The following is a 61568-nucleotide window of genomic DNA, read 5'->3' on the forward strand; positions in this document are numbered from 1 at the left end:
AAACATCCATGAAAGCTAGTAAAAAGATGCACCATATTAATTTTTATAGTCTTTTGTTCTATCAAAACAAACATATAGAACATTTAAAATTGTGGTAAAAAATTTGAAATAAATGAATAAGTTGTTTGATATTTTTTAATTAAATAGACTAAATTACTATTTCCTAAATCTTAAAGACTAAATTGATTGACACTTACAATTTTAATTTTAATTTTAAGAACTAAAATATCTATTTAATTGTTTTCTGTCTAGTGGTTTGTAGGGTTGTTTGATGGGGCAAGAAGTGGAGTTAGGGTGTTCAGTGGTAAGGGCAAAACCTAATCAATATGCAATCCAAACCAATATGCCATGTTTAGGTTGGACACTTCTCTTATTTAGGCTAAAATCTGAATCAACCTATTGAAATCTGAACAAGTTCAGTTAGGACAATGAACCTAGAAATCTAGAAACGTGAATCTTCATGCCCTGAACAAGTTGCCCTTTATTAATTTGAGACTTGGTTATTTAAGATTTGGTTAAATAAGAAATATTTATTTGCTCACAAATATAAATAAACAGTGTTTGAACACACTCAAACAAATATATATCATTTAATTATTTCAAATACACAACATTTAGTTATTTTATTTTAATTATTTTATCTTTTATCTTTATTTATTTGTGTGAATATTTCTTTTAAGAAATCATAAGACTCCACACATTTATGTTATTCAATCAATGTAACCTAAACCAGTATGTTATATATTTGTTTGGATTTTATCTCATAAATGTATAAATTCAATTCAATCAAAGTAGTCCACAAACACCCCCAAGTGGAGTGGTAACAACAAGCTTATGCATGTGGGTTGTGGAGGAATCTGAATGTTCTATGTCATCTCTTTGTTTTCGTGGGTCCCAAAATCTGATATCGGTTCTAAAACAAAAATGTTTGAAGGAAATCTCTTTGGTGTATGCATCTAAGAGTATTTGAGAGGAGATAAAAGAAAGTGAAGTAACACATATGATATGTTAGATTAGGTGATAAAAAGAGAGATAGATATAAAATGGAATGTTAATCGGGTGTTAGGGAATATGAAGTATATTTGTATCATTATTGGTCTTAAAATAATTGACAAAAGTTGTCAAAATAAAGAAATTGAAAGAAGAATGGTGAGATTTTTACTATCCAATATCATATGTGTTAATCATTATCTGTGTTATTTGAACACATTAACATCGATACAGTATTTTGATATTGTATAATAATAAATGTGAATGTCGATTTTGAGGTGAGAAAAAAAAAACATTTGATAAGAGAGAAAAATAATATAAAAATCGTATAAAAATATGATGTTGATATCTAGATTTGTGTCTAAGAATCATTTCTCTTGACATTATTATTGTAATTTTTTTAATGTATTAAAACTACATGAACATCTTTGAAAATGTTTTATCTTCGTTAGAATGATCTTTAAATGTGTCTTAAGTTGGATAGGTTTTCAAATATATATTTGATTAAAAAAATTAATTTGGAAATATTAACAAAATATACTTTCAACTGCTATTTTACAATTATATTTAAGGATTAAAGTGACAATATCTCATATATTTAGATATCAAATTAACTATTTATTTATTGATTTTGGATGATTGTATCATTAGAATTTAGCAATCGTGAAGAAATTATGGATGAAAATCAAACTCATATCCATTGCAAATTCACAGTAGTATAGGTATCCGTACAGATAATTGAGAATAGATCCTCTCATATAACATGAGAATCCGTTGAAATTTCACCTTCCATTGAAAAAGAGAGAAAGAGAATAAAAAAAAATAAAATTTTAAAAGTGAAGATTTACCTATAAAAGTAAACAGATACATACAGGTATTTTAGTGTCCATCCAACTCTGCCCTCGAGAAATAATAAAATATATATATATATAGGAGGGACCATATTGCTATTGAAGAATTACACAAACAATAACATTCAATAATATCATATATAACACATTTTTCAAAATAAACTATTGAATTGAAAGATATCATCATACCTACAAATTTTGACATAAATCTATTAATTATTTGATAGGTCATCAAAATATGTCAAAATTCACGTCAACAATGTGTTCCTCCTCTTTGCCTTCTAACTAGTGTCAAACAATGAGTTCAAGTTCAACTATCATTCTAATGACACTTTTCAGATTCATATCTTGAGTTCGCTACGACAGCCATGGTAAGGTGGTTTGTCAAGGGCGTTGCTTTCCTCTCACCATCCAAATGTAAGGTCATCAATTACGAATCAAAATCTCTCCTCCCAATCAAATTGTTCTCTTCTACAATGCTTGAACTTAAAACCTTTCTCAAAAGATATGAACTCAATTCCACTCTAATGTAACATTGATTCCATAATTCAACCTAAAGTTTGAGTACTGCATTTAAAAGTGTCAAAATCAATTTAATGGAATCACAAGTATCTCAATGATGAGATTCAAAGAACACAATCACATACATGAACCATCACAATATATTTTTCAACAATGATTTATTTTATATAAATACTCACAGTGTGTTGAATGAGTCAAAACTGTACCCACTCAACTGTTCTCGATAAACAATACACCCTCAAGAAGGAAAAGACACATACAACTAGACATTCTATAAAACATCATTTGATCTATGACCACCCAAATACATAATCAAGAACATACACCAATACTAGGGAGAAGGGATAAAGTAGGATAGCCAGTATAGATGTCCATAGAGGGAAAACAGTACGGAAACTGGCGAAGACGCCCATGACAATGCACACGATGAGAATAACCAACACTTCTGAAGAGAAGTCCCATGTCAATCCCCTCGCATATACAAGCGCCAAAAAAACCGATAGGCATAGCACATTGTTCATTGTTACTGCACCATATATCTGCAAAAAACATCATTTTTAAATGCTTTATGGCTCGGTGAAATAGACATGTCTATGAAGATACAGACTACCTAAATCTTAAGTCAGAATAAAAATTAGCAAGGAAAATACTAAGGGAAAAATGAAAGAGAAGTATGTTAAAGGACCAAAAATAAGAAAATCAGCACTATGATTAGGTTAATAGCTAAGCTAAAGCAGCTAGTCTTGTTACACCAGTACAACAGCTTCAATCATCACTTTCACTATTACGCTATTAATTCCATGAGGTACCAGTAATTTGAAAAACCTGGGCATGCAGTCATCATTAAATTAAGGCTTAAATAATGTGTACCTAATCTGGTCCTTGAGAAAAAACTTTAGATCCAAAGAAAGATAAACTCTACTTTTCGTCTCTTTCTTAGTTGTATCATTTGCAGGTCCATGGTATCTAGTGACGTTTTGTGTGATAGAGAAAGCAACAAATTGGTCTCTGAGATTCAAATTAAATACGAAAAAGACATTTTGGTCCCCTAAGTTAGAAATAATCCCTAACTTTCTTCATTCTCCCCCCTTCTTATATGGTTTGTCTTCACTTCCCTCTAAGAACATTTTTCTAATATATAAAGATATTATTGTTTGAGAAAACATGAACACAACCCATCCAGCATTATATCTATGCAAATACCAGAAGAACTTAATTTGATTTACTCATTACTGGTTGTGTTATTTGAATAACCACATCAAGATAACAACCTAGTATTGTGCAGCAAAATCACGATTCAATAGATCAAAACAGAAAATGCAATAATTAAAGTGAGATGATTTCCAAATGCTTTAGTTTATACTTTATTATACGCCTAAAAGAGACAGTATTTTAAACAAGAAAACAAACCTCAGAAAATGTTAATGAAGCTGTTTGCCTCTTATCACGACTAGCGAAAATTATTGCTGATACTGCTTCACTTGAATTGGTTGCAAGAGGTAGAAAAATGAAGGAAATGAAGAAAGCTGGAATACTTGTAGCTTCAGAAAAGTTATCGACAGCATCAACCAGAGGATCAGCAAATGCAGCTGCAATAATAGCACCCAGCAGAAGAAGCAGTACTGCTTTTATGGAAATCCATCTAGCATTCTCAACACCCTCTTCGACTTCATCACTCTGACCCCCCACGTCCAGAAGATCGTGTTCCCTCCTTGTTTCCTGTGCACAAAATCCCTGTCAGACTTGAGTACCAAAAAGAACATGTTTATGAAGCCGAGCAAAGCAAAACTTACTGTGTGAAAATCACTTAAAAACTTCATTGTGTGTGGACCAGCATCACCAGATGCAGCTTTAGAACGCCTGGCTGTTTGAAGCCATCTACAGACACCATTAACAAATTCTTCTTCGTCGACAAGTTGATTACGAGAAGTATCAAAATCTACCATTATTCTTTTCACAGCGTCGTCATGATCCAGGTCTATCTCCTCAAATTGAATTCCAACGACCAGTGCTCTCATTTCACCATGAGTAAGATGTCCATCTTTATTTTCATCAATTGTTGTAAACAACCTGTTTATGCGATTAAGAAGTCAGCGGCAACCAAAAGGATGAGAATATGAAAAGCAACAAACTTCCTTAAAAGTAACATGTCTTAAGTCAAAGCACAGTGGAGAGAAATTCTTACTTTCTAATTACTTCTTTATTTGGTTCGCCATCATCTTTCAGCAGCCTTCCCAATGAACGCATCTTCAAATGTTTCAAAAGTCCCAAAATAACATGTTTGTGTTTAATATATTCCAATTTTCTCCTTTGTATCCAGGGTTGGAAAATCTGCACCATTTTTTCATTTTGCTCAATTTCTAGATGTTTAAAATAACAGTACACAACTTTGTCGAAACAAATAATAACAACAGTCATATTTATCGGGTATAAAGTTCTTGAAAGCGCCAACTATAGATTAAATTAAATTATGTGTACCATCAATGTTAAATAAAATGGCACAGGAAATACAAGTACACTACAAATAAAGAAAATTACCTGGTAAAGGCAATAAGAGATCAATAAACAGATAGAGACAGCAAGACCAATCAAAACTGCCAAGTGCCTTCCAGAAGTTGAATGGAGAATTTGTGGTAATTGAACAATCAAAAATGGAATGACAGATATAACCATAATCCTTGCAGCATAACTTGTCCAAATATCAGTGCTAACACCAGAACCTGCACATGGAGATTTTAGTAGAACTGCAGAACAGAATGAATTGAACACACCAGGCATGTACACAGAACGGCATAACTTCAGACATCGTGGTTTAAAAACAATTAAGAAAAAGGTGAATCACAATATAGTTGTCAAATACCAGCACCCTTCTTAGACTCTAAAGCTCATCTAATTTTTAACAAAGGGCGACGATAATGATCAGTGCATCCATCCAGTTTCTGAATGCATTATACAATAAGTGATCCCAAATCCTGGTGGAAGAAACTAAGGTACTTACAGTCAGTTTTAAATTGTGATTGTGTTGCCACATTGATATTGCAACAAATTGCAGTCAAATATGGCTGACACAGGTGCAATTTTAATAACCAAGACATAAAAAACCTTGTCGCAGAGCGTTTTTTAAAACCTTGCTTGCAGTTATTAAGAAGGTAGATATCTCCCAAATATCATTTCTTGTTAGAGATGTTATCAAATAAAACCATTCATTTGCTTTCACAACAAATGGCTTTTAAGATTTTGGAATAGTTTGTTCATAACATGATACAAGAGTCTGACAAATAGTCAAGAGTTTAATACTCACCATCCCCATTATCCTATATATATATATATATATATAGAGAGAGAGAGAGAGAGAGGGAAAGGGAGAGGGAGAGATGAAACTAAGCACAAAGTAGGTGGTCCACTGCATTGCGCATGCTCTGAGCCAAGGGGCACTAGCATGAGAGGACATGTTAGAGACGTTATAGTGTAAGCTCTAACAATGGTTAATGAGTCATGACACTCCTCAAAGAACAATCCAATTAACAAATAAGTATCCAGCATAAAAATAGTGAAAGATAAAACATAGTGAATGTTTTAGAAGAGAGTTGATTGCTTGGATGACCACAAAGATGAGGAAAGAAAACACTATAATCTGAATGACAGGGCAGAAAGAAGTTTGATGCATTAACTCTCAAAAAAAATTAAAATAGAACAATGAAGAATATCAAATGGCATACCAGTTAAACTGAAGCCTCTAGTGTCTTGTGAATCTATCGCAATTGAATCCTCAATGTCACACTTGCCAACAATAACACAAGTTCCCCATATTATAGTCAGAAGCAGCACTGTTGATCCAGCTAACAGTCCCATTCCAACAGATACCTGACTTTGAGCAGTTTCTGTACTTCCTGAAAGCCCAGACACTAAACCAAACAAGAAAGACAAATTAGATATCAAAAGGTCAAAAAATATAAACACAAATACACTAAAAAACATTACGGGCATGTTTTGATTGGCTTATTTGAGTTTATTTACCAACATATACACTTATGAGATTGTTTAAGAGAACTTATGAAAACAATTTATGACATGTCTATAAGTTGTTTTCAGCTTATCTCCATAAGCTCTTTCTGATAGCTTGTGAAAACAACTTATGGTTTATATGAAAACAGTTTGATTTTATTTTATCTTTTATTAGAGAAATATCTTACACATAAACACTTATATGATAAATGCTCAACTAAGTTGTTAATCCAAATAGGGCTAAATAAAAATAAGCTACTTTTATGTTCACAAATCCAAAGCAAATATTATGCTCGCAAGGTTAGAGAGAGAAAAAAGAAGAAAACTGCAGTGGAAAGTGTCATGGTAATTCCATCTTGTGGGGTTCATGCTTTCTCTTATGCTGCCCAAAAGTGAAGCACCAAAAGAAATTGAAAACGAAGGCCAAATTAATAAAAGAAAGAGAATAAAAAAAAGGAGAAAATGCAACATAACACAACAGATAAAGCAGAAACTGGTTCAACACAGAATCCAAATGAGCTAATCCAAGATATATTCTCTCCACTGAGTCACATAACGAGTCAGAAATATCTCCACAAAATACCTCAAAAAGTAATATACATAAGAGTCAAAACATATAAAGGAAGATATTTGACATGAACAAACAAGGTTCCAATTCTTCCGAGTGGCAGTGAACAAAAAAGTTATACTCAAGAATAGTAATATAACGAGTCACTTTAACTAACAAACCCAGTGAATAAGACAGATGCAATTAGAACAACCCAAAAAACTGAAATTTTACAACAAAATAAAAATGAACAAAATTTTTATTCTTTTTGTTACAAGAGTAGAATACTAAATCTGAATTACTAAGGTTAACACCTAAACATGTACTACCTTTAATTAATTCATGTTCTCAAATTTTTATCTCAAAATCAACAATTTTACAAAATCAATATTTGTGGCTATTCAATTAAACAAAAAACAGAATCAATTGAACAACAAAGAGAATCGGTTCTAATAACTGAAAAATAAAAAATAAAAAATATAAAATGAATGAATTTTGGTTACGGTACCGAGAATGAGCATTGCATCAGGGAGAGCACCGAGTACAGGAAGAAACAATCCACCAACAATGCCGGGACCTAAGATCTCAAGCAAGAGTTCACTACCGTTAGATAAAAAAGTAGCAGCAGTATACATGAGGAAACCATAGACCAAGATGAGAAACAAGTTTCCAAGAATGGTGGTGGTGCACGGTAAGAATCCGTAGGTCTCCTCGCAGGTTGATTCATCCGTGGGGAGTCTGAGAACATTACTCCAACCATCGGAAACTAGATCGGGTGTAAGGAAGCGAGCGTGGGCGTGACTGCAGAGGATTGCAGCGACAGCGAGGAAAAGAAAATGAAAAAGTGTGTGGTTGCGGTGCCGGCGGTGGTGCCGGCGGGAAGAGGGAGGGAAAGTGAAAGAGAGAGACATGATTAGTTAGTTAAGGGTGGCTAATGGGTGAGAAACATGTTTTGGTGTTGACTGTTGAGTAGGATAAAATATGTAATGTAATGGAATTAAATTAAATTAAATAAGATTTGGATATACGAATGGAAGGAAAAATGTAGGTTCTTTACGCGGCGTTAACGAGGATCCTTACGCGGCGTTAATCAAGATTAGATTCAACTTAATAGTTTATCGTTATATTTTTTATGAAAAAATCATATTTATAATATGTTACTATAAAAGGTAACCTCACATTCATACCTTTGACTATTATTGCTATTTTTTTTTTTTACAAAACTCGAGACATGATAATTATCATTACCTTTATTACATTGACTATGACGCTACATGGTAACATTACTATCTTTTTTTACTCTAAATGATCACATTACTTAAATATTAATTCATCTATTCTAAAATAATGGTTGCATTTAATTATTTATTATATATTAAGAATAGATAATAAATTAAATTATAAAAAAATAGATAAATAAAAGAGAATAATAATTTTATTGAATTATTATTATTAATTATTTGTGTATTTCAATTATATTAAATGCAAAATAGTTTAATTTACATGGACTAAGTGTTTAAAATATTTAACGTTGTCATTACATTATAATTATTTATATTTATTATTTTAAATATAATTGCAATATAATTAAAAAAAAAAAAGTAAAATCTAATTGAAAACTAACTCACGCGATTTCTTTTTATAAAAGTGACTATTATTATAAGATAAATGGAGTATCATAATTTCTATTTATGAGTTTTTTTTGTAAATAAAATTATTTTTATTTATTTTCCATTTTCTTTAACTATTTATGATAGAATGTTATAGAAAAAATAATAATAATAATAACTTTGATTAATTATAATGGTAAATGCAAATAAAATTTTAATAACAATTAAAAATAATGGATTGACTATTTTCTATCTATTTCTCTTATTCTATTTTATTTTAATTTTGTTTTTAAATAATTTAATAGTAAAATTTGTACACATAAAATATGAAGAAAAAAAAAGATATTTTAAATTCAAATTTATATCTTAATACTTTTAATATTCTTACAATTATTAACTAAATTTTATTTTCGATACACCTATTTCTCTTATTATAAATGTTTCTATGTAAAAATTAATGTGATTAACTCTAACCTTTTATCTCTTTATATATTTAGTCAAAAATAATCTCTCAATATATTACTTTGTTTATATTTATAAGCACCTTTAGCAATTTTTATATATATATATATATATATATATATATATATATTAAAAAAAGTACGGTTAATGTGTTGATTTTATATATGTGTTTATAAAATATTTTATTATATGTGAATGTATTTAGATTTTATGTTTTTTGTTTTTTAATATATTTAGTAGTATTAATCAAGAGTATTGTAAAAAAAATAGTAAATATATTTAGTAACATGATGTGCTGCTTATTTTAGCAATAATTTTTTTCAAAAGATGTTTATATATGTGGACAAAGTTACAAATTAATAGTATTAGACAGAGTATATTATAAAGTTAATAAATATATTCCATAATTTATAATAACTTATATTAGGAGACAGAAAATTCAAAAAAAAAAATATTTAAGGACAAAGTTATCATATATAAAATACAATTATAAATACCGTAAAGGTCTATTCTAACTTAATCTAGAGGGTTTTATGTTCAAATTTAGTCTTGAGAATGCAATATTGTTTGAGGGAGAGTATTGACATTCATTGTAGTTCTACCGAGCTCGAAGGATAATATGCGGTTCGCACAAAAAGAAGTATAAAAATCTAAATAAAATAATATCATAGATGTGATGATCATACTTTTTATACTATTAAGTGTTATAATTAAGAGCATACGTTAAAGAATCTATTTTTAAAAAAGGTATTAGCTAAGAAAACGACTAACTACTCTCAACTTTTAATCTTCTTTTTGTTTCAAATGATTATGTTGATGAAGGAACTATGCATTCTTAACTACACCAAAAAAATTTAAGTATGACTTGGATGTTTAAGTTACGCAACTACAAATACATAATGAAAAGCAAGTTGATAAAAGATACAGCGTAAAAAATTTATTTGATTTACTTTGTGTCTAAATATTACAAATACTTATATTTATAAACAGAGTTAATTTTACTGGTCATAAACTGTGGCCTACAAATATGTATACATGCTCGACTAATTACGCGGGTAATGTGTACTAACTCTCATTTGAGGTTCGTTTTTCTATTTTATCGACATGTTTGGTTGGTGTGTACTTTTTCTTGGAATCGTGTTGATCGTTAGTGAGACTAACAATGTAGCCTACAAGTATTTTATAGACAAAACTAATCTTACTGGCCATAAATTGTGGCCTACAAACATATAGACATGATCGACTAATTACATAGGTAGTGTGTACTAACTCCCATTTGAGGGATTTTGTGGCATCCCACGATCGGTTTACTTTCCTGTTTTTTCGACATGTCCGATTGGTGCAAACTTTTCCCTTTAAACGTGTTGATCGTTAGTGGGACTAACAATGTGAAGTATGAACGTTACTATCGAATTATCAAATTATTCTGTGCTTTGACTCTTAAAAACTTGATAAAGATGTTTGATTGCTTCCTGTGCACCTAATCCTTCCTTGTCTAAAAGGAATTTAGTTGCCTAAAATTCGACTGTTTATCATTATTGAGTAGCAAATTATTTATTTTTAGTTGTAAATAAAATTAAAAAATTAAAAATTTGTGTTAAAACGAACAATTTTTGAACAAATTGAATATATAAGTTCCAATATGCTATTTTCATATTTGTAAAAGCTAATTTGGTAATTATGACATTTTATGTTTGAGAAATCCAATATTAATTGATATTTATTTTTCAATTATGCTGTCGGAAAATTTATACACTTGGTATTTTAGTTAATTGAGCGATTTACTTATACTCTTTATAAAGAAATTTTGACAAGTGTCTTAAAAACAGAAGAAAAAAAATATAAATCTTTCAAATTTTAAATTTTAAAGATATATGCCTTTTATATTTGATCCTTAACGTATAATTTTTAGACATTTTGTTGATCAGTATTTTCCTTATAAAATTGTAAAATAATAATTAATAATAAAATGAAAAATATTTTATTTTTAATACATAATAATTGAATAATTTTTAAATCACTTCATTATATCCTTAAATTATAACTCAAACAAATAACGATTTTGTTGAATTGAATGTTTTATCTCAAATTTAAATTTGAAATTTTACTTTTGTATGAATTAGTTAAAGTGAAGCTTGTTAATTTTAAAAAAGAATAAAAAAATTAGAAATACTAATTTAATCAAATCAAGTACTCAGTTTAACACTAATACTCACTACGCATTCAAATATAAATGAATAATATGTAATGTTTGAAGGATTCAAATATTAACAAATTTTACTGCATTTAGTGTCTGATTTCATAAAGCAAAATATCAAGAAAATGAAATAAAATAAAAAAATAGTTTAGGATATACGAATATAATCTAAATCGATTGAATTGAGCAATTCAAATATATAGTTTTGTATATTTGAAAACGTTAAAGGAAAAGAAGAAATAGCAAACTCGGGGAATTTGAGAGAGTGGACATAAAGACATGTCTGGTAGATGGATGGAGAAGGTAAAAGTGAAAGTGAAAGTGAAAGTGAAAGTTGAAGTGGGCCACGTGGTGTTAATGTATTATCTGTATTCTGTACTGTAGCATCTGCGAGGGTTTGGAATCGTTGGATCATGGGTTCCACTCTACCATCTTCTATATGCGATTACTATAATGACCTTGTCACTTCTTCTCAATTTTTGGGGTGAATTACCACATGATGTCATTTTCTAATAAATTAAAAATAAATATAATTCATTTTCAAATTATTGCAGCTCCTACTTTCAAGGTGTCCCTATCTGTCTTCTTGTGATCCCGCTAGCGGTGTAAATAGGTATGTCGGCTGATAGAGAAAGAGATTTATAGTTTTAGTTTAGATTAAGTGAGATTTTTGTTTTAAAAAAAATTATGATATTTTTCTCATAATTGGACAAAATCAAACCTTTTTTAAAATGTTAAATATTACCATAAAAATAGCATCGAAAGACAATATATATATTTATATTTTTAATTGATTTGAATATTTCAACTCATTATTGTGTTATTGTAGTGTATGGTTAAATTTTTTCAATTTTAATTTTGTAATTTCTATTAAAATTTCTCTCAAAATATATAAAAAAATTATTTAGCTTGAAAAAACAAGTTACATGTCATTAATAAAAGTTTGTTAAATGGACTATTTTATTTAAATAAATATAAAATAAAAAATTATTACTATATTATTATATTTTATATTTTGTGTTAAATTAAAAATTTGTTAATATTTTCTGTAAATTATTATGTTGACATGTTTTAAATTTTTTACATATTTAAAAGTATGATCTTTTATACAAGATGTTATTATAAAAAAAAATAGAATTTTAAAAAATCATACAATATTTATTTATTTTTAAATAGTGTGTTAGATATCAAAATAAAACATAATCTCATAAACATGTTAACTTGTCAATCTATTTAAAAAGCATACACCAATCACCATTTATCATAGACTTTCGTAAAATAATTGTGAAGTAAACTTTCATATAAATTTTCATACATTGTCAGACGTTGAAAAAAGTCAGACAAGAGCTTAAAAATAGACCTAATGATAAGTAATATGTTATATTCAAACATGATATTTTTAAAGTATGTTAAACTTAAATCTTGCAAAACTTAATTGAGTCTAACCTATTTTTACTTATCTAGACTTTTCAACTCTAAAAACTTTGACGTAAATGCTACAGGTTAATAGACATTGAATTATTGTCACCATTTGCTGAGAGGTGGCATAGGGAGACTAGTATTTTCCATTTACATGATGGTGAAATGACAATGATTTTGAACGATGTGTCATGTCTTCTACACTTGTCCATCATTAGATGCCTCCTATCACGTACACAACCTATGAAAGTTGAAGGGGTTGAGTGGATACGTAATGATCTTGGGTTGAACATAAATGATGCACTGTCAGAGGTTGAATGAACCAAAGGAGTTCGTCTTAGATTCTCAACCCTTGAAGCGCAATTCTTGAGTCATCGAAATAGTTCGGTTTGCTGATGATGACAAGGTAAGGGAATATCACAAGGGTAACACCACTAAATTATATCTACTCAACCTTATGGGAACGACCATATTTAGCGACAAAAGTGCAATGTACGTCGACATTATGTACATGCAGTACTTCTGAGATCGAACTATTGTCTAATAGTATACATGATATGGTGTTGCTTTTCTTTTCTTGTATTGTCAACTATGAGATTCTAGCAAGCCGAAGACCCAAATAGTTAGTTAGTTGGTCTTCCTTCAGGTAATTAAGAGTTTATAATTAATGGATTGTTTATAATTATGAGTTAATAAATTGGAATATATTTTTAGTTACAATATTTTTTTATTATATATTTTGCTATAATATTTATAATTAATTTTTAATCTAATTTTTGCTTCAGGTATCAAGCAAACAACATTTTCCTAGTTCTTATTATTTGTGTGCAAACTCATTAGGCTAAAGATGACGATGTCCTTCCATGTGTGTGTCTCTTTATTTCACATTGGGGTTATCTATTGTCACATTCATATAGGATTACATTGGATCGGTTGAAAGTCCAAGATTACGTTTTTTTCTCCCTGTGACAACCACTGTTTGACTCGTCGGTTGGAATATATATGATGGTACTCTACTGGATTAGATGCAAAGTTAGGATGAAGTGTTCTCACTTGCTTGAGTGTGTGCTTAGGCAATTTGGATATATTTTCACAATCCCGAAACATCTGTACATATTTGATTCTCCTACCATGAGTATGCAAGAGGTCGATTAGGCATTTCTGGATTATAAATTGCATCTAGTTACTCCAGATATGCAAAGGTTATTTGTTGAGAAGAGTTGGGAAACCTTATTTGGATATGTAACGTGGTTTTATATATTTTTCATCCATTCATGCAACCTTTTCAAGAGCCTGTAAATTTGGAGGCTATCATACAAGATGGAAACCTGATAGAGGAAATTCATCATACAAGATAGTAAATCTTGGAGTCTGCATCAGATATAGGTGACATGCTGCAGATTTGCATGATGGTTAGAGATCTTGCACTTGATACGGTCCATACGATAGAAGAGTTAACTCATGCATATAATTGTGAGTAACAAATCATAGATTGCCCACATGATGTATTTTTATACCGTAAAATGAGACAAAATATGATGTGAGATAGTTACTTAGTAGTGTAACGTAGTATTTATGTATTATGTAGTATTACTTTTGATGTAAATGTACATGATTTATAATATTTTGGTTTAATAAAATTTAATATTTTGTTTAAGGAATTATAATATTTTGTTTATATTATGTTATGTTGAATTGTGACTATTTATGTGATATATGTATCTGAATTTATGTTTTTGAGAATAAAAGGTTGTTTATTTTTTAGAGTTGTTGATTATGGAGTTGTGTTGTGTCCGGTACCAAATAATTTATTTAAATTAAAATTCACCAAACATAATCATTAGATAATTTAAATAACAAAACATACACATAAGACAATTTAAGTTAAAAATAACATAACATAATATTGAATCACAAATTTCTTAAACTAATGATAGAATTGTTGAATGCTTTACCTTTAATTGAGGAACACTTGGTGTACAACTTAATTGATCATTTGTTCTTATAAACATCATAATTTGTGAACATAAATTTTACATCTTGGTCGTTGTTGATATGCATCCAATCATAATAAATGGTACTATTTGAGTTGCTATATGTGAATGCGATGTAAGGGCATCAATATGAAACACTAACCATTTCCATTTTTGTACTAGTGCCACCATCTAGTAATAACGCATAGTTAAGTTGTTGCTTTAGTTCAGAAAAAGTGAGGTCGGTAGTTATTCACATACCAATTCGACACTTTAAATGTTTGTAATAAACTAATGCATTTTCTTTGAACCATGTCTGGAATTATAATAAGGGAAAGGAAGTTTATGATTTACAGTGATCTTAAAGTGTATATGCAATATGGACCGCACAAATTAAAGTTAAATATGCACCACATAAATTTATAAAAGTATGCAGAGACAACTACCGAGTTTTAAGAGTGAATAATGTAAATAATACACAAAAATAACTATCCAATGTGTGAAACGATATGTTCTCTAAACTTGAAAAAACATTTCAATATACCACCAAATTCACGTATCCAATAGTTATTTTTATATAAAAAATAAATAAACTATTGAATTATGGGATCTAATAGTGTATTTGACAGCAAATTGCAACAACAACACATAACAAACACTTATTATTAAGGATTGTTGAATAATTTATATAACAATTGTAATTAAGACAAATATTAATATGAAATCAATGACAATAAAATCTCTACATTAAAATAATGTTTTCTACTATATGATCAAATATTTATTTTCAACAAAATAAATATTATTAATGCTAATTATACATTTGTTTTCAAAATATTTGTTATATGTATCTTAAAAACAATAGCATTTATACTCTATTCATAAAAAAAAAAGCCGACAATTTTTTTAATTTCTTACCTAATCATCATCAAGATTTACCACCTTGACACTAGGATTACTTCTTTTACATCATCCTCTTGGTCCTCGTTCTCTTGGGCACCACAGCAAATTTCTTCACCCAAACACCTTTTCGCTAATTCATTGGATCATAAACAAGCAAATTAATTTAAAATTGGGTTACATAATAATGATTTATATACACCTTTAGACCTTTGAATGACCGTAACCCTAAGAAAGTACTTTAATACTTAAATGACCATATTTGCAATGCCACATATATGACAAGTTTGAAAACAAACAACGTCAGATTGGGACACAAACTTAGCAAGCAATTTGAACATTATATTGGAGGCCATGCTTGTTTCAAGAATTAACCCTTTTCTAGATCATAAATATTGCAACTCCCTTATTTGGGTATTTTTTTTCAATACCCTCTTTTTGAAAAAAAAACACTAAAATACCCCCATTTGAAAAAAATATACTAAAATGTCCATTTTTTAAAAAATCAAGTGGGAAGTGTAAGATTTATGGGTCACATATGTAATTAATTAGTAAAGTGTGTTAGGGTCATTATATAATTAGCCAATAAACTAGGGGTCAAATAAAATATAATAGTTTATGGCTAAAGAGCATAATGGTTATGAAAATTAATAGTGTAGATACCAGACAGTTTCTAATTTAATGAGGGGCTGAATTGGAAATACTGCAATTTGGGATATAACTAGTAATAGTTATATATAGGGGTAATGGTCCCCAAGGCAAACACAATAAGACTATTCAGTTTCAAAACACATTCTTAATAGAGTACCAACTAAGGCAGCGGCTAAAACACCTTATGAGCTTTGGATTGGGCGTAAGCCTAGTCTGAAGCACCTTCATGTTTGGGGATGTCCAGCTGAGGCAAGGCCTTATAGGCCGAATGAAAAGAAATTTGAACCCCGAACAATTAGCAGCTATTTTATAGGGTACTCAGAAAAATCAAGGGGCTATAAATTTTATGATCCTAATTTGAGAACAATTTTTGAGACGGGAACGGCAACGTTCTTTGAGGATATTGAGTTTGGGGGGAAGATTAAGGTTAAAGATTTTGTCTTTGAGGAAGAATCGGTAACAATTCCAGAACTGATTCTTCCACCAATTGACTTTCCCATTATTGAACAAACTCAAGATGATCTGGTTGTTCAGGAAGAACAAAATCCAGATCAAATTCAAGATCCTCAAGAACAAGTGCCTCAAGAGCCAGCTCCATTGCGGAGATCCACTAGAGAAAGGAAAAATGCTATTTCGGATGATTATGTAGTATTTATCAATGAGGTAGAGGAAAATGTTGGCATGACGGAAGACGACCCAGTCAACTTTCATCAAGCCATGCAAGATTCTCGTTCAGATAAGTGGATCGAAGCAATGAATGAGGAGTACAAGTCTATGCAAGACAATTCAGTTTGGGAACTTATCCCATTACCTGAAGGAAAGAAACCCATTGGTTGCAAATGGATTTTTAAAACCAAGCGGGATTCCAATGGTAATGTGGAGAGATATAAGGCACGTCTTGTAGCTAAGGGTTATACTCAAAAGGAAGGGATTGATTATAAAGAGACTTTCTCTCCGGTTTCATCGAAGGACTCTTTAAGAATAATCATGGCTCTTGTTGCTCACTTTAATTTGGAGCTTCATCAAATGGATGTAAAAACAGCTTTTCTCAATGGCGACATTGATGAGACGATCTATATGGTGCAGCCAGAAAACTTTGTGTTGGGAGACCCAAAGAATATGGTGTGCAAACTAAGAAAATCCATTTATGGGCTAAAACAAGCTTCTCGTCAATGGTACCATAAATTTCATCAAGTAATTCTCTCATTTGGTTTTGAGATGAATACAGTTGATGATTGTGTGTATCATAAGTTCAGTGGGAGCAGACATATTTTCCTGGTCTTGTATGTTGATGACATACTGCTTGCCACTAACGATATAGGCATGTTGCACGAAACTAAGAAATTTCTATCAAAGCATTTTGAGATGAAAGATCTTGGTGACGCCTCTTTTGTATTAGGAATTCAGATACACCGAGACAGATCTCGAGGTATTCTTGGATTGTCACAAAAGAGCTATATCGATAAGGTTCTCAAAAGGTTTGGGTTACAGGATTGCAAACCAGGGGACACCCCAGTTGCTAAGGGAGACAAGTTTAGTCTCAAACAGTGCCCTAAGGGAAGTTTGGAAATTCAAGAAATGCAAAAGATCCCTTATGCTTCAGCTGTAGGGAGTCTTATGTATGCCCAAGTATGTACGCGTCCAGACATAGCGTTCATAGTAGGGATTTTAGGCAGATATTTAAGCAATCCAGGTCTTGACCATTGGAAAGCAGCCAAGAGGGTCATGAGATATTTGAAGAGAACAAGAAACTACATGCTCACATATAGGAGGTCAGACCAGTTAGAGATCACTGGGTACTCTGACTCGGATTTTGCGGGATGCCAAGACAGCTTAAGATCAACTTCAGGCTATGTCTTTCTGTTAGCTGGTGGAGCAGTTTCTTGGCGTAGTGCCAAGCAAGGTCTTACTGCTTCATCAACCATGGCAGCAGAATTCGTAGCAATTCATGAGGCATCTGACCAGGGCATTTGGCTGAGAAATTTTGTCACGGGGCTGCAAATAGTTGAAGGGATTGAAAGACCACTCAAGTTGTATTGTGACAATAGATCAGCAGTCCTGTATTCTAACAATAATAGGAGCTCAACCAAGTCAAAGCACATTGACATTAAGTTCCTAGTTGTTAAAGAGAAGGTACAAAGTGGACAGATATCCATAGAACACTTAAGGACAAACTCCATGATTGCGGATCCACTCACTAAAGGTCTACCACCCAAGGTCTTTCATGAGCATACTGCTCACATGGGTGTGCTACAGTTTGAGGAATCTTGATTTTAGTGGGAGTTTCGTCCATTATGTAATTCATGTTCTATGTTTAATTGTAAAGTACAAATACATTGTATTTGGACTTTCTGATCAGAAATAAAGTTTAAAGTATTCAGTTTTTGGTTACTTTGTACATTTAAGTTATGGTATGATCTCATTCGATAAAGTAGGACCAGTTGAAAATTGACATGCATTGACCAACTTCATGTAATTTTCATGCTACACTTTTCATAATGGGTCTATGTCATTTAGTTGTGTCAGTACGGGTGATCATTGATGGGTTTAGTTATGCTTATTATGACGAAAGCCTCTTTGGTTCCATGTGCTGATATGATTAATGGACGGGACAATTTGGATTATACTCAAGGTAATTATAATGACATTTTTGACGTCATAAAGTCTAACACACTCCTAAGGATACATGTGTGACCAGTGGGAGATTGTAAGATTTATGGGTCACATATGTAATTAATTAGTAAAGTGTGTTAGGGTCATTATATAATTAGCCAATAAACTAGGGGTCAAATAAAATATAATAGTTTATGGCTAAAGAGCATAATGGTTATGAAAATTAATAGTGTAGATACCAGGCAGTTTCTAATTTAATGAGGGGCTGAATTGGAAATACTGCAATTTGGGATATAACTAATAATAGTTATATATAGGGGTAATGGTCCCCAAGGCAAACACAATAAGACTATTCAGTTTCAAAACCCTAAAGGAGAAAACTCTCTGGTTCTCTCTATCCCCATCAAGAGAGCAAGGTCTTCAGGGTGTTTTGCTTAGGAAGATCACTCAACCCATTGGCTCTATCATCATTATCCCAGGATTTCATTAATGGCAATTCCCACAGGTACGCTTCCGCCTTTGGCTATTCATCATGTAATTGACATGGATAATTAACAGGAAGTCGCCATTTGGAACTCGAGCTTCCTTAAGGAAGTCGCCATTTCAAATGGCGACTTGTAAGTAAAGAAAAAAAAATGGGACATTTTGGTATATTTTTTTCAAATGGGGTATTTTAGTGTTTTTTTTTAAAAAAGAGGGTATTGAGAAAAAAAAAATCCTTATTTAGAGGCTATGTGAAAAAAAAATATATAATCAAGATTTGCAACTCTTTTTATTAGAGGTTATGTGGGAAAAATATTCAAGATTTTTTTTTTTCAGTTTTGAAAAGTTTGGAATTCTGAATTTTTAACTTGGTGTTTTAAAAAATAAAGTATTTGGGATTAAATTTTATTATGATATTTGAATAAGTGAAATAATGGAATAAAAAAATTTACTTGTATCTCAAATTTTTAATAATAGAAGTACTACTTTGTAATTTCAATGAATTTGTGAAGGTAGGAGGACTGAATAAATGAGGGAGTACTTAGTGGATGTTTCAACAATAAATAATTCGCCATATGCTTGTTTCCTTCCACATCAGTCTCAAATTGAAGAACATTTGCATCTGAAAAAGAAATTGAAGAACATTTACATTTGAAAAAGATATCAAGATATGACAAGAAAAGAAACAACAATCTAGTAACTTCATTCTCACAAGCATGCACAATAAATTATTATCTCCGTTCATGATTTTAGGTTTTTTCACTATGGATATACAAATAAAAATAATAACTTCTTAGTAAATAATTAGAGTACAAAAAAGTATACATAATAAAATTCATTTAATAAATAAATTGAGTTTTATAAGAAAAATATTGTTTAATTGAATCATGATTTTCTAAAAAGAATTAAAGATTAGAGAGCAGATGAGGAAAAATTAAGAATGTTATACTATTAATTGAAAAAATATATATAAATATCCAGTTGAGAATGTACCAATACTTTCTTTTTAGCTCTCCAATTTTCAAGAGAATAAAACCTAGTAATTTGGAGTTCAATCAATAATTATTTTAATTTAAATTCATCTTAATAATTTATCTTTAATTGAAATTTATTAACTACTTAATTTCAATTAAAAAAATATCTCATTGTATATTTTCTTAACGTCTTATACTATTTTTGACAAAAAAAAAAATCTTACAGTATCATTTAATTTTTTTTTCTTCTAATTATTTCTTGTGCAGGTTAACCTTTAACCAATGTTTTAAAATCACTTTAAGTTTGACAAACCAATTTCCACACACAAATGCACATTTAGTTTAGTAGAAAATCAATAATATTCTCCGTTTTTGTTTTTTTTCTGCAATTGTTTGTTCTTCTATTTTGTTGGTTAATTTTTGTTGTAAATCTCAATATTATTTTAACAGTCAATATTATAAGATGTGTCTTCATCAAACTAATGAAAACTTAGGCAAATACTCAATCATTTGCTACATTTGCATATTCTGATTTGCGTTATAAATATATATAAGTGTGAGTGTGAAAGTATTAATACAATATCAAAAATTTTTAGAGTCTCGATTGATTTTATCTTAATTCTATGATTAGACTATAGTATTTCAGAATTATAGAAATATATTCTTTTTTATTTTTGTGGTATGTATTTGTATTATTGTGTCATGCATGTCATTGTTATTTGCAGGCTGAAATAAAATTTATTTTGAGTAGTATTTTCGTTCTAATGTGATATGTAGTAGAAATCTTTATTCTGTTTTTTACAATTTACTTTATACTTTACCATCACACAGGATAAGTTGACTACTTTTTCTTTAGAGATAGTGGGATTTAATCTAAAATCAACATCACAATATATCTTCATGCTTAAAGCATATTTCGTTTAGTTTCTATCTATCTTTATTTTGCCACCCCCATTAATGATTAATTAGAGAAAGAAAGTCGAGCTAATCAAATACTAATTAAAACATATAAAAATAATAAAAACAATTTGAGATATTCAAGCTACAAAACAAAATATAAGTATTTCATTCCTGCCACAATCAAACAAAAAGTAAAAGTTTATAACTTGATTTTAAAAATAAAAATAAAAAGTGTTCTGACATAAAAGTCAAATTAATCATAAAACATAATTGTCAACGGTGACTTCCATAATCTATTATTATAGTTTTACCTCTTGTTTAATAGAAGAGTATTTGATTCAATATCAAATTCTACATAATATACACTAGATGTTAACCTGCGCGCGTCGCGCAGGTATATTTTAATTGATTTAATTTAAATAAATTTTTTGAAAAATTAATATAAAATTTTATATTTTAATTGTCAAATGATTATTGATATAATTATTATATCAATAATATATATTTTATTTTATCAATGTAATTTATAGAAAATAAGTATCTAACAATAAAATGTACATATAAATAGTCGAAATATATTTTAGGAATAAGTAAAAGAGACATATGTACTCGTGTTATTATGTTGTTAAGTTAAATATTATATATTTTGAAGGAAAAAAATATAGAATTGTTAGCAAACAAGTAAATGGCAGGTAAAGGCGAAAATGTGAAGTTGATTAATGTGGAATTAATGTGAAAGATGTTAGGAAAACGTTATGAAATAATAATTTGGGATTAATTTAGAAAATTTTGAACTTATAAAATAATAATAATAATAATAATAATAATAATAATAATAATATTTAAATATATAGTATAAGATAGTGGATGATGTATAGAATTTGTAGAAAAACTATTTAGAAATTGAGTAGAGAAAATTGTCTATGAATATCTTTTTGGCTAAGGTGAGAAAAGTTTGCATATGTGGAAGAAGTAGTATGAGGTGGCAGCAAAGTCTATTTAAATATATATAATAGTTGAGTAAAATATCAAAGCTTATAAATATGAGGAAAACAACGGTTTTGGTTCAACTAAATCGACTATAAATAAGTATGTTACTTCTAGTCTGGATATCCATTTTCTCAAACTTGTGCATAGTCTAAATCTTTCTCGTTTGCTTTTACAAATTTTTCGTGCCTTTATTTTGTAAACACCTAAAATTTTTGTTTAAGCTCAGCCATTTATTACATGTCACTAACAATTAAATCAATAATAGAATAAATTAATTAAATACTAATTAAATTAATTTCTGAATTTTGTAAATTGACATATACATCTCTCTGAAATTGTAAATTGGATATTATAAAATAATAATCAAAATGATTCATATTAAAAAATTTATTGTTAGAGACTATAATGTGACATGTCAATTGAATATTTGACCCTTTCACATTAATCTTATATCAATGTCATCACAACATCAACTAATTTTTTTATGAAATTTAAATTTTTCGAGGAGACTAATTTATTCACAATTACAATTACTCATAAATTTATCTCACTCATAAATTTATCTCTGAAATGACTAAATCAAATCGGAAAATTTATCCTCAAGAAAATGACATTGATGTGAGATAAATATGAATAAATCACATATTCAATTAAAGTGTCATATCAAAATATCTAAAGACAAAAGTTTATACATAAACTATTTTGGTTGATATTTTACAATGTTATGAATGTATTTTCTAATTCATAAAATTTAGTTACTAATTTAACTAATGCTTACGATTTGAAATATTAATTTGTATATTCACTTTAATTAAAGAGATAAATCGAGAAAAGACAAGTTGGCACAACAATTAAAAAAATGGAAGTCGTGCTTACTTGATGCAAGATCAAGATGAATGTATATAGTCTTTTATTTTCACACTAATTAATCCAAAGAAGATAAAAGAGAAAATGCAAAATCCAAAATAAACACATAATTAAGCTAAAAATTTATTAAAAAACAAAAACAAAAATGGAAGACATAAACCTAGCCAAATAAAAAACCAAAGCAAAAAAATATTAAAATTATCAATATGGCTTCCACCTCAAAGTTCTATACTTTTTACCTCCACGATATTCATGAACAAAATCAAGCTGAGGAATGATCCTATAAAGCATGTCATCAACTTTCTTAGAATACCACATTCTCCATCTCTTCCACAAAATAATAGGAATAATAAAAATTCCAAATCCAAAAGTGAATCCCAACTCTACACTCAAGAAATTCCAATGAATATTTGAACTTTCATCATCATCATCATCATCTGTTTCATAACCATGTGATTGTGTTGGTGAGTACCCTTTTTCACCATTTGAATTTTGAGTCAATGGAGGTCCAAATAGTCCTTCATTGCCTATAAATGAATCAGGTTGAAAAGATTGCATTTGTGTTCCAATTGGTATTTTTCCCACCAAGTGATTATAAGAAATATTCATAACTTCAAGAAATGTTAAACTTGCAAGCTCATTTGGAATCTCTCCACTTAAGGAGTTAAAAGACAAGTCTAAGGATTCAAGACGTTTTAGATTGCTTATAGAAGAAGGAATGTTACCTAAGAAACCATTTTGTGACAAGTTAAGAGCATGAAGTGATGTAAGTTTCATAAGCTCTTGAGGTATTTGTCCTTCAAAGTTGTTTGATGAGAAATCCAATGAAGTGAAAGCAATGAAGATTTTAACCAAATTCATTGTTCTACCTTTGTTAACAATTGTAATTGAATCCTCATAGCTTCTAAGACCAACACCTTCTTCAAAAATATGTAAGACTATATGGTCAAGCAAATAAGGTGGTTCTTCTTCAATAAATTTAGCTAACTTCATTTGAAGCTCACTATTGAGATCAACTATTGCAGTTTTCACATTCATGGGATTGAAGTTATCATAGAGATTGAAAAATAAATGACCAAAGTTTCCACCTTTATCTTCATCAAGCATCAATGCTTTCCAACTTTGTAACAATGATGGTGGTAATGTACCATTGAAATTGTTGGCTGCTAGATCAACAATTCTAAGTGTCTCCCATTTTTCATTGTTATTAGGACATTCAATATGGCCATGCAATTTGTTTGACCTTAAAATCATGACTCTTAGGGAGGAAATTTTGTTCAAGAAGCAAGGAAACCTATCAATTAAATGATTGTTTCCAAGGTTTAGAACTTGAAGGTGTTTGCAATTAGACAAAGATTTTGGAATGGTTCCACTCAAAAGATTTCCACTTAGATCAAGAAACCTTAGATCACATGATGTTGTGAATGCATCTGAAATATGATCATTGAGTTGGTTTCCACTAAGACTTAGTAGCCTAAGAGTGTTGCTCCTTTTTGTCAAACACAATGGAATTTTTCCATTGAAACTATTATGTGAAAGATCAAGTGCTCTAAGACCTGAAATGTTGCAAAAGGATTCATGGATTGTTCCATGAAAACTATTGTTTGAAAGAGAGAGAAAATATAGGAAAGGCATGTGACTCTCAATGTCTTTCAAGCTAATAGAGGTGAATTTGTTGCTTGAATAATCCAAATAGATTGCATTTTTCAAGAAAGTTGGAGCAAGCCCTTGTAATTGGTTGGAATGAAGGTCAAGTTTAAACAAATTTGAACTAAGATTATGCAAAGGCCCTTCAAAACTTGTTAGAGAATTATAGGAAACATTTAGAACAACCATAGACTCAAATCTCCAAATCCAATTGGGAATTGCTCCTGAAATTTGGTTGTTGGATAAGTCTAGGTAGAGCAATGAGGATTTATATTTCAAAAAGTTAGGAAATGATCTCAAATTGCATGAAGGCAACCAAAGAGTTTTCAAATTAGGAAAGGATGATGATGCATCATGGCCATCCCTTATACTTGCATGATCAACAAACAATTTGTTGTGTCCAAGATCAAGTGTAAACAAATTTTGAAGCCTACCAATCACATCAAGTTGTATAGTGCCATTGAACTTGTTTTTGGTAAGTTGAAGCAATTGAAGTCTTTTGAGTTTGAACATAGACATAGGAATAGGCCCTTCAAAATTATTGCCACTTAAATCAAGCATCTCTAATAATGACCAAGAAGCATTTGGAAATTCTTCTAATACACCCTCAAATTTGTTGTAATAAAGCATGAGTTGTTGAAGAGATTGAAGTCTAAACAAAGATGAAGGGGCTCTTCCATAAAAGGAATTATCTCCTAAATCAATGCTTGTGAGATTTATAAGTCCCTCAAAATGACTAGATGGAATTGTACCATTGAAATCATTATGATTGAGAGATAAAACTTTGAGGGACTTGGAATTATTAAAAGATGGAAGAGGACCAATGAAGTTGTTGAATGACAAGTCTAGATGAACAAGTTGAGTAAGATTAGAAATTGAATTAGGAAGTGTTCCATTAAATTGACAATTTGATAGATCTAATGCAAACAATTGACTCAAATTGTGAATAGACTTTGGAAGAGGTCCTGAAAAATTTGTATGGCTAAGATTCAAGTTGTGCAAAGATAATTGATGTGGAAAATTTGGTAGAGAACCACGAAGATCAAGATTATAAGAAACATCAAGCACTTGAAGCGAGGGAATTTGGAATATCTCAATTGGAACATGCCCTACAAAGCCAGCACTTGATAAATTCAAATACCTCAAATTATTTAGAGTTTGAAACTCTTGATGAATCTCAGAATGAAAATCATTATAGGCCACATTCAAACTTTGTAGATACTTTAAGTTGAAGAGATTAGTTTCAACTTGTCCAAAGATAAATTCATGACTTAAGTCAAGAGCTATAACATGTCCTTTGTTGTTGCATGTTACTCCATTCCATTCACAACAATCTTTTCTTGGATCCCAATCAACCAGTTTTGTGGACTTGGTTGAGTTGAATATGAGGTTGTTCTTCAATTGGAGCAACAAAGATTGTTGATGACCAAGACAATGGCTGGTCACAAAAATAATATTGATGCTGAGGTTTATGAGGCAAAAGGGTAGCAAGGAAAGCCATAAAAATATCATTTTCATTGGAGATAGTTATGAGAAACAATGTTGCTACAAAAAAAAATTTAAGGTTTGAAGATGGTTTTTTGTCTTTTGAGCATATGTTGTCTCTCCCATTTATAGATTCTTATGTCCCACATTTGACAAACACAATTCAAAATTTCAAATCGCCACTCTCCAAGACCTACAATGTCAACATTCAGGTATTGACCAACAAAACTAGTAGAGGAAGACTTTGAACTTATTAAGGGTGATATAACTGATGTGATTTAAGTCATGATCGGTAAAAATTAGCTTATAGTTTATAGTTCTTGAGCTAATTAAAGAATTTGGTAAAATTAGTTATTTAATTAATTTAAAAAATATAAAATGATATTTTTAATTAAAATAAATTTTATATCATTTAATATTTAAAAATTTATTATTTATTATTTATATTTATTTAGCTAGTTTATTTATTTTAAATTATAATAAATAAATTATTTATAAATAAATTATTTATAAATAATTTAAATGCTGATAAATAAATTATTATTAATCTGGCATATTTTTTATTTATTAAGCTAGTTTATTTATTTTAAATGATTTACTTTATAATTAAAATTATTTTCTATTCTAAATTATATAAATTATGTAATTAAATTATTTATTCTAAATTATAAAAAATAAAAAATAATTTTAATTACGATAATAAAAATAAAATTATAAAAAAAAATTAAAAACACTCTCAAAAAATATTATAAATTATAAGTTATAAATTCATAAGCGAACGTTACTAAACAGATCTTACAATTTATAATCTATAAAATAATCTATAAAGTGGCTTATGTGATTCGTCAAAGAGGACATCAATTCACTTTATACTTTCATGGTCTGGCTTACTTTGAAATGTAAGTTACGTAGGATTTCGTGTGATATGGCTATTGTTTCTGACCAACAAAATCTAGAATTATAATTTCTAAAGACGTGAATAGTTGCAAAGATCACTGTAAAGGGTAGTCAATGTCGATGAGGACTTTAGATCCTCTCAAGTAATAAACAAGTTCACAAACAGAAAATGAAGAAGTTCAACGCCAGAGAATTTTTTTATATTCTTATTTGAAAATAGTATTTTTAATTTCTTATATTTTTTATAAAATACTAATATATTAGTATTTTCTCCTCTACTAAAGTTTGACCGTTTCAATCCTTGGCTCAACTCAACTTCAACTTAAAAATGCCTAAGAGTGATTATTTTGTTAAAAAAACAGAAATTCCATCTTATATAATTGATTAATTATTAGAGATATTGAAACGATTGATTAGTTTTCTCTTTTTTTGGTATGTTTGAAGTGAATGAACCATTTTGTGATTTATGAAAGTATACATCAGGGAACCAATATAATATTGCAGGAAAGTAATTGAAACACAAAATTTAATACAAAATAGAACACAAATATAATACTGTATAAAATATAATAGAGTCGCCTTTTATTTTTCATAAAATGTCATGATATTGTATTTGTGCTATATTTTGTATCAAATTTTGTTTTCCAATAACATTTTTCAAAATGCTAAGTAAATCAAAATTTCCAAACACTAAATCACAAATCCGACACACATTTACAACCATTGTAGCCGTTCTAAAATAAAAGAAACTGCAATTTTCTAAATTCTAGTCCGGATAATATAGCAATGTAGAATTCACCACATTGTCACATATTATGTCAACAAATATGAGTACTATGCACAACAATATCACAAACTTCAAAAGAATAAGGATTAATCTTGTTCTCACATTGTTTCATCATCAAGTGCTCCTCTTCTCTCCCTGTTCACGAGCAATGGAAGCAGATAGAATTCCAAGATCGCGATTTAAGACCGTCATTGCAGATTCACATTCAGAGATTACTTTCGTGACAGAAGAGGGCCCTTCCGAAGTCTCAGAAGATCCAAAAGCAAGAGCTGCATGTGAGTCTCTAAGATTCCGTAGGTTCCCCAAAAACTGTGGCAAACAAGCAGATATATATTTAAAAAGAAAACTTTATTAAAGTCACAACAGAATATTAAACAAAATATGGCTGCCATTAATTGCTCAATTCTCACTTGTAACATGAAATAACAGCAGAATAAATTGAGCAATGTTGAATAGAAACCAATACTAAATTTACTATGCCATACTGATAAGACGGTATTCATCACATCTATCTCCTATTGAAGTATAAATGGGTTTAACAATGGAGTAAACCAGATCAAATCAGACATAACAGGTCTCTATAAGATTATTTCAAGGCCAGGATTCTATAAGACATGCATTTTAAAAAAGTAACTGTCCGATTGAAAGTGTGTATCGTAAGTCAAGTCTATAAATGTTCACATCGATCCAAAATCGTTACTTGCTGTGTTGAGGTATTTGAGATATACTCTAGTGTAAATATTCTTAATTCATTGTTTATGTTTCTGTTGTAAGTGATAGGATAAATTATTGGACTGATTTAATCCTTATGAATATTAAGTGATTCAGCTTATGTTAATCCCTGGAATGATTGTTGAAACTTCAAAGCCTTTCACCACCATCAAAGGTTCATTAATGTTAAAATGAAATACATGTTTACTTTTTAAAGGAGGGAAATGTAACTTTAACATAAGGGGAGGGGCGGGTATAATTTACCCTAAAACTTTTGTACAGGATATTAATATCCCAAAGCCACAGTAAGCATATTTCAAAAATTCTAATGGATTAAATAAGTAGTTCACCCTGTAATAATTATAACTTATATAGTAGAACCGCCAACAGAGTTGCTCAAAGCCAGCTTAACATCTATTTGATCACCATATTTTCAAGTTCACTACATAACCTAGAAACACTCGACTTATTTTGGTACAAGCATATTCAAGCCATAAGTAGTTAAAAAATTCACTGCTATATAAATATCATTCTGTCATCAGCAAAGATAAACTAGTTAGTCCTATGATCAGATCAAATTTTAATCAACTAAAACTTCTAGAGTTATTCATACAGATTAGATCAGATTTTTTGAACAACTAAAACTTCAAGATGGTAGTGTCATATACTCTATCCCCATTGTTTTATCCTTTTAACAACTTCAAAGTATGTGCCTAGATTGCTCATCACAAATTGAATGGAAAAGTCTATGACAAAATAGGGATAATTGCTTAGACAAACATTTAACAAGTGAGCAGAGCATAGAAAGGTTACCTTCAAAAGCATTTTGTAAGCCTCCAATAGTCGATTGGCAGCTGGTCCAAACCCATGAAGTTGTGGAACTTCCATCATATGTGTCCATGGCCGAATCTCCTACACAAGAGCAATTGTTTAAAGTCTTTTACAGATGATGTGTGCGTGTTAGGGGAAGGTGGGCATATCAAGTGAGAAATATATCTTATAGATAAAATTAAAAGCTAATGTTGACCATGCAATCTCACATGAATAGTCAAAATTGAAAATTACTTAAAGATTGTGTAATCACTAAAAATAGAGTGTTCTGCCTCTTCACGTTCTTGTTTAAGGACTCCTTCAATAGTTATTTATGGCAACACATAATTCCCACTACTACATTTACAGTTATACATGAAAGACACGCTATACATTCGCTTCATTGCTTCATTCAAAAATAGTCCCTACTAAATAGATATGTCCTAGCATAAGGTACTCTTCCTCAGCACAATTTATGGTTGACTCTGTTAAAACAACTTTGAGTATGCTAATATCAATAATGGAGGAGGGAGGTCCTCGTGGTGCTGGTCAGGGTGGAAGTGAGTTTAGTTGAGCCAACCTAGGCCTTAACTCAAGCTCAGCTAATTAAGAAATCAAGTCAATTTTTTCGGCTCAAGCTTGACTCGCTTAAAGCTCCAGCTTCCGTTGCTTCTAAAAAAATGAAACTGGCAAGTTGGGTTGCAAAGCCACTGTACCAATTGAACATACTTCCACTGGGAGATAAAATTACATTGTAGAGTAAGATATTTCATCTCAATTTGAGCTGCTAATTTTTCTTTCAAGATATGTTTCTCAACATCATTGTTACCAAATTTGATTTTAACCACATCATCACCGTGGCTGTCTAAATCCTAATGACATTGTAGTCTTGGTGAAAAATTAAGCATGAGAAGACTCTGTTAGGATTCTTTCTTTGAGAAAGAAAGAACTCCTAGAATAATGATGTAAAAACATATTCAAATGAATAAAGATTGCAAACAAAGGAGGGATTTCTTATTTCTGAAGTGAGATTGAAAGAGAAGATGCAAAAGGTTTACGATGAAGAAGATGATTTTGATCTCAAGGCTACCCAAAAGGAGCCCTCTCCTTTCACACTAGATAATTCTCTAGTCACAAAACTCAATTCTGAAAAACTATCCTTCCCCTCTACCAATTAAGGGTTATTTAAAGACTTTCTAAGAATAACCAAAATAACAACTCTGTAATTTCTATGTATCTAATCAGACTACACAAGACTGTACTGGTAAATTATAATGTACTAGTAAATACAAGTTAATGTGCTTGCTAATTTCAATCCCATTAGCAACTAACAATACAAGGGCATATTTTACATGTGACTAATTTTAACAGCATATTTTACATGTGACTAATTTTAACAGCATATTTTGCGTGACTAATTCTAACAAACTCTTAACAACCACCTAAAAAACTCATCAACTTACACAAATTATCCTATTAACAGACTCATTAAGTCTGATTGTGCCTTCTCAACCTGCGCACTCTACTACTATTTGAGTTATATTCAAGTGGAATCTCCATGTACACTTCCTTTCCCAAGTTTCCAAGTAAAAAGGAATTTTTTACATCAAATTTTCTCTAGTTCTCATCCAAAATGAGCTGCAAGAGAAGATCTTAACAGTACGGAGAGGAGAGAGCTGAACTGGAAAGTTTGTTAGGTATAGAAGGAGAGGAAACACATGTGAGTGGAAAGGGGGGCAGTTGGTCTTTTGAGTATAGTTTCGGCTTTGAGCTTGGGCAGAGAGAATTCCAAATTCCTCTAAGGAGCATTGCTATGGGGTTACAGGAGAGATCCTCTTGTGATACATTTTCCCTTGTTTTCCAATCAATAATACAATTTCTTCTTCTCTTTAATTAAGGTTCCTATATCTGCTCTTCTAATGCAGTGTGTGCTCCACGAAAATGTTGAAATTAAATCAATGTCACTCATGCTAGCTCTTGATATCGAGTTGTTATGAACCTTCACGTGGAATCGAGTCACAAGTCTAGACGCAGTAGAATATTACTTTCAACTTATGTCAACCTCGCCTTTAGACATCGTCCTACTACATTTTAGATCTTGTATATTTGTAGAAATGTGAGATCCATATACAATATCGAATACTCATGATGTAGAAGTAAATAACTTGACTTCTGTAATAAATATACCTTAATAGATGTGTGAGAATTAAGATAATCTGTCAATATTCCTAGATTGTACAAATTCATAGATTACTTGTTAAGTTTTCCTAGAGTATTCAACATCCTAGCAAAGTGCTAATTAATTAGATACATTAAATATAAGTTGTGTGATCTTGAGTAAGACACACAGAAATTACACAAATTCTTTAAGATGTATCACTTACTTTCCTCTTCTTGCACTCTTCTAAATATTTTTGGCAGTTCCTCTTCCCAGTTTGACCACAATGAAAGCAGTTTCCCTTCTTTTTCACCCCACCCAAAGGTTTCAGGTAAGAAGTACTTGGCTTGAACTTCTTTTTGCCCTTGTATTTCTTCTCCATTCCATTTTGGACCATCAGAATGGCCTTCCCTTTTCCTTTTTTGAGATTCTGCTCAGCAGTTATCAACATGCTAGCAAGCTTGGCATTGTCTAGACTCTTGTCAATATTGTCCGTGTTGTAGTTCATGATAAATTGACTATAACTATCCGGCAACGATTGCAGGATCAAGTCAGTGGCCAACACAAGACACAAAGAGTAGCCCAATCTCTCTAGGTTCTCAATGTACTCAATCATCTTGAGCACATGAGGACCAACTGGGTCTCCTTCTGCCAGCTTGCATTGGAAAAGGGATCTAGAAACCTCAATCCTCTCATGTCTTGCTTGCTTTTGATAGAGCATCTTGAGATGCACGCTCACATCATAAGCCTCCGTGTTCTCATATTGTATTTGCAAATCCGAGTTCATGGTAGCAAGCATGAGACAACCAATATCTAAGGCATCATCCTGATGCTTCTTGTAAGCATCCCTGTCAACCTTAGGGGCAGTAGTAGTAGGTGGTTCAGGAAGTCGTTGTTCAAGTACATATAGTTTTTTCTCGTGCTGGAGGACAATCCTCAAGTTCCTGTACCATTCCGGAAAGTTTGTTCTAGATAGTTTGTCCTTCTCAAGGATACATTGCAGCGATAAATTTCCCAATGTGTTTGTTGTCGTGGTAATCTAAAACAGACACATGCAAAGTATAATGCAAACATAGAGAGTAGCCCAATCTCTAGGTTCTCAATGTACCCAATCATCTTGAGCACATGAGGACCAACTGGGTCTCCTTCTGCCAGCTTGCATTGGAAAAGGGCTCTGGAAACCTCAATCCTCTCATGTCTTGCTTGCTTTTGATAGAGCACCTTGAGATGCACGATCATATCATAAACCTCCATGTTCTCATATTGTATTTGCAAATCCCAGTTCATGGTAGAAAGTATGAGACAACCAATATCTAGGGCATCATCCTGATGTTTCTTGTAAGCACCCCTGTCAACCTTAGGGGCAGTAGTAGTAGGTGGTTCAGGAAGTCGTCATTCAAGTACATATAGTTTTTTCTCGTGCTGGAGGACAATCCTCAAGTTCCTTTACCATTCCGGAAAGTTTGTTCTAGATAGTTTGTCCTTCTAAAGGATAGATTGCAGCAATAAATTTCCTAATCTGTTTGTTGTCGAGGTAATCTAAAAACAGAAACATGCAAAGTATAATGCAATGAACATATTCAGAAAGGTCTTTTATTAAATATCCATTCTTTTATTCAAATCAATGCTTACAACAATGACTCATAAAAACCATCAGAATTTTTGAGTGAGTCAAGATCCATAATTCACCTAGTTTTGAGTAGCTTTCTCTAAACACTATTTGGCTAGTTAAGTAGAAAATACTTTTCAATTACATCACATGCAACTCTTGTACAGTTTGGGTGAACACTTATTCAAAATAATCTTATGAATTAATGGCTAACGCTGTGCCTCTTAGCTTTTCAATCATATTGAAATTAGCCTAGTTGTACCCAATGGTTGACATATAGATATTGCATATATTCTATCTGTCTTACTAGTATAGATAAAGGCATCCTGCTTCAGCAGACCTACACTTAATCTGTCCTAGCCTTGACAAGTGGCATGCATTGGATGACATATTTTTATGTGACTTAATATTAACTTTTGAGGGATTTTTAATTAAATTTATCTCATCATTAAACATACATCACTTGTTAAAATTACTTAAACATAACACGTAAAAGCATGCATCATTCATATATGGTCAGAGGTTGCTATCTGGTAAGACCTAACCAGGCCCGCTAGTAGTTACTTGTAACTAGGGAATAAGGGAGAGGATAGAGGTAGCCAGATTTGTGGAGCATGGATTCCCTTTAATCACGATCCTCCTTCCACCTTTAAATATCTTCAATATAAACTCCTTGAAACTAACCCTTATCTCTTCCAATTCCTCTAACATTTCCAACCCCAAAAAGATGCCTACCCCATCTAATGCAAATAGGTAAAAGTCCTAATGATTTTCCAACCCCTACATCTGTACCTCTAACCCCTAGTAAACCCCTCAAATTCTTACATTAAACCTGTCACCCACTTTTACCAAATATGGTGCTGTTTCCTGTACAAGTAAGCCCAAGTTGGCTAAAACTATTGGGTTGAAATTTCCAATCCATCAAATGCAATGCAAACAAAACCAATAGTCTTTTATCAAAAACAAAACAAACCCTAGTACAGTCATTTAAAAGTAAATATTTACAATTAGTAATAAAAAACACATTATGGTCAGTTATAAACTTATAATTATAGCCATGTACATTCTTCTATGATCATTCTTTATTTTGTGGCAAAGGTTTTGGTGCCTTTTATCATAAACCCAAGCAGACACAAATATGAGGCTTACTATATAACAATAACAAGTGGAGCTATCCAACTTTTTATAAGGGCAAGAAAACTACAATAACAATTTTCAGCCCTGGCAGGATAGTGACCACGTGACTGTTGATCCAGATGAACCAGCGTTTCTGGTCTAGGTACTCAAACTTTGAGATATTAGAAGCATGTAGTCCCTGACCAAATTGAAATCAAAACTTCACAAATAATGGTTTCATTGTTGCCATGATGGTTTCCTCACTTGTAATACATAATCTTTATTTGATTGGGTTTGAATAAATCAAATAATAGAGTTTGCAAAACACATTAGTAAAGCCTGATCAAACCTTAGTGTAAATCAAGTTGAATGTTCTAGCTGTTTGTAGGAAAGATTCCAAATTTGCCCGCAGTTCGGATTCCACCTCAGCATACTCCTCATCTGGATTGTAAGCATGCTACAAACAGGACAAAATAACAACTATATTAAAACTAGTACAACAGTACACAACAACAATACTCAGAAGCAATGTATCAAAGTATCTTCATTTAAAAAAAAAACAGAATTTAAAAAGGGAGTAAGAAACAGTGGAAAAAGAAACAATGTTGAGAAACGTGGCGAGGACCATGGAGAGGAGTTGAGAGAAAATGAGAAATGAAATTCTAACCACAAAATAGCTACTTTGGTTCCAGTTTTCAATTATTTGCAAAGTAACTAACAGCTGTCTCAGTAAACTAATCCAACTAATCTCTAATAATTAATTAGTATGATGCAAACCAAAATCAGAATTGCAGAAAACAAAGAAAAATGTATTGATAAGTCTCTTTAACAAAGGCTGTTTCCTCTCTACAAGATATTGTTGCAACCAAGAAATAACTAAAATAGCAATGGAATGGAGCTACGCTCCTTTGCAAGATGATCAATAACTAAACAGTAAAGGTTAAACCCAATTTTGAGAAAGAACCAACTATTCTGCTAAGCACCAAAAAATTCAAACCAATAATTAATTATTATGTACTTCCACATTCCATTACTACTGCCCAAATACTCATTCTCCCCAACTGTATGCATGACTACCACATCTTTTCCCTACTCTCGCACACTATCACCCGGCAATTGTGTTACTCTCTTCCCCATTACCTCTCTCTCCCTCCTTGCTTGCTTCCTATTCCCTTCTTCTCTCATACACCCTTAATGTTGCTCTGGGCCCAATTCCCTGACAACCCAAATCCTTATCCCTCTTTTTACCTCTCCTTCGTACACATATCTGCTTCGTGTGTTCGTTTTCCTCCTTTCTTGTTTCTTCTCAACCATTGGGCCCAGCCCTGATGTTCCTTCCATCACGAGTAAATCTTCTTCCTCCCCCCTCTCCTATTTCAAGTCATTGCTTTCATTTTGCATGTGTCATTGTTCTCATTATCCCCTCAATCTTCCAGCCAATAGCTTCCGAGATAGAAGTCTGCATTCCATCCAACCAACATTCTACTCGCTACAAATGACTCTCCATTCATGTAGACACCATCTAGAGACTTCAGGGACCGAAAAACTTAATACTGATAACCAATCTGATACGAACTATAATATAGTATAGATTAACGAGTTCAGTCAACGAATAGCACTTTGATCACAAATGATAACAGCCCAAAATACAGAAACTGAAAGGAAAATATTGGGAAAGAAAATAAACTCTTCTGCTTTATCCCCAAAACTTCTCAAATTAATGTATGCCCTTCCCACTTCCGTCCAGACACTTCATATTCAGTCCCACCCAGCCTCCTCACAAATACCTACATTAAAACTGTCCACTGAATTAAATCCCTCCACTTGTTCTCCCACGGACCTATTCCTATTTGGGCCATTTCTGCCTTTTCCTTTTTTTCTTTCTTTTGTAAACATGAACTGGAGGTCCATTAATCGTGGACCCATCAAACACCAACGGTCATTGGTGTTTGATGGGTTTCTTGGATTCCTAAAAGGTCCACAATGAATGGATACAAAAAAGAGCTTTGTCCCCTTAAGTGAGTCCACCCAACTCAACTTAAAATAGCCAAGGTTTAATGTGGCATCCAGATACCAAAGGCTTCAGACCAAATTGGCTTATTGTGATGATATCAATATGATGTAAAATATAAGACAATGAATGGGGAAAAGTATGTGGTCATGGAGAAAATTTTCAAGTTTCTGATTAATTTCCAGCAGTACAGTACATAAAGATGCCATATGATATTGACTATTCAAAGACAAGAATTGGATTTAAGATGTTTAGAAAACCTTAGACGCTAAGTCATCGACTTTTTGTTGAAGATTCAACAATATTTTTGATTGTTCAGAAAGCTTTGACTCCAGTTCGGAAACATCTGGCCTGAAAAGAGTTTGATTAAAGAAACAAACTGTTACTTCAACTTGCAAGATAGAAAGTTCTTTTACTTGCAAAAGATAAATCATTTCCCACTTCCAATAATCCAATTATAGACCAGTTTGTGCATATTGAATAAATAAATATTCAACAGTCATCCCAAAATGTGTGCAGGAATATATGTTCAGATGTTACAGTGCTACGTGACTTCAGATACAAATGCAAAATTAAATGAATATATGTTCCTCTAATAGAAATCACAAATGGGAAAGGTAAAAAATTCATAAGAAAAGGAAGCAAGAAACTTTTACAATGGATATATGGACTGAATCTGAACATCTGCAGGAAACAATTTACATTCTTCAGAAAATATTTGCGCCTGTTTTTCGGCAATGCAATCAATCAATTGGATGTCCTTGGCTACCTGCTCGTCAACACTACAGAAATAAGAATACAAACCAAATTTATGTCAATACCATCTCTGCAAAACCTTAACTTAAAGAAAGAAAGAAAGAAAGACTCTACATTTCGAAATATATAAGACCAAGGACAACCTCCATTCTGGATTATCAGCATAGATAGTTGCCTCCACTAGATCTACAATAAGACGAAGCATCTCAGTGCGCTCTTCATAGCTTCCATGTCCCTGTTACATATATGCATGATATCAAAATCAATTATAGAAAACGTGGGTATGAATGCTGGTATAATGCATGGGAAATTACATTCGGACAAAAACTTAAAATCTTCATTTTTCACTATATAATCCAAAGATGGTAAACTACTGCATCCAATAGAAAAAACATAAAATCTAGAAGCTAGGCTATCAATAACCCCCCTTTTTCATGATGTGCAAGAATCATTTGGCTTCTTATTATTATAACATAAATTATTTGCTAAGCTTTACGGCGAAAACTCTCAATGGGTCGGCTATAAATCATTAACGGCACATGTGAGTTAGATACGAATTAAGACAGAACCAGCCCAACCAATTCCTGTGCTTTAGCACATCAACTGGTTTTTCCAAATTTGCCTGATGGCCTGTGGCAGTCCACTCTTCCTTCCATCCGTTGTCTTAGAACTACTAACTCTCTAAAAACCAAGACAAGGGGACGTGAAGATAACTAAAATACTTAGAGTAGGTTTGGATGGATAACTTTGGAGGAGAGGGGAGGGCTTATTTTTCTTTTCTATAAAATATTTCTAAAAATTAATTAAGTGTAATTAGAATGCTATATGATCATGTATCATGTTATTCTTTGATTTTTTTTTAAATCTCAAATATATACCAAAATATAGACTTAGCCCTCCAAACCCCTCAATCCAAACATATGCTTAAGACTAACTCTAGGAAGTCACAAGCATTAAGGCTCACACTGATGCTACATTTACCAATCTAAATGCCTCTTTAGAAACAATTGTTTACATATATCACTCTAAATAAATACAAGCCATTTTTTCCAACAATAATGTCAGGGTCAAATTATACTAGCAATACATACCACACTGAGATCAGATATTGCACAAAATGAGACATTGACTTCAAAAGCTATGCACAAATGAAGACAAAAGGTTACAGTGGAAACTGGAAAGAAAAGAAAAGTAAAGTAAAAAGAAATAAGTACATTGTTGTTCATAGTAAGAGCAAGACCTTATTTTCAACTTTCTTTATAAGAAATAAAATGAAAATGGATGCATAAAATATCTGAATCATCCAAAAGTGCAAAGGCTTCATATAACAGAAATATAAAGGAATTCAAACTTGTCCTTAAGCATGTATCCAGTCGCTAGTAATATAGGCTTCTTAAAGAAACGAATTTGGAGACAAAATAATACTATAAGTAATCAAATGACTAACTTGAATGGCTTCTGTATCTACAGCTGTCGTAATACCCAGGAACTTAGCAATCTCAGCCAAATCTACATATTTCAACCATAAGAAGTAAAGTTACTGCAAAGGAAGATACTGCCAAAAGTTGTATGAGAGATAAACTTATTTAAAATAATAAGCCACTAAACAACATTTTTGTGTGATGTACGAAAAAAGATAAAGTTGACAAAGCAATGATGACATGAAGAAACTCGCATGTCAATACTCACTCAAATACAGCTACTAGGAGAGAGGGAAAAAACTGATTATTTTGCAAGAGTTTACAAGAAAAATTGACCATATGTCAATAGTCATGGAAAAAAATGTACCTATTCTGTATAAAAGACATAAGCCACATTGAGGAATATACATAGAATAATAATAGTTGATTTTGAACAGGATGATATACAGATACAGAATTGAGGACAAACCACAAAATCAGTCACAAGGAAAGCTTATATGTTGAGGAAAAAACCAGCCAATGAGGAATTTTTTTAAACGGAGAATGAAAACTCTTACATTGAATTCGAGCCGTCTCCTCGTCACGATCAAGGGCATCACCTTGTAAGTTTTGTTGAGAAAAGGGTGACTTATCACCTAATAGCCTGTAGCAAGTACAAGAGTTCAATGCCATTTTGTCATAACAAGGACAGGAATATGATGCATGTATATGGTACCGGGTATAGGTACGAGATATGGTATTTTAAGAAAAATCAAGGTACGGGTACGTCAATGAAAAGCATTAATTTTTTTATATAATTTAACTAAGGAGCTAAATTGTTCAGTTCACAATACAAAATCACAATAAAAGTTTGAAAAGTCAAAAATCGTATTCGATTACAACAACAAATAAATTCAAATACACAAATAATATTATATTAATATTTAAGAAAATCAATAATTTCACTTGCAATGAAATAATGAGGGAAAATAGAGTACCACGAGTGCTGGTACCGGTGAAGTACCCAGTATAAGTACTTAATCATTTTAGAAGTAAACATGCTTCAGAGTATATCACATACGTGCAAATAGGATGAAACAAGGTAATTTCAAACATTGAGAAGTTGGAGCACTACTAAGGCTATGCTAAAATAGAAAGAGTAGTATTGCCTCTATCCCTAAATATAAGCCTATCTTGAGAAATTTCTTTATCCCTTTTTATAGGATCACTTTCAAATTTTCAACTACATTCTTATTTCTTTACCAAAATATCTCTAATTAATTTACATCTTTTTTGTAACCTATAAATAAGCAAAACATACTATAAAAGGAAAACTAGGAAAAACAATATCAATTGTTGACAAATTTAATTCTAATATCAACTTCCTTAAATCTCGTGATTTAGCCAACGGATCCTATATATAAGTACAGGGTTACTAAAATGGAGAGGCAAGACAACTTCGATGGAAAATCCAAAATCACCTACATGATTATATGATATGGATGCAAAACAAATTAATCGAGGGTATTTATTAAACCAAGAAACTGCAAAATATTTTTTTTTTCCAAATTTTGAACTGCCCCTTTTTCTACCCTCCTATTTTTAACTTTGGATGGTTACTATAAATGTGCAACAAGCACAGTAAATCCCAATCATAGAGATGGTTGTGTGAAAGACAATTACTTAAAATTCCAGTTTGAGGAACATACATAAGAATTCCCTAATTATGGTTATACACATAATCCACTTCGAGGAACATACGTAAGAATTCCAGTTTCCATTAACTTGTTTTTTAAAAATTCCTTCACAACTCAAAATGATAATGGGGCTTAACAGACAAAGAAAAGAAGATACCGAAAGAAGAGCCACTCCAAAAGGGCATAGCGCTCCATGCCAGCAAATAGGAGGGACTGTGCAGATGCATTTGCTCGTGTATAATTTAGCTTTGCTAATTTCTTCTGAATTTCTTCCATTTGTCTTGCTGCCATCTTCTGTGTGAACTTATTTAATTTTCCTTTTTCACTTTATCTTCAATGTCTAATGGGTTTGTGACATTCTATCAAAGAAAGTTACAAAATATGCAGTTAAAATACTAGATATTGTTATATAGATTTCTAACTTGTAAGGGCATTTTCTTTAAAATGTGACTAGTACCAAGAAAAGAAAAGTTCTTTATAATAGAGGTATTCAAAGTAATCCAACCATAACAATCTGAGTTCTTTTATTTAGCATCTATAACAATGATCTCTTGTAAGATTGTACCAGGAGAGGATCTATTTCATTTAATCAACATTTCAAGGAGTCCGAAAACATAGATCAAGAACTTTCATTCAGCGCACAAGGGTATGATCAAGTTAAACTAAACATGATTCAATGATTCATCAAAACAAGGGTATGATCATAGTTAAAGTTCTTCCATTCTTCACTATGCACGTTATTATTTACATCCACATCAAAATAAAGAATTAACATATTCATCCAAAAGAAAAATGTTTCCCCTACATTTACTTAAATACAAACCACAAAATATCAAAGAACAAGCACATTTAAAGTATCTCTAAATCGCAAATCATGGACTTGCTTGGTTTGTCTCCACAGTGCCTTGGTTGACTGCTACCCTAATGATCATTGGCACCATCAAAATCCTCTACTGTAGTTTCATAATCTACTTAAGCATATGCATAAAGAGCAATCAAACACAAGGAGTATAGAGGCAGGGTTATATTCCAATTCGAACTCTATCAAATTAGTATAAAGTAACTTTTCAAATATAACTAATTAATTGTAGAGTTTAACTCATCAATTACACAACAATACAAGAAAATCCAAAAGTTTACAAAATTTGACTGCATTCTAGAAAAAGCAACAATTATCAATTCTATTATATTTATTGATTCGCATTATCAAACAAGAACCTCGCAATAAGAACAACTTGCAGCAGTGACAATAAAAATTACCCGCAACAATTGCTGAAAATATTGCTCTTTAAATAAAAACATCATAATTAGACAAACTGCAGCAATCACAATATGACCAAATTAAAGCAGACACTTTAAACATCCCAATTCTACTTACATCACAAATCCAAAAATATAAACAACTTAACTAACAATTAATCCCAATTGCAACAGCACTCATTAGACACCATCCCTAATAAGATTTAAAGTAAAAATCGAAAATTAAAATCAAGTAAAATGTCTCAGGTACCATAAATAAAAGAGATTCATAAATTCAACAAACCTAAAGTGTACGCATTCACATAACTAACATACTATGATTCAAACAACTCTAGTTGACATACACTAGCTTGCCAGTACCTTGATGGGAGAGAGAGGAGAGGACAGAGCGGTGGCCGGTGGTGGCGGCGGCGGAGCAGTGGTTAAAGGTAGATAGGAGAAGATGGATGAGAGAATTTAGGTTTTAGAGAGAATTGTGTAATTGAAATATGAGAGTGGTCTCAGAGTTTGAATCTCTTAATCTAAGGTGCAAAAAACAAATTTCTGAGAGAAAAAAAAATGATAGTTAAAGAGAAATTTCTGAGGTCTACAATGGGATCAAAATGGTTGAAATGTTACAGTAAGATGCAGAGAGTGAGGAAGATGAGGGATTTGGATATGGTGCAGTTGTGACTTGCATGCACTTCTGCAGTGAGCACATAGAAAATCCTGCAATCAAGATCAACGGTTTAGAAATAAAATTATTTTTTTATTTTAAAAAATCTTAAACTTCAAACTTTATTTTTGAACCATCCGATTCTGATAATGGTTTCCAATCTTGATCAGACGATATCTGATGTGGTGACTGCAGTTGTTCAAACAAAGGTGTGATAAAATCCGAAGATGAGGAGTTGGAAGACGTGAGAGAGAGTTTCAAACAAAGCAAATAAATAATAAATAAATAAGAGAATGTATGTATTTGGTTTTCTTTTCTTTTTGTAAATAATCAATAAATAAAAGGATTTAATTGTATACAACAATGGATAAATATATTTTACATTAATTACAATAATTAAATCGTTAAAATTATTTGTCTTGTTGATATAATTAAAATCATTAAAAAGTAGTCATAATACAAATATAATCTCATTAATATTTATAAGGTATTCAAAATTATTAACAATATAAGAATAAGAATGAGAGATGAATGTGTTAGATATAATGTCTTGGATTCTAAGATATGTAATTGTGTTTGAGTTTATTTACCATTTTATTTATTAATAAAAACAAATAATTTAGTAAAGAGAAAGGAATAGTGCATATTTTTCTTGTTATGACCAATGAAGGAAGAGTTAAAGTATCATATTTTTTCTATTCTTTTGAAACTTGGAGGAGAATTTTTCTTCTTCTATTTCCTTAGATGCATGTGTCAGATGGTGTTTATAGTAAATTAGGGGATTTAGTGTTTAAGATTTTGAAAGAAGAAATAAATTGTCTGTGTAATATTTAGGGGTTTTTGAATAGATGATTCACATAAATCATATATTTAAAGCTATATGGCTGAATTTGAGGATATAATAAAATATAATAGATGTTGTTGTTGTGTTGTTTTGATGAATTATGTGTCTGTACTTCATTTTCAATTTGATTATTTGATAAATTCATTGCTAATGTATTCATAATTTGTACCATTAGTATTTGAAAAATTCATTATTAATGTATTCATAATTTGTATCATTAGTGTTCGTAAAATTCATTAAAAATTTGGCGTGAAATGAGAGATCTCAGTTTAGGATATATGTGATGTTTTGATCGTATCTTTTTCTCTAGACCTCTTTTCACGTGATTATTAATTTTTTGAAAACTAAACTCATTTACCTTCAATTTGGGTTGAAATTTTATTGTATTTAATTGAGTATTGATGATTAAAAATGAATTACAATTTAGATCATTATCGTGTTTTGTAACTTTTGTCTATTGTTTTGATAAAATATACTAATTGGAAATTGTTTTGAACCATAGATGTATTATATACTCTATTTTACTTATTATTTCGACATATTAATACATTTCCTTGTCCTTGTGTTGGAATCTATATTAACCACTTTTGACGTTGAATTATGTTATAAACATTTAACTTATTTCTGTTATATGTTATGTATGAATTGATCAAATATTGATTGAGCAGTTTTATTAGTGTTTATGTAAAAATACTACATCAGAGTTTCTTTTAATGTTTCTATATTTATAAAATATCACAGCTTGACTCAAAAGTGAACATTCAAAAAAAACAAGTTCATCATCCTTTTTAATTATTAAATCGTCGTGTTTTTATCTAGAAGTATATATCTTCAAGACATAATACTAAGAGCAGCAATCCTAATACTCGATGGAAGTAGACTTTGAAAGTATTTTAGGGTTGGAAGAGAAAATCCATAATTTTTTTCAACACAACCAAATGAAGACTGTTGCTTAGAACTCTTCTCCAAGTAAGTTTTCATGTGGTCTGGTAAACGTGAGACCAAATGCTTTCTTTTTATAAATGAATAAATAAATTAAATATACTTTTTATGTTTTACCAAATTCTTTTTATCATTTATCTATAATTTTAGTTCAATTGTAAAATTAAATATACAAACAAATTTAACAAAAAGAATATGAAAAACAAAAAAATTAATAATAAATATCTTTCAATTCAAAAAATTATATTTATTTCAAAACACGAGATTTTTTATACATAAATCTATTATTAAATTTAATATATATTTAAAAAAATTATAATAGATTCATATACAATAAGTAAAAAATAAAGAATAAATTTTTTTATCTATGCCATTAAAATTTTAGAAATTCAACCTTTAACAGAACAACTTTACAAAATCCAATTTTTAAAAATGAACAAACTTTGATTAATTAAAAAAAAAAGCCCTAGTCCTTGAACGTTGTTAATTAGATTATTTTTTTCTTCTTTACATCGCTTGCATCTATTTCAACCACAAAACATCCAGGATCACTCATCTCAACATGAAGTTTGGTTCTTAAATTTGATATGATTCCTTTAAATAAAAGTACCATAAAACCGGGATTTATGTTTTAAACAGAGTATAGCATTCATGTCAATGTATACTGGAATGTGCACATGGAAATTCCTATCGATATCGTAGGAATGCTATACTAAATTCACACTTGGCCAATACAACTAGTGTAAAATGTACCAAAATTGCAAGGGATTACAAAGGAAAATCAAAGGGTTTTTTTCAGGCAGACTCATTCTTGCTCTTGGGTTGAGGCACCATTTGTTGCATCCATGGGCTCAGCTTGGGCTTCACCTTCGGCACCCTTCTTTCCTGCAAAAAAAAGAGTTTTCTTTATCCCCCATTGGACAATTGAACATTTTGGAAAGTAAAACAAAAGAGAAAAGACAGAAAAAGATAGTGTTTCTTTGTTTGAGGATAGAAAATTCAAAGAGTGAGATAAAACCCCGATTAAAAATGAACTGTAATAAAACTCCATTATTTTGTTGATTCCATTTATTTCAACCTTTTTAAGACAAGCAGTTTTAACATGAAAAAAATGGAAGTGAAACAGCAGAAACTTAGGGTCAACCCTACCTTTCTTCTTCTTTCCACCACCTTTCTTCTTTGTCTTTATGCCCAATGCTAGCCAGGCCTTAATTTCGGGATCATCTACAGTTTTAGTAGGCTGCAATTCCTGGAGTGAATGAGTTGTGATGCGATCCGATCCATTTGGCATTAACAAGACCGTGAATTTGATGTGTGCAACATAATCACCTGAAAAATAAACAATAACGTTACACATACATAGTACTAACATGTGTTAATGAGTATCATAATTCATGTGACAACTCAGCAGCTTATATATAATATTACCAGCCTTTTCGTGTAGAACAGGATACGGCTGCAGGAGCTCGTGATTCATGCATTCCACTAAACCGAGACGAGCTCTTTTTTCTTCCAAAGCCCTATTATAAATGACCAAAACTTTGAAGTGCAACAGTAAAGAATATCGAATTTCAAACCCTCTGGTTTAAACATATAGCTGATTAAGTTACCTGGCAGAGAATGGCATGATGGGAAAGTTTTGGGTAATTTCACTGTAAATAAACCGAGATGCTTTCATCTTCAAGTGATAGCTTCTATCAACAGCTCTCTTATAAATAGTTGTTTGCTTCTCATCCAACAGCTTAGGCTGAAAAGAATAGAAATTTCTTCACTAAATAATTTTAAGAAACTGTGTCATATTTGTAAACAAATAAATAATTAATATAATTAAACTACCTTGCCTTCACCAGTGCTGGCTACAATATCAATTGCATAAACTTCGTTCTCCTCGAACTCGGCATCGTCAACCCTTGTGTCAGGATTAGATACACTTAGGACAACCTTATTCGCATCAATCACAAACTGCTTCATTTGGTGGCTAAGCACACCCTCGACAATTTTACAATCATAAGCAGCAGCAACCTTCTGAATTGCATCAGTTACATCCTTGTTCTGTAAGGGAAAAAACCACATTTATTAAATATTTATTACCGCTTTTTCTTATATACATAACTGCAACACCATAAATAAAAACATAGGTGTCCAACATTCAACTGCATATATTTCTAACATCATCCAAACACAACTAGTTTAACAGATGAAAATTATTGCATGCAATAAACCATTTAACAATTGCCCCTAAGAAGCAAAGGAAAAAAACAAAGGCAATTATGAATAATAAATTATACATTATTTGAACAATAAGGTATGTCACAATGTTGCACATATATCTATGGACATTATAATATAAGGTCGCACAAAAAACGAGTGAGCTGTGACTATAAAATCGGCATAACATTAAACTAAATATTCAGCCAATTCAAGTTAAGGAAACAGGGAAATGAAGAAAATTAAGTTCAGAATCGTTAAACTCGGCAAAATCACCATCTCAACAATTTTCTCACACATCTAGATATTGATTAGAAATAGAATATTGTATTATGTTGGCTGCAATATATCAGTGTCCTGATTATAAAATCAGGTCAGCAATGAACATATCATTCAGCCGTTTTGAGTTTAGGCAAACAGGGAAAGGAGGAAACCAATACAGGAGGATCGTTAACCTCGGCAAAGTTGCCATTTCTACTATTATTCACACTACATCTACAGCCATTGATTACAATAATTTTTAATGTTGGCTCCAATAGAAACATGCGTCGACTATAAAATCTGCACAACATTTAACTACAAAAGCCAATACAATTTAGACAACAGGGAAAAGAGGAAACCCAATACGAAGTTGATTGCCTCGGCAAAGTTGTCATTAACAGCTATTCTACATACAATAATTATTAGAATACAGAAATAATTAATATCTCAAAAAGTCGTAAAGCCCTAGTATACATGCACAACCTATTTGGGAGTCCTATATTATCCAACTTATTAAATTTACATAATTATTATAATAATGTATAATTTAGGCTGCAATAGATCAGTGTACTGACTATAAAATCAGCACAACATTTGACTACCAAAGCCAATTCAACTTTAGACAACAGGGAAAAGAGGAAAACCAATACAAACTCGATTGCCTCGGCAAAGTTGTCATAAAGAGCTTTAAACAAACAATGATCATTAGACTCCAGATATTATTAATATAACTCAAATCGTAATGGCAAAGGATACATGCATCCTACTAGGGAGTACTGTATTATCTCATTAACTAAAATTACAAATCAGTTACAATAAATATAGGCTGCAATAGACAAGAGTACTGAATATAAGAATCAGCACATCATTTTACTACGAAAGCCAATTCAAATTTAGACAACAGGGAAAAGAGGAAATCCAATACAAACTTGATTGCCTCGGCAAAGTTGTCATTACATACAATGATTATTAGATGCAACCTACTAAGGGTCCTTTATAACCCCATTTATTAAATTAACAAGTTGGCCAAAAAAACATAAATTATCAATCAATTGTGTATCTTGCTTGCTGTAAAGATGATATTCCAATTTCCATGCATATGTACTTCTCTAGCATGCCATCAAGTTATACAAACACAATAAAAACAATCGAAATGGTTTTAATCACACACAAAATTTGGAATGGCTTTAAAACAAGCAACGTGACAACTTAATCAATTATTCATAAGTGGATGATGATGAGACAATCAAACAGTCAGTTTCATGACACTATTGTAAAAAATACCAACAAGTTAGCAATCAAACTCTAGATTTCATTTTGCAATAAAAATGCCCAATCAGAGTAACTATGACATAATAAGCTCCATTTGGACAATTGTCCATAGCTTTTAGCAAGTGTTTCATCATTGGGTTACAGTTTTTGCCTGCCAAAAATCACTAGCATGACTCATCGTGTTCAGTGTGTGAAACAAAGACAAATAAAAGAAAGATGAGTGCAGCTTAAAGGTAACTGAAAATGAAAAGTAAAATCATTAATGTTTTAATACCACAAATTTAATGCAAAAAAAAACACCAAGTAACTTAGTGAAGGGTGAACAACATAGCTGCAACAGAAAATTACAACAAAAAAATCTATAGAATCCTAATAAAATATTGTGAGAATTCAAATTCCACTGAAACTAGGACTTTTAGGAGAGATATTAACACATTATAATGATGCCACATTCTGACAAACCAAAGTGATTGTTTATTTCCCACCTAGAAGGCTGGCCGTGCTAATTGTGGAAGAGGTGTTTGGTGAAAAATAAAGGATTCTCCATCAGTGTAACTATGACAAAAATAGGCTTCATTGGTGTTAACCCCTAGCCAATAATGTTTTCATCATATGGAGAGATCTAAGTAGATGTATAAAGCTGGAAATATGCATGAGATACATCACTAACTTTTTCTACAATTTCGGTCGGGAAGTAAAGGAACATAGAGAAAAACAAGTGTTTTAAGAAAAAATGAACGGAAAAAGCCATGTCAACGAAAAGAAAAACAGATCTCTATCAGTGTAACTATGACAATAAAGCTTCACTGGAATTTATCCATAAGCTCATGACAATTTACATCATTTAGAGATCAAAATCACACCCGAAATTTATGACAAAACACCGATTGGTGCAGATAAACATTCAAAGAGTAGCACTATTTCAGTGACAGGTATAGAAATATGCATCAACAAAAACATAAAAATACAAATAAATCAACCAATTGGTTACTTCATAAAAAAAAAACTGTAAACTAATCTAATAAACAAAGAAATCCAACAATGTTATAATTAATCACAGGCCAAAAAAAAAACAGAGGTCATAATCAATTGAAAGGCACAGCAAGAAAATATCAAGTTATAAAATCAAAATAATCACAAATAAAACATCTGCAGCTATAAGAATACAATTCTACCTTCTTTCCTGGCCTTACAAGCCTCAAGGCCACTTCAGCAGCAGTGTTAGCTGCTGCAATGACATCAGCTGCACGACCCGTTACAGGCCCCTCCTGAAGTACATGAGTATGAGCCACAGCAGCAATGAAACCGTCTATATGACAAGCCAAATCACTGTAAAAAACCAAAGACACCATTAACATATAGTAATCAACTACATCAAAAACAATAAGTAATATTCATTTTTCATTATTCATCACAACACAAATGCTTCAAATAAAGTCTTACATTTTCAGTATATCACCTTCTTCCAACACAGTTTCGTCACTGGCCAGAGGAGAAAAGTGGCATACAGTGTTGTTTATAGATATGCAAGTTGGGAAGGCAACACCCCTCTCAATCTTCTTCTTCACATTCTTGTACATGTTACCAGTTTGCCTTATTTACAAAACACACCACACCCCATAAGCTAAAACCACAAAAAACAAAAACACAGAAAAATCATACATATACACATCTATAACAAATGCCATAAATCACTTCCACAAAAAATTAACAATATATTGAACAAGTATAACATAACTAAACACAAATCTTACTCTCTTATAAATGAATCCCCTTTCTCACAAATTTCAACAACCTTGACCTTCGGTTTACACTCTGAAATTATCAACTGCAAAGCCTCTGTTCAATTCAAAACAAATAAAAAAATACGTTAAATTAATTATAAAAAAAACATCATAATTTTAACATTAAGCCAGGAAAAATAAAAACAGATAAAAAATCAAATATAAAAAAAAAAATGAGAGAGTGAAACACACTGTTAACGATCTCTGCAGCGCTTTTGTACTTAGTTACAACATCAGGAGAAGTGAGATCCAGCTCCTTCTCCTCTCTTTCATCATCCGACATAGTGGATTGGTTATTATGAATAGCTGTGACAACCCAAAAGAAACGAAAACCAATAATAAAAACTTTATCCAAATGGGTAAATGAATATAGTATGAAAAAGCGAAAAGAAATAAGAATTAGATGAAAGTTTTGTGAGCTGAATGTGTTACTCACCGTGAAGGTTGTTTTGGATTATTGAAGAAGAATCGGTGGAAGAAGAGGAAAGTTGGAAACTGATAGTGGCTAAGTTGTGGTGAAAGAAACTAGGGTTACTTTGTTTATATAGAGGATCGATTATTCCTGTCGTGACACAGATGGAGGCGTATAGGGTTTTAGCTTTGTTACCCTTTCTCTCCGCACAAAATTTACATTTTATTTTTTATTTTATTTTTAGCAAAGCATTTTTTTTTTTTTATGTACTTTTCATTTTTTTTTTTTCAAACATGTTTTTCTTAGTGTTATTTACGATAAATATTTATTTATAAAAATATGTTACGTTATAAATATATTATCTTATTATTTACATATATAAATTATCAAATATCATACAAGAAGTACTACCTCCAATCCGAAATGAATTCATTTTTATCTTTTTTTCAAAATAAAAATATATAAATTTTTAACTTTGTTAATTATTATTTTTTAAATACTTCTAATTATATTTTTTTTCTGCAATTCCAATAGTAAATATTATTTTAAACTATAAATTAATTATCTCTGTTAAATATACAAAACCATATAAATGATCAAAAATTATAATATTAGTAAAAATGTTATTAATTTATTTGGTCAACAAAGTAGTATCAAATACTTTGATATGCATAAAAAAACAAATACTTTGATATATTTAACATTCTTTTAGTTATGCTCTATTAATTTATTTAGTCAACAAAGTAGTATCAAATACTTTGATATGCATAAAAAAACAATTACTTTGATATATTTAACATTCTTTTTAGTTATGCTCTATTAATTTATTTAGTCAACAAAGTAGTATCAATTATTTTGATATGCATTAAAAAAACAAATACTTTAATATATTTAACATTCTTTTTAGTTATGCTTCATGAATTTTTTGTTATAGCCCGACTTGAGAAAATGATATTTTTTTTACGTTGTTTTCAATTAAAAAAATTTGTTATATTATATATTGAAATTTATATATGAAAATATTTTATTTTTTAAGAATTTTTTCTATAATAGAAGATTGTATCATGAGAATGTGATCATATGTTGTCATAATTTTTTTATTTTATTGATATAATTTAGTTTTTTATTTATTATGATGCAAAATATGAAGAAAAAAAATAGAAAGAAATTTGAATAAAATACGATAAAATTATTAATTTATTTGAATACAAAAGAGGAAGGAGTTCTTAAAATATTATAACATAGTATTTTCTTTAATGCATCTATTTAATCAATGAAAATTTTTTATGAAAAAAAAATATATAATGGAAAATTATCCGAGAGTATGTCCCGTACACATTTTCAACCATTGCTATTTTCTAATATCTCTTATTATTGTGTATCTTATTTCCTGAGTTTTATGTTCCTCCGTGTTTTCATTCCTCTCATTTTCGAAATCGAAACCTTTTTCTCTTGTCCATTTTTTGAGTTCCATTTTTTCAAGTTTCTTGCATTCCAGCTTTATTGAGCGTGAACTTCGTTCACACGTATATCATCATTTTTTTAAATATATATATATATATATATATATATATATTTATAAGCAAATTTATTTATACTGATATTTTTTTTCTTTCATCATAGTTTAAATTTTAGTCATTTCATTCTCAAAATAAGTAAACTAAAAATATATATGTTATGTTAACTAAATTCATATATATCTTGTGAATCGAATTCAGGTAACATCTATAAATTGTAAAAGTGTATCGAGTTTGTATATGTATTAAAACTATTATTTGAAGTTAGTTCACGTATAATTCTCAAACGCCAAAAATAAAAAATAAAACAGATAAACACTTGCATTTACAATGAAATATTAATGAAAAATATAGAATGAAAATGTGTATATAAAAGATAACAAAGGTTATGGGTATTTTGAAATTTTATAATTAAATATTGTGTCAAATAAGTGTAATTTGGATGTACGGAGATCTCTAACTTATTTCGGAATCCATAAAACAAGTGTAATTTGAAGCTAAATAAGTGTAATTAAAATGTATGGAGTTGTATGTCTGGTTGATGTATGTTGTTACTTGTCTTATTTGTTACGGAAAGTTCTAGAAAATAATAAGTGTAATTTGAAGAAAATAACAATTTAACTTGTCTTATTTTTAAACTTGAGATTGTATGACTTATGTCATAATCCCTTATCTCAAACGAGTTGAACTCGCTAGTAGAGCATATGAATGTTTGTTTATTGGGTATGCATTAAACAACAAAACATATAGATTTTATGACTTAAATGTTAAAGTGGTCATAGAATCAAATGACGTTGACTTTCATGAAAAAATATCACATTTCAAAAGAGAAATAATAGGGGCATCAAAACAAGTCACGTTCTTGTGATCAGAAGCACTAAAAGCAACAAATAAGACGAAACATGATCTCAAAGAAGTATGAGAGTCATAGTTGCTAAAGATTACCGATTATATGGCTCATACTTTATATCATGATTCTACAAATCTTCAATAAGTTTTTTCGTCTTTGGATGCATATCTATGGCAATAAGCTACACGTGGTGAGATGAATTCTCTATAGTTTAACAAGACTTGGCATTTAGTAAATTTGCCTCTTGGTTACAAACTGATGTGTTGTAAATGGATCTTAAAAAAAAAAACTAAAACCTGATGGAACTGTTGATAAATAGAAGACTCGTCTTGTAGCCAAGGTTTTTGACAAAGAGAAAATATAGATTTCTTCAATACTTTTTCACCGATCACTAAAATTACATCTATTAGACTACTAATTTCACTTGTTGCTATTCATAACTTGGTGGCACACCAAATAGATGTCAAGACTACTTTAAATGGCGACTTAGAAGAAGATGTCTATATGGAAAAACATGAAGGTTTTTTTATTCATGGACAGGAAAACAAGGTATGTACATTAGATAAATTTTTGCATGGTCTTAAACAAGCTCTTAAGCTATGACATTTTGATAAGTTGATTATATTGAGTGAGTTTAAAGTGAATGAAAGTGACAAATATATTTATTACAAATTAAAAATAGCATTTGCACTATCATATGTCTCTATTTAGACAACTTACTCATATTTGGTTCAACACATTCATGCTATAAATACTGTGAGATCATTGTTCTATAACAACTTTAATATGAAAGACCTCAAAGAAATAAGTGTAATCCTTGAAATCAAGATTAATGGGTAAAAAAAAAATTATTTGGATCAATCTTACTATGTTGAAAAGATCTTAAAGAAATACAAATATTTTGAATGTAAACCTATTTACACACCATATGATCCAAGTGTGAAATTTTTCAAAAATATTGCTGAAGGTGTTAGACAAATTGAATATGTGAGCATCGTTGACAGTCTCAGGTATGTCATTGATTGTACTAGACCTGACGTTGTCTACGTTGTGGGCTATTGTGCATGTTTACCTGTATACCTAATATGGAGTATTAGCACGTTATCGAGAGAGTCATGAGATACATTAAAAGGACCATGAGTCTAAGATTATACTATCAAATATTTTTCGTCGTCCTTGAATGATACAATGATGTTGATTGAAACACTTTATCACATGACTCAAAAACAACCAATGACTATATATTTAGCATAACTGGTGGAGTTGTATATTGGAAATCGAATAAATAGACGATATTGACTCAATCCATTATGGATTTTAAAATGATAGCACTAGCAACCGCTAGTAAATAAGCGATTTGATTTAGATGTTTTCTAGTTGAGATCCCTTTACAGGAAAAACTATTGTCATCTATGTTGATTAACTATGATAGTATCGCGACTATTGCAAAGATTGAAAACCATTATTACAACGGTAAGAGACAAAAAATATGTCGTAAGCACAACACATTTAGAAGTTACTTTCTAAAGGAGTTGATAGAGTAGATCATGTGCGCACTGATGAAAATTTAATAGATCATGTAACAAAAGAATTAGCTAGAGAGAAAGTTCTAAACACATCCAAAAGGACCAGACTATTGCCTTTAGATCAATGAGTCACTCATGTTGGTAACCCGACCTAAAAGACTTGAATCCCAATAATTAAGTTCAATGGATAATAATAAGTCGTGAAGTGATATGAGATGACACATGCTATAATAAATCAGAGAAGCGTGATTTTCTGAACAGATGACAGGTAATAGAAATTGTTATGTGGAGTGAAGTACTTTTGATAGACTCATCTATGTGAATGTGGAAGTGGGGCCACTTCCTATGATATTTCGAGGCAAAATTCTTAGAACGTTTACTATATTTGGATAGACTTGCATGACCATTAATGCACATGCTTTGAGAATACACACAGTGTTGAATCTAAATCCTACTTATTATGCAAAGGTTCAAGTCGAAATACACTTATGTTTATGCACAATTTTATAGAAGCGTTTGACATTACTTTAAAAAAAATTAAGTTGGGGATTGTTGGAGCATATAGAATATGTTAACGTATGAATTTAAAAATTGTTAAAGTCTCAAATTATAAAGCTTTCATATATTACGTGGCTTTCAACTCTATAAATTTTAAAAGTTCCGCATTGGATAGTTTACATATGTGAGATTACATTCATCACTATATAAAGAGTATCAAACTCTTATGAAAAGTACGCCGAAGTTGGATGCAACTCCCAACTTTTTTTCTTTTCTCTCTTCTGCTTAATACCCTTCCAAATCACTTCTCTCGTTTCTTTATGTCCATTCGATATTTTTGAATGGTCATAATATCAATATCCGTTTGGTTTTTGTGTTGTAGTCCCTTTCAATGATCCTAGTATCATTGTTCTTTCGATTTTAGAGCGGTTTTTGTGTCACATTCCATTCAATTTATGAATGGTTTTAAATACCATATTTTTAGAGTGACCATTGTAGCCATATTAAGTGTAATTATAGAACGATTTTTTATAATGCAGTAGAATATCGATGTTGTTTTAACTAGGTTGTTTTATCTTAAGACCATTGTTGTTGATAATCTGCCTCACACAATTTTGGGTAGTGTCACGAAACATCTTAAAAAACGATTTTGTATGCGGCTCAACTTAGTAATATATTTGATAACTGAAAATATTTTAAAATTAATTTTTCAAAATTAAAAAACAACGATTTGTGTCATTGTGTATAAGATGAGTTTATAAGATTTTGATTTGAAATGAGTTTAAAAGTTGTATTATTTTATTTTTAATAAGCCTCAAATGTTTCAAGTTTTATGACCAAACAAATTCTCCAAGTCGATAATGAAGAGAAGGACACTAAAGAAGAGGAAAGATGAGGACATTATAATCTAATTTTCTCTCGACTTAAACTTAAAAATTAAGTGGATCTTATCTATTTATTTATTTATTTATTTTTATTTTGAGATTATTATAAGACTATATATTATATAAATGCCAGTATGATACTCTCTTAGGTTGACATTTGTCACTATTTTGTAATTTGAGATGCTTGCATGAGTTAGTGTTAATTTTCAATATAGGATCAAAGTTTCATTTTATTGTTTCATATAAGCTTATTTATTTTTAATATGTACCTGGTTTTTAGTTTGAATAATATTTTGAAAAGAACATCAATTATCACAGGCATTAATGATGAAAAAAACATCACTAAAAACTTATATAGTGATGATGGATACCCATTTGTGTGTATAGAAAATTAAGAGTTGTTACCAAAACATGTATGATGGAGAACTAACTGTGATTATATATATTCGTAACATTATCTAACGGGTGCAAATATCGTCCAATATGTTATAGTTACATAAATATTCCGTAGGTAAAGCAAATTATTGATCGTATTGACATTTTTTCATTGGTATAAGTTTTGCGGGCCATATCTATAATTTTTGACTTTTTTATCTACATATTCTTTTTCGTCACTAAACGTCAAATTCCTTCTATATACCCATTATTTGTTTCCGTGAGTACAGTAACTTTAACATTACTTGCATCGCTCACCTGCAATTTTGACTATAGAAAAATAATAAATAAATAAACAAATAAAAATATCACAACTCGATTAAAAGATGTCTATTTATTTTTACAAATCAACTCATCAAATAAAACATGTTATAGTATTTAGTTAAATAAAAGCATCCAAAATCTAAAAACAAGTATATGCTATAATAAACATAAAAACCACAAAGTTGTATATATAATTAATGAAGGTATATATATATATATATATATATATATATAATAAAAATAGAAATAAATATATATAATAAAAATAGAAATAAATATATTTAATTTCTTATACATGCGAGTAGAACTGTGCATGGTTGATTTTTTTTAAATCAAATTATATTCATTTAAAATCATATATGGATTAAGATTTATATTCAAATCTATTTTATGATTTAAAATTGATTATAAAATCGATTGTAAAATCTATTATGGTTAAACTAGTGTGTAACCCGTGCGTCGCACGAAAACAATGTACATTTTAATAAATAAATTGTTATATTAATACGTGTATATATATATATATATCAATTCTCATAAATTTTATTGACATGTCAATGTTACTGATAGCACCACTCTTTAACGATGATACCTTATGTTTGAATTCTCCAAAGAATTTTTTTTCTTTCCAACAAAACTTATTATAAAACAATACTTTAATTTTAAAAAAATAAAAAGAATAATTATTAAATAAATAAATAATTAGATAAGATGAAATAAGAATTTTTAAAATAATGGACATGACATATGTAACTTAAGTATGTTATTTATATGAAATACATGATATTTAAAAATTTATGTAAATTTTGTTGAAATAGATTTCATTTCGGTACTACTCACAAAATACTATAGAAAAATAATATTCTCATTACAAAAAAAATTACAATACACATAAAAACTATGGTTATCTTTTATCTTTAAACTTGCATGTTAGTCTTCATTAATCTTTCATTTCTTTTGAATTTGCATGATATTTAATAATAAATTTAGAATGTAAAATGTATAATAGATTAGTAAAATAGTAGTTTTAAAAAAATCATTACACACTTTCACAAAAACTCATCAAATCGTGGTGGAACAAATTTGTTAAATCAATGGTTGAAGTTTGAAAAACCATTACTCCTACATAAAAACCGTCAAATCGATAATGAATTGTATTTTTTTTAATTCCTAAATAAATTTTATATTTATTTAAATATATTATTAATTTTCTCTTCAATATAACTGTGCTAACGATGTTTATTAGATAACATAAAATCAAAATTATTAAGAGGGACAACAATTATGTGGCAACATTGTTTATTAGATAAACTATAATCAAAATTATTAAGACCGACAACAACTGTATGAGAGAAATCTTATAAATATACATACGCAAATGTATAATTTTTTAAACAAAATTTAAAAACATAAACAATAATAAAATATATATAACAAAATAGTAATTTTTTTTATAAATAGAATAAAATAACAATGACATATTGAAATAAATTTACCAGTAATTCGTGTGAACACATCTACCAAAATAATTGATGTGTACCATTTTGCATATTCAATATCAAATAGTGTTCCATTACAAATTTGTTGTACATAGTTCCTTCAAGAATGTTAATCTCAAATCCAGAAATAAAAGCTCACACTTACTTCAATTTTATCCCCTAAAAATATGAAACACATATTTGCTAATAACAAATAAGATCGTGTATAATTTAAAATTTGAATTTATAAACAAATGAATTAAACCTTAACATCACCCATCAAGACCATTTCCAGCGTAAAATTTATGTTTTGACATTGACACGAACAATGTCACAACTTTATCAACCAAATTCTATGAATCCTTATTTGGAGAAATTGAAGCAACAAAATCTAATTTTTTTCGGAGAAAGATAAACACAAAAATGAATAACGAATTTTGGTATAAAAAAAAAATAACCAATAAGGAATTGTGTATATAGTAGATAATGTAAATGATATTTATAAGAGAGACACAAAAAACGAGAGATCATTAGAGACGGTTAACAGAATACGACGAATTAAGAAGAATAATTTTTTTAATTAAATTAATTTGAAGTGGCGGATGTTAAAGTAGTGCTTTAAAAATAATTACCTTTCAATTGACCACTCAATTGAAATGTGAAATGTCAGGTCGTGCGTTATATATATTTTTAATTTATTTTCTTATTTTTTAATTGGTCATTCACTTCAGCATTTCTCATGCAATAGAAGTTTTATTTTTTTATTTTTAAAAATCTTTTTATTTTTAATTTATTTTTCTTATTTTTTAATTGACCATGAACTTCTCAACTGACGCATATAAAAAACTGTCACTTTTTATTTTTAATTCATTCATTTTATTTTTTAATTGGTCATTAACTTCTCAAGCATAAACACGTATTATTTCTATTAATAGAAACTTGATATTTTCTTAACACTCTAGTTTGTTGACACGTGTCAAACTTGCCAATTTATCATGTTTGCTTTATTATAATGTATAGATGACCAATTTTTGGTTAAGCAACTGGTTTCGACAAATTCAATTTTAAAATTAAATTTTTTCTCAAAACCAGTTATTTTTTAATTGATTTGCATATTTTTAATTGATTTGAAAACTTGACATTATATACGAAAAACTAGGGGTGATAAGATGTGTCGCACCCACCCATAACCGTCCGACCCATACGTCCCACAAGCAAACATATGGTTTGGATCGAGTTGTCGGATCTCGCAGGTGAAATTCAATGGGTGTACACGGTGTACCGTGGTCGGGTTCGGATGAAGAAATTGGGTTCATCGACAATCGAAACCTATCCTCCAATACATAAGAGGTATTTTGTGACATTGAGGCTCAACCTTGCTTTGCATGTTTTGGCCTAATGCATTTCAGTTTTTCATATAAAATCACTACTTCCATAAATCCCTAGCCTCCCATCAAACTCTTGTCGCCCAAGACACCAGGAATGTTTCCATTTCATTTATTATCTCTCGTTTTCAACTATCATTCTACTTTCCTTCAAAACCCTAGCCACACATCTTAATTAGCATCTCTTGAATTGACCTCTCTTGTTGTTGCTTCTAATCTGTCTACATTTTTGTCAATTATTATTCCCTCATTATATTATACCCTTTTTGATATCAACTATTCAACCACAAATGGAGAATGTGTAAAAGAGTGTTGGAGAAAGCTCAAAACTGCACATAGAAATGTACTCGTAGAAAGGTTTACGACTTTCTATTATGGTTTCCTTATTGTTTTTTTACAATTAGGGTTTATTTTTTATAACTAACATTTTCATGTTGTCAAGCTTTATATGATCAGGGGCATCCTTTTTGTTTGTTGGCTCAGAGCATCTGAGAGCAAGAAGCAAATAACGTAAGGTTAGAGTTCTATAAGTATTTTGTTTAGTGTATTATGCGTGTTTTTTAAGTTTTTGGTCGAAGGATTTAGTTTCAATAACTTTCTGCCTCTTTTAGTTTCAAAAATTTTAAATGTTTAACTGTTATTTTCTAACTATAAATTTTATTTTGTTTGAGGTTTTTTTTTTTTTTTTAACTTTGTGATATGGTGCACGTTTATTAAGGAATCAAATAATGATTTTTATTTTGAATTTGATGAAGAGGATGAAAGTTGTTGAAGATGATGGATAAGTAACGTAGTCTTTTTAATCTTCTTTAAGATTATTTTGTGTGTATACAAATGTGTTTTTTTTAAGATGGACTCTTAGGGTGGACCAAACATATATCGATGCCTAAGACAAAATCCTTGTAAAGTTAATTCTAAAATATTAGTAAAATTATAATTTTTTTTTTGTTTTAATTTAGTTCACCCTATCATTTTAATATTTAAAATCATTTCTTAAATATTTGTAATTGATTTACTTTAATATTTTTTCAACTGATAATAAAGTAAATCCATTTAATATTTACCGAGACAATATTTATTTTAGATAAGATGTTATTAACTTTAGTTTTAAAAATAGTAAAATATATAAGTCATGAAAAAAATAAAATATATAAGATGGTATAGAGGTAAATGATAAAGAAAAGATAAAAATTGAATCTTAACGAGAATAAAATTAAAATTAAAGACCGTATATGTATTTTTCACAAAACTTAAATGATCAATTTTAAAGATATGGCAAACTTAAGAGACCCTAATTATTTTCATTTGTTTAAGATGGAAGAAAGCAAATAATTTTTCCAAAATTTTATTTTCAATACAAGTTACTTAAAAAGACAGTTTTTTTAAAAATAATTTATTACGTCCTTATCTTTATACACGTGTCAATACTAAAAAAAAAGAAGACATTTCTACAAATAGACCATAACATAATTTCATCCATGTCATTTAGGACTTTGATCACGGCACAGTAGTAGAATTTTGACATTGCCGGTGAAATAATTTTAAATATTATCACAAATGAGTGCGACTTTTCAATTTTTAACAATTGACGGAAAAGCCCCAATTTTTTTAATTTCAATTCTATTGTCATTTTAGTATTTTGACAAATCAACTACATCTATGAAAATAAAAGACTAATCCAGTTATATATATATATATATATATATATATATATATATATATATATATTATTTTTCTAAATTAGTAAAGTTAATAGTTTATTTGACGATAAAAATCAATTTAAATTTATGACTCGAGTCACATATTAAAGTATCAATATTCTACATTTTTAGATATTAAAATTAAAGTAGTGATTTAAAAAACTAGTCTTTGACATAGATTTGAATATTCTCCCTTTAGTTATGTGATTGACGACTTGTCATGCTCATGGCCCCCACACACACAACCATTAAGGGGAAGAAAACAAATATTTCTGCAGTTCAAGCCAAGCAGCACACACAACACAGTGGATCTTGCATGGTTTTTAAATTTCAAATATATTACTAATTTTGTTTGACTATGTACTTCATCGATTATAGAGATCAACCTTGATTTAATACTATTATATTTCACGATTGAATTGGAACTCAAGATTTTTGATTAAATTAGCATAGATTTTCACTATTTTATTTACTTATTTTTGGAGAGATGATGTTCTTAAAAAATATAATTGATATGAATATCAAACTACAATTAAAGACCATTCATACAAACAAGAAAAAACCATGCATGGTGGGATTTATTCATTAATTGACCAAGGTCAATGCATAGTCCAACACAAATTAAAACATGGTAGCTAAGATGGAAAGGTGAATGTTCTCATATCTTAGAGTTTGAATGAATATGATGTGCAACAATCAATCATACAAAGTTATTATTATTTTATATTTAATTAATTTGAAATAATTTAAATTTAAATTAATTAAATAGTTAGCTCTAAGACTACATAGTTAAACAAGCAAATTCAACGAGTCAAGCATCATTCAATTAAGATTGTACCTCAAGCACAATTCAAGTTATCAAATTTTACAACAATTGGTCAAATAAATATATCTTCAAATCGGAATCTGTGTTCAACAAAAAAGAAATTTGACAATGTCAAGAATGTTTCAAATGAAGCATCAATAATTAACAATCAAGGATTAAGACAAAACCAAGATTCAAAAGGTCCCATCATGAATCAAATAAAATCACCTATGCAGAATCAAAAAGCAAAAAAAAAAAAAAGTGGAGAATGAAGAAGTTCAATCACCGATGAGAAAAGTATCGGTAGAAAATGACATTTTAAAAACAAAATAAAAGGCCAAAAAAAGGATGGAGAATGAATCTAACGAGGTAATGACACTCAACAAAGTGCAACAAAGAAAACCAAAAGACTTGTGCAAATCAATGTTAATTGAAGATTTTCTTAAGGAAAATAAGGAACTTGACGATGAAGAAAAGTTGGAAATGATACAGGAATTGAAGAAATGATAATGACCAAAAATTAATTCGTCATATATATATATATATATAT

At 30.2% G+C, this 61568-nt stretch overlaps 4 protein-coding genes across 7 annotated transcripts; all 4 read right to left on the reverse strand.

Annotated features, from left to right (window-relative positions):
• Positions 1-2485: 2485 nt before the first annotated feature.
• Positions 2486-7904, reverse strand: LOC101505490 (sodium/calcium exchanger NCL). Its single transcript, XM_004488999.4, has 7 exons — positions 7424-7904; positions 6083-6268; positions 4902-5083; positions 4549-4694; positions 4157-4433; positions 3774-4082; positions 2486-2902 (listed from the first exon to the last, which is right to left on the reverse strand). Exons 1-7 carry the CDS (start codon positions 7824-7826, stop codon positions 2654-2656), a joined length of 1752 nt encoding a protein of 583 aa, XP_004489056.1. The 5' UTR covers positions 7827-7904; the 3' UTR covers positions 2486-2653.
• Positions 7905-23039: 15135 nt separating this feature from the next.
• On the reverse strand, positions 23040-26363 carry LOC101489787 (receptor-like protein 7). Its single transcript, XM_004489027.3, has one exon. The coding sequence runs from the start codon at positions 26117-26119 to the stop codon at positions 23156-23158; it is 2964 nt and encodes a 987-aa protein (XP_004489084.2). The 5' UTR covers positions 26120-26363; the 3' UTR covers positions 23040-23155.
• A 1290-nt stretch (positions 26364-27653) lies between these two features.
• Positions 27654-41982, reverse strand: LOC101505827 (AUGMIN subunit 7). Of its 3 annotated transcripts, XM_027335834.2 has the most exons (10): positions 41659-41982; positions 40196-40397; positions 38920-39005; positions 38389-38450; positions 37085-37176; positions 36842-36967; positions 36446-36536; positions 34524-34631; positions 29295-29393; positions 27654-28079 (listed from the first exon to the last, which is right to left on the reverse strand). In XM_027335834.2, the coding sequence occupies exons 2-10, from the start codon at positions 40327-40329 to the stop codon at positions 27885-27887; spliced, it is 993 nt and encodes a 330-aa protein (XP_027191635.1). In that variant the 5' UTR covers positions 40330-40397; positions 41659-41982; the 3' UTR covers positions 27654-27884. The 3 variants fall into 3 exon arrangements, with proteins under 3 accessions (XP_027191635.1, XP_027191640.1, XP_027191636.1); XM_027335839.1 differs by lacking the exons at positions 38389-38450; positions 38920-39005; positions 40196-40397; positions 41659-41982 and adding an exon at positions 38033-38182; XM_027335835.2 differs by lacking the exons at positions 34524-34631; positions 36446-36536; positions 36842-36967; ... (3 more) ...; positions 40196-40397; positions 41659-41982 and adding an exon at positions 31676-34510.
• Positions 41983-44296: 2314 nt separating this feature from the next.
• Positions 44297-49837, reverse strand: LOC101506140 (ERBB-3 BINDING PROTEIN 1-like). Of its 2 annotated transcripts, XM_004489002.4 has the most exons (10): positions 49701-49837; positions 49457-49570; positions 49235-49319; positions 48924-49073; positions 48656-48809; positions 45576-45791; positions 45350-45486; positions 45168-45259; positions 44889-45068; positions 44297-44624 (listed from the first exon to the last, which is right to left on the reverse strand). In XM_004489002.4, exons 2-10 carry the CDS (start codon positions 49545-49547, stop codon positions 44545-44547), a joined length of 1185 nt encoding a protein of 394 aa, XP_004489059.1. In that variant the 5' UTR covers positions 49548-49570; positions 49701-49837; the 3' UTR covers positions 44297-44544. The 2 variants fall into 2 exon arrangements, with proteins under 2 accessions (XP_004489059.1, XP_012567993.1); XM_012712539.3 differs by lacking the exons at positions 49457-49570; positions 49701-49837 and having other exon boundaries at positions 48924-49104.
• Positions 49838-61568: the final 11731 nt, after the last annotated feature.

This window comes from Cicer arietinum, chromosome 1 (assembly GCF_000331145.2).
Source record: "Cicer arietinum cultivar CDC Frontier isolate Library 1 chromosome 1, Cicar.CDCFrontier_v2.0, whole genome shotgun sequence".
NCBI lineage: Eukaryota > Viridiplantae > Streptophyta > Magnoliopsida > Fabales > Fabaceae > Cicer > Cicer arietinum.

Coding starts and splice junctions, on each gene's coding strand:
- LOC101505827 (XM_027335834.2), bottom strand. CDS start 40,329: ATGGCAGCAAGACAAATGGAAGAAATTCAGAAGAAATTAGCAAAGCTA. Junction 34,632..36,445: donor TCGATGACTTAGCGTCTAAG/GTTTTCTAAACA, acceptor TCCTGTTTGTAG/CATGCTTACAATCCAGATGA. Junction 29,394..34,523: donor TCAACTTGATTTACACTAAG/GTTTGATCAGGC, acceptor GCTCTTGTGTAG/GAGATTCGGCCATGGACACA.
- LOC101506140 (XM_004489002.4), bottom strand. CDS start 49,547: ATGTCGGATGATGAAAGAGAGGAGAAGGAGCTGGATCTCACTTCTCCT. Junction 49,320..49,456: donor CGCTGCAGAGATCGTTAACA/GTGTGTTTCACT, acceptor TGAATTGAACAG/AGGCTTTGCAGTTGATAATT. Junction 45,069..45,167: donor TGTTCTACACGAAAAGGCTG/GTAATATTATAT, acceptor TTTATTTTTCAG/GTGATTATGTTGCACACATC.
- LOC101505490 (XM_004488999.4), bottom strand. CDS start 7,826: ATGTCTCTCTCTTTCACTTTCCCTCCCTCTTCCCGCCGGCACCACCGC. Junction 5,084..6,082: donor TAGAGGCTTCAGTTTAACTG/GTATGCCATTTG, acceptor CTCCATGTGCAG/GTTCTGGTGTTAGCACTGAT. Junction 4,695..4,901: donor TCTCTTATTGCCTTTACCAG/GTAATTTTCTTT, acceptor AAAATGGTGCAG/ATTTTCCAACCCTGGATACA.
- LOC101489787 (XM_004489027.3), bottom strand. CDS start 26,119: ATGAAAATGATATTTTTATGGCTTTCCTTGCTACCCTTTTGCCTCATA.